The 72089-nt window shown below is 40.9% G+C and overlaps 1 pseudogene; it reads right to left on the bottom strand.

The window, feature by feature from the left end:
- Nucleotides 1-36188: 36188 nt before the first annotated feature.
- On the bottom strand, nt 36189-64472 carry LOC147724218 (insulin receptor substrate 1-A-like; annotated as a pseudogene).
- Nucleotides 64473-72089: the final 7617 nt, after the last annotated feature.

The following is a 72089-nucleotide window of genomic DNA, read 5'->3' as shown; positions in this document are numbered from 1 at the left end:
AACTCTTTACCTCCAGTTGCCTTAGAGGAGCAATTTCAACTAAAGTGTTAGTGGGAATCGAGTGAAAAGTCTCACATTATTCAGCATAGAAATGTGAATTAAAACAAAGGGAAGAAATAACAGAAGCTAAAGGAATGGGATACAAAGAAGCAAAAATGGACCGAGAACCGAGCTTTAAGGAACACCACAGGGAACAAGGCAGAAAGAAGATAAAACCCCTTATTAAAAAAAAAAGAATAGGCACAATCAGTAAGATAAGAACAGGACCATTTAAGAAAAATCACATTACCAGACATCCTATGTTTTGAAAGAGAATACAGTGATTCATTCTGTTGAAAGCAACAGAACGATGGAGGAGAATGAGAATAGAAAATTATTTATTGAGTTGAGCGTGAAGTAAAGAATTTGAGACGGAAAGAAGTGAAGGCTCAGTGGAGTAACCAGAAGGAAAACCAGACCGAACAGAACAGAGAATTTGATTAGCTTGGAAGAAGAAAAGAGTTTGAAATGTGACAATTAGTTTCAGGGTTTTAGAAAGGAAACAAAGCAGTGAAATAAGCGAGATGTTAAAGAGAGAGATTGAAATAGATGGATTGAACACACTTCTGGAAACTGGAACAGGTAAGTAACTAAATTTATTAGTGGAGCAGAGTAACGACGTGCACCTTGCCAGATGATCAGACTCTAACTGTCAAGTCTGGAATCTAGCTTGGCTGAGGTACGACACTGAAACATAGCTAACATTCTTACAATCTACTTAAAGGGGAAGAGAGAGAATATGTTCATAACCATTTCAATATTAATGAAGTAATACTTCACAACAGAGATCATTACGATCAACAGCAAACTTTTTAAGTAGTGATATAACAAGACAGATTTAAGAGATGAAGAATAGAGTTCAGACATAAAAGACACATGGAAAAGAGAAACCAGATTCTGGCATAAGCAGAGGATACCCACCTTTCGCCAAAATATGTTCTAATGGATCAATACTAATGTAGTACTTCCTGGATACATACGAGTAAACATCCACTTCCAAGATCACACAGAATTCTGACCAACTAGAGACGAGAGCAGAGAGAATTCAAGAAAATGTATCGGAGAAGGGATACAGAATCTCTGTAGGAGCAGAAAGGAAAGTAGAATGATGTTAGCAATTTCTGTTTTGATGTAAAAATACATTTGATAAGCAATGAGAATAGAGGGAGAATAAGAGAGCAAATGGTGACATCCGCCAAATAGAGAACAAGATAATGAGAATGCTCAACATTGACTGACGTTTTTATAACAGTTGTAAGTTATGAGGTATAGCTGTAATAGGCGGAGGAGGTTTAGCAGTAGGTTTAAAATATTTATGAGGACCTTGAGTAATGACACAGTTGTAAAACAGTGGAAAGCAAAGAAATAGCTTGATTCAGAGGATGAGATAAAGGATGGGTGAATGGATGAATGCATTGATGAGTAATTGAGGAGCAGTGACAGGAGTGGGGACAGTCCCCTATCACCAACATAAGTGTAGTCAACCATACACATGCTCATTGTCACACCCATTCAAGCATTAAATCACTGACTAAACCATTCATCCATCCATACACATCTATTCACACAGCTATTTGCTTGGGTTGGTGTTTGGACTCCCATCAATAGGGGGGGAGATCCTTGTGGTCAGCACTGCTGTTCTGGAGTGCAAGGGCAGTACCCTGTTTACTCCAGAGAGGATTCGGGATTCCCACTGAGTCAGGGGCCAGGATAGGCTTCGGGAGTTATCACGCCTGCGATTGATGGTGTACCTCTTTGATGGAAAAAGACGCCAGATGCAAGGAAGAGAATTTAGCAGAGCACAATTAGGATATCCACCTTCAGGCAAAATTCAGCAGCCATAGAGGTATGTAAACCTCACAAAAAAAATTACATTTAAAAAAAACCCTGGAAAAAATTATTTGTAGTGTCTCACAGCCTGGTTAATCCGCAAGACTATTTTTTACTGCCCCATGCTTGGGTGAGGCTAGGTCAAGCCCTTCCACTTTATTTCTTCCGCCCAAGGGCATTTAAGACATTTTATGTAGTCTTTCCATGGGCCATTATTCATATGGTGGGTCCATTTCACTTAGTCTTTCACAAGTTGCTATGCAAAGTAACTAGGCTGCATAACAAGTTTCTTGAAAGGTCACCAGGTTTCTCACTGGAGGGTTTTGGTGCAAAGCACTGCAGGTTCATCTTGTGTTCAATGCAGAGCAGGGAGTCAACACTCGGTTGAGGGTTCCTGGGGGGAGCTGAGACAGATTGAAAGATAAGGAAACACCTAAGTATCAGAAAATTGTCTTAAGCTTCAAAGGAGACGACTCCAGAAAATATGCAAAGACACTCTAAAGATCCAGGCACTACAGTCATTCAACGCAAAGGGTTAAAAAGCCTGTGAGACAGGCTTGGACATCCCTCCGTAAAGATCTGGTATTGACTCATAACCCAGAAAATCATAATCAGGAAGGGGAGGCAAACGCTGCAGAATATTCCCAGGATGAGGATATGGAGAAGTTACATATCAGTCACGCCGCCTCCTAATCAGCTGTCAAATGGAAAGTATTTGATCTCTGGGGGTATCTCTACGAAATCCATCCTGGGACCTGAGGCCTGTCTTCTAAAAACTAAAGAATACCCTCTGTTTGGTCAATCTACATCTGCCATAAGCTCGGAGGTAGAAGGGTTGGAGAACCTTCATTTTGTCGCCCCACTACCTTCGAACCCAACGCCGGCTGCTTCTTCTGGTAGCGCTCCTGATATATCAAAGTCATCAGTTCCTGTCCCACGGAAGTTGTCAACTTTGCCTTAATCTTATGAACAGACTGATTCTGGAGACAAAAAGGCTCACATTGTGTCACTTCCAGAACCCCCAAATGAAGGCACGCCACAAGGGGACACACCACTGACTATGCAATGGTATGCAAAAAGCATACTTAATCTTATTCTTGAAGATATAAGGGACGTTAAAACCTCCTAAACTCTAGAAACAGCTGCTTTACATGGCAGACTTTCCAAAATTGAGGACACCATGGGCCAGATCCCAGAGAGGCTGAGGGAAATGGAGACAAGGATCTGACCGCTTGAGGACCAGGTTACTCGGATGCAGCAAAAAGTGGACATGTTTCAAAAGCAAGAATCTATGGTAGGGAATAAACTCAAGGAGGGTGGGTAAACTCTGGGTTTAAGAAGGTAGGGGATTTGTTTATCTGAGGAGAGATGGCTAAATATTTCGGAAGTTGGCAAGTTAGTTTCGGGTAGTTTTCTCCTTCTTGGCTCCTATACAAAGCAGAGTAAACTATTCTGTAATTTGGATTCTAGCCAGATAAGTTATGATTAAACAGAGGTATCTGCGCTTCTTGAATCTTGTGAACTTAAAAGCCACAGGGAGTTGAAAGATCGCTAGCCTCTATGAAGGGTCCCAATCGGAACAAAAAAGCAATTAAAAAATGGGAAACATACTTAGGCTTGGAACTAACAACAAATATGTGGGATGAGATGAATGCCATAAATTTCAGTTTTGAGAGGAGCCAACTGGCATAGAATGTTGTCTTTTAGTAAATGGTTTTTATATAGAACCGCGCAGTTTCTTACACAAGTCAACCCCAATTCATCGGGTCACTGCTTTCGATGCTCCCCTGGATGTCTGCCAATTAGGTGCACATAATGGGCCTGTGTAATCTTATTCAACAATTTTGGACTGAAATATTTCAGTATTTAGAGACAGAATAATGGGTTAAATTGGTTCCGAGCACCTGGTGGAAAGTCTTGGGGTATGATTCTGTTCCTGGTCTACACTATAGAATATTAAAAGTATTATATGTTGCAACTGCAGTGGCCAGATCTCTTCTACTGCAAAAGTGGCGGACACAGTCGGTCACCACAATGTGGGACTGGCTGCAAAAAATAGGTCTGTTAGAAATAATGAATGGATATACGCAAGGCATAATGGGGGATTAAAAAGTTTGAGAAGCTGTGGGAGCAATTTCTGATCAAAAATGGGAGGTCAGTCTAGAAGTTGGGGTGATGTTGTAATGCTCTTTTGTACAGTAAGCTCTTTGCACTTTTGGCGTCTTATTCAGGAAGGAAGCTGTCTGAATTTAATATTTGTATCAATTCTACATGGAGTCTTTATGTATTGTCATTTTTTATTGATCCTGGATAGATTTTGCTCTGAAATATGTTTTATTGGGTTATTTCTTGTTGGTGTTTGATTGTATTGACATTTTTACATTGCATATGTGAGAACAAGGTAACCCCCAAAAAAGAAGAGCAAATATTTTTAGGTTAGGGAAAGGGGGAAAAAACAAAACCAATATTGAGAAAAAATACCCTCTAGACCTATATTTCTTTCCTTATAGTTAAATATTACCTCTGAAATTGGGGTAGACAAGAAAACAATGCATTACACATGGAACATTTTTTTTAAAAAAGATATCACATTTTATTTTTGTTGTTTTTTTATATATTCTTGTTGTACTATATATCATTATCTTTTTTTTTAAAAAATATAAATTATTTCTTTCATATTTTACATTAGTACCATCTTGGAAAATTTCCTCTGGGTACACAATCTTAGAAGAATCAATATGTACAAACAATTTTCATTATACAGACAGATTTCACCATATCAGCTGATTTGGAAAAATATATACAGTCCCCCAAAAAAACCTCACTCATATTCCTTCACACAGAACTATCACAACTCTTACATACCTCACTATCACTCTACATACCCCACCTCAAAACTACATACACAGATGGTAACCTAGGGGCGAGAAACTCAGCCCTCTACTGCTGTGTTGTGGGCTAGGGTTTCTCAGACAGGCTGGTCAACGCGTGTTTTGATGGACTATATTTCTTCTTATGCCATCTTCTTCAGGACCTATTGCTTTCTAACTGTATGATAGGTTTAGTACAGGGGGAACACACAGAAGCTTGAAATCAAAACCGATTTCTCTTTTTGTTAGCCAGCCAACAAAATTATGTAGGTCCAATTTTATCACTGATTATCTTGTATTAATCTGTCTTCATTTCACACTGTATGCACTTGTGGAATTTTGACTAGCAGTGATATCTTGGAGGTCGATAGGTCGCTAGGCTGTTCAGACATATCTTGCAAGTCCTATTCATATATGCACAACATATTCTATATTTGTTCACTCTCTTCTTTACTTCTTCTCCTTGCTCCAGGCCTATTAGTCCTTTTCCTTTTTTTCTTTACTGCACACAGCTTGACAAGCGCGTCCTTATTTCCCCTTTGGACGTGTCTCATGTACGTCTTTCTGACGACAAACGGAGAGTTCTTTCTGATTTTATCAGCTGGATCTCAATAAAAAAAAGAAAGTGTAATCTGGGCCAATGTTTTGACAGGATAGGTGAAGGTTCATTAGTCACCTGTAAAACAAGGAACATGGCCTGACGTTGCCAAGATGCAGATTAATCCTACTGCAGGATGTGCACTCTGATGTTTTCCAGCTAGAGGATATTCCACCCTTTGGCAATCCGAGGTATGGCAGTTGTCATTGCAGGCATAGGAACTATGTGATGTAGGGGGCTCTAGTGCTTAATTTGTTTAAAAAATGTGCCAGGGCCCTCGTCAGTAAGCCACTGCTGCTCGCACCAACCATTGGCGTGCCAGCACTGTTAATGACAATATCACCACAACTACTGACAATCACACTCAAACAAGTGTGATCAATCCTGACTATTCCAGGTGCACAACACTATAAGAATGGCTTGGGTGGCAGGTATTAGTCCCTTTTAATGTATATTGAATTAATATACTACTGTTGATGAGTGCATTTATCAATGAGAAAGACAAAGCCACTATTAAAGATCAAAAGATGCTTGTTGATGGACTAAAGATGTTTATTGGTAGTATACAACCCCTAGGCACAAGGGTCCTTCTTCCTTCAATAACTGATTATCTCTGTCTGTGTTCCCTGGATTCTACAATCTAGAATTAATTGAACATGTCATGTAACTACAGGGTTACTAAGTACTGTTGCTAAGATAAAACATATCTCCCTTACTATAACAGAGAAAATAAAAACAAAAAATGTTTTAACAATGAAAGAAAACTAACAATATATACTAACAGGTTAAACGTTAAGTTTGCTAGAATTAACATACGTCCAAGTACAAACATAGTCCTTCATCCAAATTGGTTTTGTCCTGTCACGTTTCAATACCATACCTTCATGTACTTTAGGTGACTTAATCTGTACATTTACCAAATCTTGGTTCCTTGAGTCACCACATTGCAATTCGTTACACTTAGTCACGCTCCTCACATTCCAACGATTTCCATCATTCAACCACACACTGTTACCTTCAACTTTAGTGATTTGTTTGGGTTTTGAGAAACTTGTTCTTTGGTTCCCACATAGGTGTGTTCGTACCCATTCTCCAACCATGAATTTCCTTGTATGTCTCTTAATTCTATTATTATGTTTGTGTACATACTTGCTTTGATAATGTTGTACTCTACACAACATTGTTTCGCTATTTGTTTCTTTTAAAACACTATGACACATCCGTGCAGGTTTCACCTTGGAACATGCAATGCGGCCTTTAAGAAGACTAAAAGGAGATTCACCAGGGGCTGTATGAGGGGTATTCCGATAACACCATAACATCTTCTTAACAGCATTTTTGCAATTATCACCATTGACCTTTGCTAACTGCACACATTCCTTTCATACTAGGTTAAACTTCTCCACTAAACAGTTCTCTCTTGGATTATAAACAGCTGTGGTACAATATTTAACAGATACATCATTTAAGTATATGTCAAATTCATCAGCTATAAATTGTGCTCCGTTGTCAGTTAAAATGGAGCTAGGATATCCTTCCCTACGAAATACTTCCTCACAAAACTCAATTACATTGGAAGCTTTGATACCCTTAACAAATGCAACCTCTGGCTATTTGGTATAATAATCCATTAAAACATTGTATTTATTGTCAATTCCCATAACACAAAAAGGACCGCATATATCGATAGCGACCTTTTCCCATGGTTGAGAGGGAAAAGTAGTGGGTGAAATAGCTGTTTCCTGAAATTTGTGTGACTTATCACTACACATGCATGCTACACAATTACGCACACATCTATCTATATCTTTGTCCAATGCAGGCCACCGAAAATCATACATAGCTCATCATGTCATGCTCGTCATTCCACTGTGGCCTTCATGCAATAATGTCAACAATCTGTTACGCAACTCAGAAGGTAACACCAATCTGTCACCTCTCATATGAACACCCTCAGAGAAGGATAACTCTGACCATATCATTTTGTAATCGGTGAGTTCTCCCTTTTCGAAGGATAATGAATTCATATTGGTGAATAGATTATTTATGATTTGTTGTATTTTGTCATCCTCAAGTACTGCTTGTTTCCACTCCTGTTCACTTATGGCACCTTTACAAGATTCCTCTACACTCGCTACTAGCTATTCTCCCTTGTCATCCTGAACATCGATATCATTATGGGGTAAGGTAAGTGAGACAAACAATCAGCATTAATATTTTTGGGACCGGGAACATATTTTAATTGAAAATTATATTCTTGTAAACTGTACAGCCATTTCGCAATCCTCTGTGTGGCTCTAGATGCACCTTTAGTAGTATAAGTATCAATAAGAGGTCTGTGGTCAGTCCTCAGTTCAAAGGCTGTTCCCCAAATAAATGTTTTAAAATCATTAACACCCCACCAACATGCTAACTCTTCTTTTTCGATTACAGAATAAGATGCTTCAGCACCTTTGAGAGTACATGAGGCAAAAGCTATTATGTGTTCAACTCATTCCTTTCTTTGCATAAGTACTGCACCCAACCCATACGCACTGGCATCTACCACAACAATGGATGTATCACATGGGTCATGTGGTATTAGAGCAACAGCTCTTACTATGTCCAATTTGATTTTTTCAAATGCTTGCTGACAGGTGTTTTACCATACAAAAGATGTTCCCTTTTTCATTAAAAGTCTTAAATCATGTACTTTTTTAGCAAAATGTTGGACACATTTTGAGTAGTATTCCGCGATTCCTAGAAAGGAGCGTAATTGTTCTTTGTTAGACAGTGATGGGGATTTTTCAATAGCCTCCAGCAGTTTCATTTTGGGTTTTACTCCTTCATTAGAAAATGTGTGACCAAGATAATCTATCTGTTTGACTCCAACTTTACATTTATATGTACGCGTTGGATAAATCAATTGAAGAAAAATACATGGCATTTTTAATGCTAGCTATCATCTTATTAATATGAGGTAATGGGTGACGGTCAATCCATATATTATGGTTTAAATCTCTTAGGTCCACACACATGCATAACTTTGTTCGTGCCAAAACTATGGGACTGAGCCATTCCAAAGCCTCTATAGGTTCTATGACTTTAGCTTCACACAATCTGTTCAATTCTTCTTTCAGTTGAATGCGTAATGCAAATGGAACATTCCTGACTGTATGGACAACTGGAACACTATCAGCTTTAAGTATGATCTTATGTTCAAATTTAGTTAAACATCCTAGTTCTTCGCTGAATAATTTTGGAAACGTTGTTTGTCATTTGGATTAAACACAATCATTAGTTAATAACACTTGATCAGGGTGATTGGGATCTAATATGATGCCTACGTTCTTTTGATCTCTCCACCCTAACAAAGCCCTTCCATGCTCTATAACATATACTTTATTTGAGTGGATCTGCCCTTGTAGGATAATTGACATGTAAAATATCCTAATAAAGGTAATTTTGTACCACAAAAACCTTAGGGTTCTACATCGGGTGGTAATAATACAGTTTTGTTTGTATTTTCCCACATGTGTTTGTTGATTGTAATGTATGGTGAGCATGAATCCGCCCATAATGACGTAACGTTTTAGTTGATCAACCCATTACATCTGGGAGGTTGATAACCTTCAGATATTTAACTTTCCTTTGTTGTCATAAATTACCATGACTTCTATATTGTCCTCATCTAAATCAACGTCATAACATTCCTCAATATCTTGAGATTGTACAACATTTATGGAATGTCTCCAGCTTTCATTATTGCCTGTTCTGCGCCATTTAGAAAAATTACCTAATTTTTTACATTTGGAACACATAACTTTAGAAGCAGGACATCTATCAAAATCAGCAGTCTGTTTAGGAATTCCGCACCTGTAACATATGCGTTTACTCATGTTTGGTTGACCTTTACCTGTAAATGGTTTAGAATAATTAACTTTCTTTTGTTCAGTTCTGTGTTCTACTTTCTTGTCCTTTTTTTTGCACCCACATTATGGGTATCATTTTTATCCTTATGTTGCTCAATATTTAGTTCTTTAACATAATGGGAAGTAGTCTCCAATCTTATAGCAGCATCAATGTTTTTTTGTCAAAAGGGATTTTAGAGTTCGAGTAGACGTTCTTGGATTTTCATAATATTAATGCGATTAATAAATTGGTCTGTAATTATTTCTTCATGTAAATCTTTAAATTTGCACGTGGCAGCTAATGTTCTTAAAATAGCGACATATTGTTGGACACTTTCACCAGTTAACTGTGCTCTTGAAAAAAATGTGTGCCTCTCTACGACAATACTGGTTTTCTTCCCATAATTTTCTTCTATCCAAAACAGTTGAAACTGCATGTAATGGTTTAGGTAGTGTTTTTAAAACTTTTCTACCCTCTACAACTAAATTATGTTTTAATAATGCCAGTTTTCTGGATGGTAAAAAGGTTTCACCCCCTATAGCTTCAATGTAGGTCTCAAAGGATTCACACCAATCCTCCTAAATCATAGAAGGAAGACCAGGATTTTGTAAAATTGTAGGTGGGGGTAATACAGACGATGTAGAATCCATACTTACTTTGCTTCAATACTTTACAGACTTATAATATGAATTATGTTTGTAAAATCAATGCTATACGTTGCAAGCGTTACTGTAATTTACTATACTTTAATGCCTTATCAATGCCTTAATGACTTATCATATAAATGATGTTCCAAAATCAATAATGTAAATTGCAAACCTTACTGTGAATATACGAAATGAAAAAAAATAAAATAGAACACAAATAATTAATATAACAAAAGTAGTCACTGTTGTCTGGTAAGAATACAATGAATTAATATAACAAAGGTAGTCACCATTGTCTGGTTGGTAGCACAGTAAATTTCCTGTTCCACATCGTTATCTGGCAAGAACACAATGAATTAAAATAACAAAGGTAGTCACCGTTGTCTGGCTGGTAGCACCATAAATTTCCTGTTCAAAAATACCCTAAGGCAAAGTTTTCCTCAATGTGCTGCTTTAAACTATTGAATTTGTGTCAAAACGCTGGTTTAATTGACACTAACACTTAAAAATAATGTAGAAAATTCACTTCACAATGTGGTTGTTATGGTGATTCTCTGAAGCTTCCTGCTGGCGCCGGTCACGTCATGCGTCATTCCCTTTGCGATGTGGTTGTTATGACGTTTCTCTGAAGCTTCCTGCTGGCGTCGGTCACGTCATGGGTCATAACACGATACACTTCCCATGGTGCATTGCGCGTTAGTGACGTGAATCAGTTCCAAGAATTGTGTCGTGAAGCTTATGGCGTGCACAGAACAATCAAATTAAAATAGGTTGAGCAGCTAACACACGCGCCATTCGGCGAGTCTGTTTAGAATATTAACAATATGACTGCTTATTCAAAGAACATCGTTAAGACTCTTGAATGCATCCCACGCTGCAAGGTCATGAAAAATGTTACACGAACATAGCAGACAGTCCTCTTGTTCTTTTAATGATTGCCACTACTTTTAAATTGTGAACTTCAGCAAGGGTATTTGTACAAAACCTCCGCACAAGACGTCCACGTCACTCAGTTACGCAGCACGTCTTCATAAAATCTTGACACGTAGCCTCAATCTTCGAATGGTTCATCGCAACTTGCACAGGCCCAATTTTGAGTATTTAAGGGTCGCTCAATTATCAGTCCAAATCAATATAGAAATGGTCTAACTTTACCTCTGCAGTTCATGTAGACGTGTTAATGGAAAAGAGGTAAAACTGCAACATGCCTCAGGGGTTGTCTTTCAAAAAGAAAAATTTCAAAAAGAAAAAAAAAGTCCTTCATGTCATCTTTATCCTGGATGAAAATCTTCAATAAAGGCATCCCATCCTCGTGGCCACTATTAAAGTTCACAAGATGCTTGCTGATGGATTAAAGATGCTTGTTTGATACCCAAATATTTATATGTGGTTGTCTCCTCAATTTGAATGTTCTTTGCATACCATCTAAAAGATCCTTTGCTCGGGCCCGCCAGTCTCACGACCTTTGTTTTTTTATTGTTGAGTTCCAAACCTACTAGGTCGAAGTACTCTGTTAGTTTGTTTAAGAACCTTTGTAGCCCTATCGGTGTGTGACTTAAAACCACAATATCATCTGCATATTGCAGAAACTGAATTGATTCATTTGCCAGTTTTGGAGAGTGACCATTTGCCTGTAGCAGGTAACTGTTTAGTTCTGCTAGATACACATTAAATAAACTTGGAGAGAGCACACAGCCCTGTTTTAGTCCGTTTCTTATATTTGTTTGTTGTGATATCCTTCACTCATCTCCAAGTTTTACTTTGGCCCATGTTTCGCTGTATAAGGCTTAGTTAGGGCCCATTACTTATTACAAACATCTATTAACATTGAACCTTACCTGTTAATTGTTAATAAGTTGTACCATTGATGGCTCCTAACTAGGCTCCGTTTTAATTTGATTCATTTAACATTGGGGGATTATCAAGGATGAATAATCCTGAAGATGCGGAACCTTGCCAATGTGATAATTTCTCGCCCCAAGACACACTACATTTTATGATGTTCCGTGACCTTTTTTCCCATATTCTCATGAGATTTTTGTCAGCTATCATAAGAGGAAGAGGTTTCACCCAGGTTAGACCAGCGCTAGTCTTTCTTCAATCTTTGTGTAACCCTGGTGATATTTTCAACATTGCATCCTTTTTGGTAGCAGCAGTGAGAAGTAGGAATAAGAGAAATCTGAGGATGATTCCATCTTAATTTACCGCTTGTGGTCTACTGCTATTTTCAGGTTAAGGGGTCTGAATCGGTGACAGAGTTTTATAATGAATTGAAATATTGTCAATGTATTTTAACTGTTATGTCTAAAGATTTGTAATATTGTCTATGTCTATGTCCTGTTTTTGTAACTTTATGATTTTATGAATAAATTGGATTGACTGACTGACTGACAAGATGTTTATTGGTTATATACAACCCCTAGGCACGAGGATCCTTCTACCTTCAATAACTGCTCATCCCTGTCCGTGTTCCCTACAATCCAGAATCAAGTGAACATGTCATGTAACAACAGCGTTACTAAGTACTGTTGCTCAGATACAACAGCCACCATGTGGCAGAATGTCATAAGTGCCTATGTTGACAATTAAGTGACGGTGCAGAGCACCAGAACCCACAGGTTCAAATTAAGTACTGTGGGGCTTTTAGGGGCGCTCAAACTCAACAAACAATTTCTGCAGGGGCTCAAACATAGAGACTATTTCCAATTAAAAGGGAGAAGACTCATGGAGCAGGAAATGGAACACAGGACTGTGTAGAAGGTGAGACCATGGTTGTGACTCAGGTTCTGATGAGGGATGTAATGGGGATATGGTTGCTGACAGGGAACAGTTGTCTAGCATCAGCAGTCCACCCACAAATCGTTTCATGCTGACTGCTGATGTTGTTAATGTGTTGTACTTAATTGCACTGCAGTCTACAAAGTTAAAACATGCAACAGTGTAAAAGTGTGAGTTTCCTGAATCTGCCAACTTACCCACCCTTAGTTAAAATGTAAAGGTAACTAAATAACACAGGTGGGCTGCATAATTACATTCTCAGATCCTGTAATTTAAGGAATAATTTGCCTATCCCTGCTGCACAATTTATCAAGGCACACAAGGCCACCTTTCTTGGCCCTGCGTGCTTGATAAATCAGAAGTAATGCAACACAGCGCAAATCACTGCATTGAACTAATCTACCTCAGGGAGGTGTTCCATGGGTAGAGCATGGGTGTTCTTGCGCATCCACCTATGGATTTTGGTGCTTTCCCATATTAATCTATACCAGTAGACCAGTAGACCGTCGCAGTCGGTAGTGGGAGTACCTGTCAGGCGGTGACGTGGGGAGGGGGAGGGGGAGGGTGATGGGGGTAGTATACTATGGATTACAGAGGTTTAAAGGTAAGTAAACATATAAATAAATAAAACAAATTTCGTTGCGCGCACTGCATCACATTTGGGGATGCAGTGCATGCAACAAAATTCGTATTATTTATTTATATGTTTACTTACCGGTAAGCCTCCGTAATCCATAGTTTACTACCCATCACCCTGCGCCTCCCACTCCCCACGTCACTGCCCCGCAGGTACTCCCACTACTGACCGCGGCTGCTGGTAGACCTGGGAATGCATCAAAATCCTACTCATCCCAAGGGAAGGAGTAACAAGGAGAAATACTTTATTTCTCCTTGTTTATTCCTCTTTCTATGTGTCCTGCATTCTGCACCACACATAGAAAGAGGAAAAGGACTCAAGATATTGTTTTTGACAAGGAAGGTGTTCTTTCCTGCACAAAACAATCCTGCTTACAACACATGGTGCACGGGTGCCTGCGTTGGCACTAGGCAGCACATTGTGCACCAGCGAGGGTAAAAGTCAGGAAAGGGCTGTATAATGCTCAATATGCTGCATGTTGCAAGGTGACCTGCTGTGTTGCACTGCAACATTTTTCATAAATACGCCCACAATGTTTTGAGCATTCAACACAGGAGCCTTCTTCATTAAATATTACAAATACAGCTATTTAAATAGTGAATACAAATATGAACCAGTGATGTATCTTGCTTGAAGTTTACTGTAACACATATGCTTTTTGTTTATTAAGAAAAGCTCTATTTTGCTGTATTTAAAAATAAATGTTAAATCCTTCAATATGTTTAACTTTTCTAACAAAAATGAAACCACAATGGTGGATATGCTCTTAAATCAACCAGCAAATCACCCTCAAATCATGAGGAGCAATTCCATCTCGTGAGGTTGTCAGATACTGATGGTCACTTATCCTCATATCATCAGGAATATGAAATTACAAGTACAAATTAAAATCCTAATTATAGCATTAAGAAAGCACCTTCAAATAAAAGCCTGTCTTTGCAGCTGAAAAGAGTTCGCAGCACAGCTCAGATGATAATGTTATCTGATCTATTTAAGGGCTGGTAGCAGGCATTACACAGAAGTATGGATGTGCTGCAAGTTCGGAAGGCAGTAAGAATAGTTAAAAAATGGTAGCCTACCACTCAAAATGGTAGGGAAGACAAGTTTGCAACTAATCTGTCAATTTGCTCCAGAAATAGTGTTGCTCGTGTTTGATTCACTGTGGACTATATAAATGAGGAATGCCCTAAACGTGATGTATGCCTTGGTACGTGTGGCTTGTGAGCCCTAGGAAGCCTTTTGCAATGTTTCAGAAAGTATTAGGTTTAATCTAGCCCAAACAGGAGTACGTCAAAAACCATTCGAGTCTTTAAATATTATTCCAAATACCCTAAACGCCATTTTCCTATGAGATATCTTGGCGTTATTGATACAAATGTGCCTGATGATATGGGAATGGCTTGAAAATTAGTATCTGATTTCTTCATGTGTTAGCCGGGTCTGGTGGCTCAATGGTCTAAAGCAGCCACTGCAGGGACTTGTCTTCGACCTCATAATCACACGTTCAAATCCCAGAGTCTCCACTCATCCATTTGAGGTCGATAAAATGAGTACCATTGGGTAACAATAAACATCTGTTATTCAGCGCCAGGACACCTTTGGGTAATTGTGCGCTTTATAAATACACCTGTTGTGAGATTGTTCCTGATGATTTGCAAATGCGTACATAATTTCTTCACAATATGTGATTATTGCTAGCATTTGTAAAAGTGAAGCAGAAAAAACAACCTTTTAAAGATGTTTCTGTTGGACACCTCAAGAATGCAAGGACAGATGTGACAGTGTTGCTGTAGCTGCTGGATTTAAGAAACAAAATATCAATAATCAGGAAGAATAAGTCTAGGCACTGTCTTGAGATTTATATTTAGTGATATCATCTGGGTCAGAAGCCACATGATCATTCTCTTATTTTGAGCCAATTTCATTTCATGTGATTGTCTGTGATATCCTTAATTGCCACAATGGTCTTCTGAGGTTAGTTCCAGTTATGTCATTAGTATGGTAGTTAGCTAGTTTGACACCTGAAGATCCTCACTCTTGTCCATAACAGAATGTTGGCAAATACGCAGTAAAAGCTCTCAGATAGTTACTAGCAAAGGCCTTGGAAACAGACAGAGTGGCAATTCTCTTAGCAGAGTTTCAAATGCCACTAAATGTAAGCAGGTTGCCCGGGTACACAGCACACACAAATTTCAAATTGTTTTATGTCAAAATATTTTACCTTTTACATTTCTGAAATGTATATGCACACACCATCATGTTCACATTTTAAAAGACCAAATGTAATAATTAGCCTTATCAGCGTTCCTTACTTGCCTCACTGTGTTTACCTGTAGCATCTTTCACAACTTTTTCTTGCTTTGTCCCTTCTCAATGCTGAGCAACTTGCATTTCAACATACTGTGGCTTACCAAGAAAATATATGGGGCTTTCAGCCTGCCATTGATTACAATTGGTTTCTTTTACTGTCATTCACGTTTGCCTGCTTCTTCTTCAATAGTTTCCCTTGTCCAAATTCTGTCTCGCTGGCGCAAGAGCAGTTTACTTGTGTCCTTCCACTGCTCACTTTTAGAGCACTCCTTTTTTCCTTTCGTCTTAGGCACTCCACAACAAAGCAGCTGGCTCACTTGTGTGCGTGTGCTCCTCTTTCCCTCCTGCGGTCCATGTTGCTCTCTCACCCGTGTGCTTCTACCTCACTACCTGCATGATGTGCTTGTCCTTGTGTGTTTTTCCCTCCCACGTTGCTTTCTTGTCCACGTGCATCTCTTCCAGCGCCAAATTGTTTTTTCTCTCGTCCATTTGCTTTTCGACCCCGTGCACCGCATTGCTCTCCCTCTCACCCTTCTACTTTTCTCTTTCCTGTGCCCATCATCTGGCTTCCCTCCACCTGCTCCCTCAGTTCCTTCCGCCTCCCGGTTCTCTGTGTTGCTTTCCCCCCATATTGCTTTCGCTCCGAAGCTGCTTTAAAACAAACAACTCATGCATTTCTTTTTTCATTTAATTTATTAATCGTTTTGTAAGCATGTGCACACACGGTGCGCCCAAACATGGGCTGCTTCTGAATCATAGGCTTTTAATATATTCTTATTTTGCCGTGCTGCACAGCATCAGGAATGCTGCTCACAATCACTAAAAACCATTGGCAAATTCAATAGGTTCCAAAGGAGGGATCGTATTCGTCGCCAATGCTTGTTCTTCATAGTTAGCTTCACATTGGCCCGGAACCGGAAAAGCATACAGTGACTTCCATAACCTTCTAGTTCCGATTTCCAGGAGCTCCTTTTTTCATTACAGGTTCTTACAGTAGTTGTGTTTTTTCTCTGTGCTGCTTTCTATTTTTGTAGTAACAGCTGTCAATGTTCCAACTTTCTTTCTAGAGAGCAGCTGCAGGATTTGTTTTCCTGCTTTCTATTTTTGGAGCAAGTGTGCTTATGTTAACTGTAATTGTCGTGGACAGCAAACTTTTTATGCAGTTCAATGAGTGTCAAACGTTCAAACTATTTTGAGATATCCGGTGTCCGACTTAAGCATTTGAGGTCTATTGTTTGTGAGAGAATGAAAACATTTACATGTTGTACCAAACTTCAGATATTTGCAAAATTAGCTGGAATTTCCCTCTCAAGTACTTCCAAACATGTAAATAAATGTAACTCTCTCTCCAGCCCATCAGCTCTTCTCCAAAGAGTTCCTCACTGCTCCATTCTTTCTCGGACACTTTTCACTTCATAATGGATTCCTTAATCTCTCTCTTGAGACAGTCGAACACCTATTTTTAACTTTACACTGATGACACTCAGCTAAATATGAAAGTTATATCACCGGAGGATGTATTTGATTTCGCAAAGACCCTAAAAGAGTCAATAGTCATGGATGTCACTCCATTATCTCAATCTGAAAACCCAGAAACATGCGGTAGTTGTACTCTTCTTACATCACTGTGCAATCCTAGTGCAAACCTTGCATGTTTCTGTAAATCTGTTTGCCTGTAACTAAATAATGGTGCTAAGGAATTTGGCACATTATGCTGTCTATTTCACATTTTCTTGCTGCACAATCTACTCAATCGGCCACTCAATTTGACCCTCCATTGGCAAAATATCCAGTGACTTTCATAATTAAATATGTAATATGTTGCCAATGGCAGTGTTATCCAAACGTGGGGATATTATCTTATTTGTTGTTAGAAGCTACTATGTGTACACCCTGTGGATATATGAGATGTTTTACCATTAACCATTCATTTGACTTTTTTCAGCCTCCATTGTTTTTTTGTCTGAATCCGAATGTAGCTCCTGTGAACTGCATTGTGTGGTATATAACTTACTTCAAGGATGGGTGGTGTGACATTGAGCCTGGTTGGAACTTCATGGGAAATGAAAGATTTCGAAAAACATCTTTTCACTCTCTAACCGTAGATGTCTACCATCACCATATATGCTTTATTTGTCTTTCTATGTATGTGGAGCTCATACATTTTGTGTACATATTATTGTTAAAAATCAAAATTTTATATGTCAAAATCTATCAATTTTTATATTTATCTATCTATCTATATTAATATAATAAAGAGAGAGCCCAAACCTTTGAGGCGGGTAATCTCAGGAATCACAGCACCAATCACAACACCCAATACAGTGTTGGAAAGGGCAGTTGCAGCAGAAGGACATAGGCTATGCAGACGCCCACCATATACATTTAAAAGGTAAAAGAACCGTGCCAGCAAGGTAGTCTAGTGGGCGTGTCTGCGTTGTGCTGTGGGCGTGTGCTGGGGGCGTGACAAACGCTGGGGGCATGTGGTACATTCCGCCCTTCATGCCATGTCTCATATCGTGTGCTGTGAGCGTGTGCTGGGGGCGTGGGCGTGTGCGGGCGCGGGATTACGGGAAAAAAAGCGAGCGTTGTGCCCAATATTTCATTGCTTTTTCTTCCCAGGTTCTGTACATTCCAGCTCCGGGTGTCCACCCTGCTCCCTTTAAATACCCCTGCACCCAATAACCATAATCTACCCTTAAAATACCCCAACACCCTTAAACACTAACCCATCTTAACCCTATAAATATACCCTGTACCCCATTACCCAATCCTATCCCTAAACCCTAAAAATACCCCTGTACCCCAAAACCCAAACCTAGCCCTGAACCCTATATATACCCCTGTACCTCAAAACCCAAACTTACCCCTGAACCCTAAAAATACCCCTCTACCCCAAAACCCAAATCTAGCCCTGAACCCTAAAACTACCCCTGTACCCCAAATCCCAAACCTACCCCTGAACCCTAAAATACCCCTGTACCCCAAAAACCAAACCTAGCCCTGAACCCTGAAAATACCCCTGTACCCCAAAACCCAAACCTACACCTGAACCCTAAAAATACTCCTGTACCCCAAAACCCAAACCTAGCCCTGAACCATAAAAATAACCCTGTACCCCAAAACCCAAACCTGCCCCTGAACCCTAATATACCCCTGTACCCCAAAACCCAAACCTAGACCTGAACCCTAAAAATACCCATGTAACCCAAAACCCAAACCTAGCCCTGAACCATTAAAATACCCCTATACCCCAAAACCCAAACCTAGCCCTGAACCCTAAAAATACCCCTGTACCCCAAAACCCATACCCATCCCTAAACCCTAAAACTACCCCTGTACCCCATAACCCAAAACTATATCTGAATCCTTAAAATACCCAAACACCCCAAAACATATACCTCAGTCCCCCAAAACATATGCCCCTATACCCATACTTACCTTATCCAAACATTAAAAAAAACATGCATTTACAACAAATTTTGTTGTAAATGTATGCGTGGTAAAAGCATATAAAATGTAATAGCATGCGTTATAATGGCATTGCGGAGTCATGGTACTTTAGTAATGAAAGTATGAGGAGTGATGGTATGCGGAAAGAAAGTTGCGGAATAATGGGTGTGTACCCTCCCCCGATATGTACATTGGTGGCACGCCGGCCCACATCTCCAGCAACATGCTCATATTTTTTCACCACCGATTTGAAAAATGCACAGGTCTCTCTCATTGATGGCCAGCACCGACATGCACTTTTAGACACACCTCCCGCCAGAAGTTCTAGAATTGCGAACTTTAGAGCTGGGGAGCTACGTTCGAATCTCGGCATCAGCTCAACATCCTGTGATTCCAGGCAAATCGCTTTGTCTCCCCGTGCCTACCACAAATGAATGTGTTCTTCTGTAATGTAAATTGTGCTCATGACATGTTGTCGAGTTTACGCTATATATTGCAAGGAAAATAAAAGTAGGGAAACTCGAGTTCACACACTACTGAACGCACACTCTTAAGTGCATCAGCAGTGCACTGTGAATTGGAGCGTTTCACAGGCCTGTCACAAATAAGAAATGCTATCAAAACGAAATCCTACAAAACAATATACTACTAGCCGGCAGCAATTCATACCCGGACAACGTCGGTTCGGGCTGCTAGTGATTAATAAATTACAAACTAAACTGGTCTGACGTATGGTACCTTCATATCATAAAGGTTATGTTTCTATTTTTAGATTTTGGGGACATATCCGTTACTAGTATCCATCCCTGGATTCTTCTCCAAACTTATTTAAATACTCAGGGACCCTCTTTATGTACTTGAATACCATGACAGTAGCACCTAGCTGGTTAGAAGCTGAATGCCTGCTATCACATTCACCTCTGCAAGATACCGTCCTTGAAGGCTTTCTTCATCAGTGTACAAGGTAATGCTTTTCAAAACCCCAAATGCAAAAAAAATATTTAAATATAATAAAATAAGATACTACAGTAGATGTCATGGTTGAGTGCTCATGATTTCTTTATTATCCCAGATTCTTAAACAGACAGCTGTTAGCACGGTTACCTCATTCTCCCATATACTGCAGAATGTAGCCAAGCAAACAGTTTCCCTTTCCACATTTCTCTTCATCACAATTGTTTGCTCGTTTTCAGGTTTGGTTTAATTGTACTTGCACTCTGTAAACCTTGTGCTATATCAGTCTAGTCATGGAATCTCCAAATTCCAGAAAGGAAGGGTACCAGCTTTTCCCTGGTAGCTGATTACCTTCGGGTTACCTTTTGGTGATCACTGCCTCAAATTAAAGGGAGAAGGCCGGTATTCCTCAAGTGTTTCCAGCGGTACCCGTGGTAGAGTTTTGGTTGCCCAAATAAGGGTGTGTAAGAAATGACACAGTGAAGGGGCTATAGAGGCTTTGCAGTCATGAGGGTACTATGGGAAAGACAAGAGATTAAGCTTTCTGAATGTTATCAGCAACAATAACATCTGCACCTTATTATAGAACACTGCAGACTCTCTCAACCTTCCAAACAGAACATTAAAAAAGTTTCTAGATAAATAAAACTAAAGGATAATAACAAAAGGACAGATTTAAAAGAACGTTCCTTGCAACGTTCACAAAAAAATGCTTTACTACGGTATATGATAATAGCGTTATGAAAAGTAATTATTAAACATTTCTTATTGAATTTGAACGAAACATTAAACCCATTTAGTATACACTTAAAGTGTAAACATTTTCCGCACAAATCTAGAGAGACAAAAACGTTTAAATCAAACAATGCTAACTCCAGTAACAAAAAAAGTAATGAGAGCGACTACAGCACGCAGATATGCAGAGGCTTTAAGAATCCTATGTACAGACTCTAGTCCCCCAATTGCTATTGCTTCGTCCACATTTTTTAAATGGGCATGGGTAATTCGTATGCGATTAATTGCGGCCGAGACCTGAATACTAAGTATCTATCACCTTTAATTAGTTGAAAATTATGGGGGATGCTTTATTTATATGAGTTACGTGCAATAATACCCTGGACTGTATGAAAAATGATGAGTTTTTTAGGATTTTATGAAATTGTGAAAAATTATATTCGGCAATAGTCTATAGTAGTTTAATCTTTTCTTAATATTTATTGTATTGTTTTTAATGGATTTTATATTGAAAAACTGTAGATTTTATGTATGCTTTTATGACTTAACTAGCAGCCCGCCCCAGCGTTGCCTGGGGCAGAAGGGGGCTGGGGACAGCATTTCCGGATTGCGGCAGCGTTGCCCGGGGCAGAAGGGGGCAGGGGGCAACATTTCAGGCTTGGGTGAACTCCCGCCCCGGCCCCCGCCCGCCCCAACATTGTCCAGACCGACTCCCGCCTCCCGCCCGCCTCCCGCCTCCCGCCTTTGCCATTGCCTTACCCCGCCCGCCCCGACATTGCCCAGACCACCTCCCGCCTCCCACCTCGCCTTTGCCTTATCTGAGCCGCCGCTCTTCCCCGCGCTGCGGACTTCACCGCCACTCTTCACTGCTCGTCACCGCTCCTCCCCGCCTGTCGTCATCACGCACGTTGCGGACATTGCTAGGTCGCGGCCAGCGCTACGTCGCGGCCGGCGCTACTTTTAGGGGACTACTTTGTTTTTAAAGTTAAATTTTTTAATTTACGTTTTATTTTTTATTTTATGCAGCCTATGTCCATCTACACACCCTGAGGATTACAACAATGTATCGGGTGTGTGGATTGGCGCTGTGGTTCCCGAGTTTACCTTGCCAAAAGGTTTCTGTTCTCTCTTTATAATAGTAGTATAGATTGTTGAATAAAGCTTTTGAATTTGACTACAGCACCAATATTCGATGAAGTCGTAATGTTGATTCTTTTTTTTCCCTAACAGTCCAAATGTCTACTATTGTAATATTTCCATATTCCAGTACATAGCCAGGGCCTTCTTGGCTTACTCTTGAAAGTTATGAGTAGGCCAGAAGCACAATAGGACTTACTCAGACACCAATCTTTGTGCATGTGGCAAGGTAACAGGTGTTTAGCATTGGCATGAAGATCCTTCTCATGTCGGCATTTGGGGACCGGGGCCCAGCCTGGTACAACCAGCTGCAAGCAAGGGGTGAGAGCAGAAAGCAAGACTTGGTTGTATCAGCGATCAAAAGTGCCACTTACATGCAACCATATGGTGGGGAGGGTGGGGGGAGGGCTCCAGGTGAGGTGGGGGTGGGTGGCACAAGGGTGGTGGTGGGGGTGTAAGGCAGAGGCAGGTGCTTGGGCATATACAGCACACGTAGTTTCTTTTATGATTTTTCTGCATGAATCTCGAGAAAAGAGTATAATTTTGTCAAATTTAGATCCGTATTTGGACTTGAGTTTATTTCAAAAGGGATAGGAAGATTAAAATATGTACAATGAATTTTAATGGCTTTAACGATGTTAAAAAAGTAGGGGTTTTGTCCAGAGTAATCCAGCTGCTTCGCCTCGACATCTTATGTATACAAGAAACCCATATTTCTTGGGATAAATAAAATATATTAAAAAATTTGGGTCTTGAACTTTTAGTGTGCTCGAAGCAAAAATATTTTTAAATGAAAAAATGAAAAAAACAAAACAATAAAAAAAAAATACATGCAACCATAGATGGAAGTACACATCAAGCAATCCACATATAAATCAGGGGACTTTCCATTAGAATGCAAATCCCGGCTGCACCCTATTTCTACATGTCTGTCATCTATCATTGGACTATCTTTAGAGAGCCATACATACAGATTGTCTGTGAAGCTATGTTGATCTCCAGCGCCTTCCCCTTTTGCCTACGTATAGGCCATGCACACTGATTAATCGCGGGTCTCCCTTCATTCCCTTTACATGGTTATGGTACAGACCTGGAGATAGATAAATATATATTGATGACAAATACTGACAATCAGGTTCATCAAATGTGCTCATTGTCGTACCCTCTGCAACACCAAGAGCCTGCTTCATTTCCAGGTCTCTCTTTTCTTTTACATCGTGCTACCATTTCATATCCAGAGGCACAGATATACTGTAATGTTGAATAATTATGACACTCGGAGCAAATGCATTCTCATCATGTCACAAACAAGAATTCATGAAACATACATCAGCCTTCAATTTCGTTCCTAGATATAAGCGTTCTTTCACTAAATCAGATTGCATGCAATTTCTCTGAATCAGGCGCTTGCAATTTGTTTGATTTTCTCACACTTATTATGCAGCATAATTCGTGTGTGAAAAACAATTTCTTCAGCAATTGCTAAAGCACAAACTATAGCCTAATTTATGCTTCAGCTTTTGCTGTAGCAAGTCTAGAATTGCTGCAGTAAAAATCTGAGGGAGCCAATTAATAAGAAAAATGTATCACAGTTTGCTAAATGCCAAGGGGGGAAATCAGGAGGTCCTCTGGGATGTAATAGTCTCTAAGATATTTAAAAAGATTCCTTTGGTGCAGAAGGCCCGAGCAGCATGTGCCAAGACTGCAAACAGCCTGGAACTAAGCAAGGGCAGAGGGGTTAGTTGTCCCTTTCACAAAAATAAAGCTGTTGAAAGGGAGATGTGCCCCTGAGTTTTTTTGATGAGTGGTCCAGCCCGGTAGATGACAAAGGCAGTAATTGACCAAGCACGGCTTTGGGGTGAGGTTTTTGGGGTTAAGTGGATAGTCCACCACTGTGCTGCCACCTTTATCAAGGACTGATTTGATGGCAGTGATTTTTTTCTAGCAATTGGGAGCCAGTTATTAGCCGTTTTGGTGAAGTAAGACCGTTTAGATGATATACTGCTGCGAGTCAACAGTTTAGAGAAAGCGTTGTGACTTATCAGGGAGGCTGGCAGAGAAGATTTATAGGTTCCTGGGATGTGGGAGGAGAAAAGACCAGGCCAGTGTGTCCTTTGTGCAGACTAGGTTTCGGGGTTGCGGTGGTGGCCCTGGAGTACTCGCTGCCATAAGAGAAAGTAAATAAAGTTAGGCATAGGTAAAAGGTACGGGAATGCACTCCTGTCTAAGGTCTTCATAGGACATTTGCTGGTAAAATCATCAGAGCATGCTGTCAAAACAAGGAACTCACTAGTCGTTTTGCAGGCAGCACTCGGCCTGCTGGAGCAGGACAGGATGCTTTGACCAAAATTGAAGAAGGAAATTGGGAAGGGCAGGCTGTCATGACAATTAAGACGGTCAGGGAGGCTAGGGCAGGAGCTTGTGGCGGAAAGAGTGACATTAAGGCTGATGCCCAATTGTTGCAAGTGCGCCTCGACGATTTTGAGTTCCTGCAAATGCAACGAAAAGGCCAGTAGTTTGTAGATAAAGCACTGCCAATGGGATGTTCGGTATACTGCACCATGTTTGAAAAATTCAGCTGTTTTTTTTAAATGGTTATTTACGTTTACAAAATGGATTAAGGCAGTTACCTACTATTTGAACAATGTTTTCTTTGTTGGTGCTGCCAGTTCAATTGACTGTCAATGGATACAGGTAAGTTTTTAAGGTGCTTATGGCAGACCCTAGGAGCTCAAGTGCGAACCTAACATGGTGTTTTCGTTTATGGGTATTGACATTGATGTCAACACTCTAATATATCCTGAGCTAAATTCCACAACAATCAATGTTCAGGCTAGGCTCGAGTTTGAAGATCATCATTGAAAAATAAAAATAAATGAAGGATACAAGAAGGATGCGTCGACTTTGATTTACTATGAACATTGATTGTTGTGAAATTTAGCTCAGGATATATTAGAGTGTTGTTGTTTATAGTAGTGGATTTTTCCACACTATTTGGTTGATGGTAGATGGCCATCACTTTATCCTTTGAGCTTGGAGATTGTGACTTACCCTACTAATTACTACCCTGCGCAACTATTACCCAGCCATCTGTTCGTGGGTTCTGTATTAACATTGATGTGTTTAGTGATTTGCAGGTTCTGTAAGGCTACTGATGTATCACTTCTGCATCATAGTGGGGGGTTATCAGCTGGGGTATGGGTAGGCTCGAAGATGTGGAGAACATTTTTGCAGCAATTTGATGGACTTGATCTGTGGGGATTCAGTGAAGAAACAGTGTTTAACATTCTCGTTTATTATGATGAGGCAGGGGGAGCATCTTTTGCGCTTTTTAGACAAGGCAAGTGCTGCATTGTAAAATGGTGAGAAGCTTGGAAGATAGGTCACAGAATTATGATATTCCTGGAGTTGTTTCAGTTAGTGGTAACATTGGTACTGTTCCAAACAAGAAGGTGTTATTCAATGTAAACAATAGGCCAGTAGTCAATGTGGTTAATGGACATTCTGCAAAAGATCTTAAGGTGGTCAAGTTTTTGAAGGTGCTTAATTTGGGTTGCTTGAAAACATAATGTCATTTTTAAAGCCAGACATGTCCAAGGAATTAACAATGAAATTGCAGTTACATTACCTTATCCGCAGTGGAGGAAGCTCCGTAGGCTGGCATTGGGAGCAGATGAATAGAAAACGCAGATGCTGCAGAGTATTTGGCAACTAAGCAAATGAGGATATAGTGGAGTTGGTGCTACACTCATTGGTGATGTCAATGGGAAAGCGCACAGACAGGCGTGGAAGGAGTTCATGGGCACAGAGGAGGAATTATAAAGATGAAGACAAATGAAGGAAGATGGAGGATGTGGTACATTTCAATATGTCCATGATTGAAAAAGATTGGGCCGTGATTAACAAAGGCAGATAAGTTAGCTGACATTGCATTCTATGGTAGGTTTCTGTGGTATTACACACCATCAGTAAGGCAGGTGGAGGCCGGAATTTTGGAGGGTTGAAGCAGGCAGAACGGAAATGGTGGAGTAGTTCAGCGTCTGTTGGAAGGTGATGGCTGTGTAACCCAAAGATTGTTTGGATGAGGGCGCCATTTCACTACAAAAGGATGCAGATGATATTTAGGGTCTTTTGAGTGTCAGAGCTGTTGGGAGTTAAAGATCAGGTAGAGGTGAGTAGGGAAGAGGTAGAGTGAACGGGGAAAAAGCTCATGATAACTTTGCAAAAATCAGATAGTGAAGAGGAAATAGTATTGCTGATAGCCTTCTAGTACATTGGTGAAAGTGTTTCATAGAGGTGGGTATACCACAGTGAAGACACGTCTTTAGACATAAGGATGGATCCAGAGGAACAGCATTCCAGCTCCTTGGGATGTTTAGTAAAGCATTGCAGAAATTGGGTTTAACAGGTGAGAAATATTGTGCAGGAATGAGGCAGCAATGGAGGCAGGTAGAAGAGGTTGATCAGGTGACTACATTTAGAAGTTGGGTTGGTGGTCTTCAGACTGGTATAGGCAATGAGATTGCAAGGTACAGAACATTTTTGGCTGGTGGCATGAAGTTGTTCTGTTTGCGTTCCAGGTTCTGTGTCCAGCCCCTCTATGGGACTTATACCATGTGAATAAGCGAACATTCCTTTGTGAAGACACAGGCAGCACTTGAAAGTCACGGAGGCAACTAGATTTCAATGAAACAAGGATACAAGTGAAAGGGAGGAAGCAGGAAAGGGGGGCCGTACTGGCACATGTTATTACGCACTTGAACAACATGTTGGGCAGGGATGACTGTTCAGATGTTTTCAGAGACTTACCTTATGGGTTTGTTGAAGGGCAGTTTATATTCTGAATAATTAACTTTGGGCAAGAATTTAAACATGGAGTTTCATCCTGTAATGGAACAAGCAAAATGTTTGTGTCACAAAGAGTTAATCGACTGATCCCTTCTGTCAAATGCAGTGGGCTCATTCAAGAAGCAAGACATGTAAGGAAATGTGAGCCTTTCAAGAATATATTGGGCCCAGGAATCCTGGCTGCAAGTAATTATTTCTGAAAGATATCCCACTCATGAATCCCTGCACAGAACTCTTTAAACCCTTGACTTGTCTTATCTTTCCATTTGTGGTGTTCGCCAACCTGACTGTTGATTCTTCACAATTGAGAATCTTAATATTAACTCATAGTTTGTGAATACCAACATTTTTTTAGATTGCACAAGAGTGTAATGCAATATGTATTTATCAGTTAATAAAAAAACTTACAAGCTGTCACGTTTGCAGTATTCTTATGTGAAATATCTCTAATAAACAACGTATTAAAACACCAATAATATGCAAAAACGTTACATAATAAAACCACAATTCATCAAATAAAAAGAAGATAAAGAAGCCCACTAGGAGTCACCCAATAAAATTGCTCCATCTCCTGTTTCCACTTTGTCCCAAGTGCCTTAATTAATTCACAATATTCCTGGTGATATTACCCCCTAGTTTAAAGTAAGACGAGCTTCACGCCATATTTCTGTTAGGAACACATTTCGGGGCTTGACCTTGTCTCAAGTTCCTTAATTGTTTCACTCTCTTCCTAGAGGTATTTGCACTGTCGAGCTTCCCACTATAAGGTTTGAGGTGCCATGTTTCTGTTAAAACAGATTTCAAGGATTGACATTGCTGTACCTTAAGTATATCATGACCATCCCACTGTTACCAGGCCTTCTTATTTGATACAATTTCTATTCCTAAAGTAACAATGGTTAATGTTTTCCAGACTTGTGATCAACATAATTTATGTGTTGGGGATTGATATATCCAAAGCCTACATCGCAGTTATATATAATATGACTCCATATGATTTCAATTTCCATGTTTGTCTTGTTTTAGGGAACCAGAGACGGTTCAGCATATTTAAGAAGCATATAATTTAGCTTTAACTTGGTTAGAGTATTTTACCAAGATTCTTATGTGTTTCAGTGTCAAAATATTGTCTTTAATAATTCTTAATAACTATTTCTAAATCCACTTGATTTAATGATGTTTTGATCTTCCCTTTTCTTTTGCTGACTACAGCAATGTATCTCTAATAAATGAGTTTCCTCCAACCATCGTATCCTATCTGTAAAACAAAGCTATTAACTGGTCGTCATTTTTGGTAAATGCTCCATGCACACACAATGACTGTCTATTATTTATATGTAAGAGGGAAATATGGAAAGTTCTCCATGGATAGATGAACTGTGCTTTGGAACATACTTCATTATTTCTCAATCACTGCAATTAGTTTACACAAGGCAAATCAAGTAAAGGGTCAATAGTTGATATCCAATCACACCCAATAGTCTTAGGAATTCATGAAAGTCCTGGTAGCAGTCTATTAAAAATGTAATACAAGCAGAAATAATATAATTGGAGCTTAACTAAAAGTAAGCATTAAGTTCCTATCACCAATATGTAAAAGTATGATATTAGCTCTTCCTTAAACATCCTAAATTTTCTGTTTGAATATGGCTACCATACACATTTTTCATTTTCTCCTGCAGCCATGAAATATTTTACCTACCCAAATTCTTTTTAAGATAACTTTGTCTGCTAATGAATAGGTTTCTTTCTACCCCAGAAAACAATGATTATGTTCATATACTTAAAACAATTAAAGGGATATATCTTACTATTTAATTACTCACAAAGTTCAGAACCGCAGTCCAGCAGGCCCTGCTGTAAGCCTGCCTGTCATGCACTTAAAACTATTTGGTATAAAATAGCCACACTGGAGGAGTGTGGCTCACTGCTTAGAGCGGCAGTCCCTGGTACAGAGGTCTGATCGGGACCAGGATTCAAATCCCGCCTCGGCTGATCTCTGCTGATCTTGGCGGTTCTCGGGCTCATAATTCCTCGGACCTGATTTCTCGCCTCAGTGCCTACTCTGAGCATGAGTCCTACGCTGCAACTCTGGGCAATAGCTTGCTTAGCCTCCACAACGGCCCCCTACAGCGCTGGGGATGCCTGGTTGCACCCCGGGGATGCCCAGGAGTGGACATTTCACGGGGAAGAGCCAGGACGGGTTCCCTAGCGGTATGAGTACAGCGCCAGGACACACTGCTTGCCGGGGTATCAGTGCGCTTTACAAATACGTCTACATTTACATTTACATTTACATCTACATTTTCCTTTTCCACTTTTCTTCCTTTCTTTTTTCTTATCGTCTGATTTATATAAAAACATTTTATAGTCAAATAAATAAATAAAAATCTTTTTATAGAATGAATGTTCTCTTTATTTTCCATTCCTTTTTTACTTCTCTCTTTTCTTTGTTAATCTTATATCAGAATTGTTATCTTTTAGGATTAATAATCAAAACTATCAGAACAACTAATGGAATATGGAGAAATGATAATAAATGGACAAAAGCCAAGACTTACTCTATCTCCAATTTCTCATTATTTCATTATATTGGAAATGATGGCTTTGGCTCGTATCTATCCTACAATAATTATCATCTCACCTTCACTTCTCACTTTACAAGCATAAACAACTATTGACTTGTTGACAGTGGACAGTGGATCTTAACTAGGAATCCTTGACATGAGTCTTTTGCCTCATAGGTTAGAGTCTACTGTTTTCTGAAGTTCGAAGGTTCATCCCCAAAATCTAGTTTCTGCAGCATAATCTAGCTTGACAATCTTGGTAGTGACAAATATTTTACAAATATTAAGCAAAAAACTAATTAGCACCTTTTTGCAAATCTATGATCATCACACTCAAAACTACATCGTTTCACTCATCATTGCTGTGGGAAAATCTGTAAAACTACACACTATATTATCTGTTTGTGTCAGGCCAGTTTTTTTTATGGTTGGGCATGTTTATGGCAAAAACAAAAAAATGTAATGTAAAGTAAATTTCTATAGCGCACTATCACCTCACGGGTATCTTGGTGCTGAGGGAATACCTTGTTGTTATAAGCGTGCTTGATCAGTCACCCTAAAAAAAAATATAGGAACTTGGTTAAGGAGAGTGGAAAAACCAGAAGAAATCAGAGGAAGGATCAGTAACATTGCGTCTGGGTATTATTTCTCCCTCTGGAATAACCACGTCTTCAGTTTCTTCCTAAATTGCATTACATTCTCAGTCTGTTTCATGTTGGATGGGAGCTCATTCCACAGTCGCTAGGCCACTGAGCTAAAATCTCTCCCTCCTGTCCTAGCTCTTATAAATTTTGGGATGTTGATCAGATTTGTTGTTGACAAGCAAAGGATTCTTATAAAAGTACACCATATACATTTTCTCTGAAGTGGTCTAGGGCCCAGACCATGTGCTGCCATAAAGACAGAGATATTTAAAGTATATCCTCTCCTGAATTGGCAGCCAATGAAGATCTCTTAGGGCTAGGGATGCAGAAGATCTGCACTGCCAATTTAAGGCCAGCTTTGCTGCTAATATTTGGGTTCTTTGCAACTTCAGTATCATTGAGTTCGGGGCTCTAAGACACAGGGAGTTGCAATAGACCAACCTGCTCAAAATAACACTCCTCATCACTTGTGTTCTGGTAGAGACTGGTAATAGCAAGAGAATCTTTCGTAGAGCTCTAATCAAGAAAAAACAGGCTGTTTTGTTAACTTGTCAGACCCATTGGAGATTATTATCCATCAGAACCCCCAAATCGCGTACTGTTTTAGTTGGAGTTAATACACTATCTGTAGTGGTAAGCCGGAAATCAGCAGGAGGAGGACAGGCTATTTTGTTTGTAGTGCAAAAAACAACTTCTTTTTTTGTCTCCGTTAAGTTGGAGAAAGTTGTTTCTAAGCCAGTTTGTAGTGCTTTCCATGCACTGGTGAAATGTATCCATGGAAATCGTTTTATATCCTTCCAGCAAGACCATAAGCTGTATATCATCAGCATAGTTGACCAATTCGACTCCAAAGGATTTAATAATGTGGATAAGTGGGCACAGGTAGATGTTGAATAAGATCGGATTAATAGCGGAGCCCTGAAGGACCCCATGAAGGACAGCTGTCTTTGATGATGTAAAAGGATGAATGCTCACTGCCTGTGTACTGTCCAATAGATATCGGACTGATGCCATTTTAATACTTGGCCTTTAACTCCAATATTTCCGAGTCAAGATGCAATGGTTCAATGTATCAAATGCTGCTGACATGTCTAGCAGCACCAATACGACCAATTGTCCGTTGTCAGCTTACATTCTCATGTCATCGAACATGGTCACTAGGGCTACTTCTGTTCTGAGCTCAGGACGGAACTAGAATTGCAGTTCTTCCAGTAAATGATCAGCCTCTAAGTAGTGTGACAGACTTACTCACTACTCGCTCAAGACTTTTTACCGGGTAGGATATTAAGGAGATAGGTCTATAGCTAAACAGACCAGAAGGATCAAATGTTGGTTTCTTGAGTAGCAGGGTCACTATTGCCTGTTTCCAGTATTCTGGGACCTCTACATCCTTTAGTGATTGGCAGCATATCTGACGCAACTGGGGAAAAAGTTCCACCTTAAATTCTTTCCACACCCTCTAAGGGAGGGGATTCAGTGGTGACCCTGAGGAGACGGTCAACGCTGTATTAAATGTTTCCTCCAAAGGCAATTGGAAACACTCCATAGTAGGCCGATGGTTACTATCTAGATCTTGTTCTGTATCTCCAACAGTTGGCCCCAGTAAATCATTCTCCACCTTCATAGGTGCATTATTATCACTGTCCACTCCACTCTGATTCTTTGAATTAAGGCAGTCGATAATTTTATCAATCTTTTCATTATAATAAGTTGACAAATCATCACATAGCGTTTGTGTGGCTGCAATCTTATTACTTACACAGGCTGGCTTAGAGAAGGTCCTTTACTATATTAAAAATAGTTCTAGCCTTATTCGATGCTTGCAAGTTAGTCTTTGCAAAGTATTCAACTTTTGATCTGCCAATTGCCGCCTTGTACTTATGCAATTGAGTTTTATATGCTTTTTTGTCTATTTCAGTATATATCCGCCTCAATTTTCTTTCAGCCAATTTGCATTCCTTCTGCTGTAGCCTCAAGTCCTCGCTGTACCAAGGGGCAGAAGGTTTATCTCTGTTTTTTAGCCACTTTACTGGGATTCTTGATCTAGGATTTCATTTATTTGAGCGCAGAACGTTAAATAATTTTCTACCACTGAATGTTTTTGTGTCAAATAATTTTTACCCTGTAAATAGTTTGTTTTTTTAATAATTTTGGCCATTCCCTACCCTGCCGAAAATTCCCGGGGCAAGTCCCTTTCTTATTCGCTCTAGGTAGCACCAGCAGAAAACGGACTAAAAAATGATTAGTCGAAAATAAAGGTAGTACTTCTACCACTCTGGCTTCCATAGGTTGGCAAATTATAAATCCAGGATGTGGCCTCTTTGGTAGGTGGATTCTAGCACTAATTGTTGCATATTGATACTCTGACATGTTTGTGCTAGATCTCTCTGAGCTGAATTCAAGTCCCCCTCATCCCAGAGGTTAAAATCACCTAATAGAATCAGCCTAGAATGAGTAAGTGACATATTGTACACCAAGTTATTCAGTCCTGTGGGTGGTCTTTAGCACACAATGCCTGTGAATACTTGTCTCTTATCCTCCTTGAGGGAGAATCCCAAAAGTTCTGCACCCTCAACCACGTCCATTTGAAGTGGAGTAAAATTAAATTTCTCTTTAAAAATTACTCCAACCCCCCTCCTCTCCCATGCGTTTGGGGTTTATGGAAGGCTTTATATCCTGAGGGACAGGCTAGCCCTAGTTCCACTGTAGAATCAGTCTGAGTCCATGTTTCCATAATAAACAAAGCGTCAAAATCGTGGCTTTCCAAAATAATAAAAATCTCTTGATGAGTCTTAACTAGGGATCCAGCATTGACTAGCCCACATTTTGGGTTGTCTGAGTGTAGACCTTTCAGAGGGTAGTTTCATTCCCCCATTTATTTACCACAGAACCCTTAACATCTCGCTTACCTATATGAATAAGTTATACATACAAATCTTGAATGGGCAAGAGTCAAGTGCTCATTGATTTTCTACTGAAGGTTGGAAAGGAGCTTTTAAGTCTTCTGTTTTTTAACCCCTTCGATGCTCATGACGAGCTCAGCTCGTCATGAGGCACAGTGGAGCTGTGCTGATGACGAGCTGAGCTCGTCATGAACAATGGGAGTCATGAAATATCAACACAGGAGGAAAATATCAATAGCAGCGAAGGTGTTAAACATTAACGGGTCATCTCCTTCCATTGTGCCTAGGATATCAACAAAAAACAAATTTCTCTTTTATTTCTATCTTCTAAATATACATACCATTGGCCTCATTTACAAGAAAGGGACGCATCTGCATCAATTTCCTTGTGTCACCATGAAATGCACTTGCAACACCATGGATGCACTCTATTTATATTCAGAGCTCCATGGCACAAGGATTAACAGATGTGTCAGAAATGTTGATGCATCTGTTGGCACACAAGTGACACATTGCTGGAGTTCGTAAAACAGACGAAACTCCAGCAATGCATAAAAAAATAGGTGAGTCCCATTGTTAAAACCCTGCAACAATCCTTATGCCTGGTCTGGGCAGACATAGGGATTTTGATGCAGTTAAGTCATAGAGCGATGCAGTAACAAGTCAATCTTGCTGCGCCACTTTTACGTGGCATTTTGCGTGGGAATGCCTATCCTGCATACATTATACCTGGCACTACAAACTGACGCAATAGATACAGTTTGTAGATAGGGAGGAGTGTGAAGCACGGATTGAGCGCCACTGCATCAAAAAAGTGATGCAGTGGCAGTTTAAGGGGCTTGTAAATGGGGCCCCATGTTTTCAAATCTTCCACTCTTCATTTTATATATGTTATCTTGCCTGTCTGGTCTTCCAAGCATTAGATACCTAGTTCTATTTCTGTAATCCTCACATGAAATTACTTAATCTCATCTCTCAGTTCTTGAAAAAACTCATCCAGATAAAAAATCTGGAATCCACTTGTGAGAAGGCATGATCATTAGCTGCTATTTGCAATAAATGAGTGCCTGTTTGCTAGTTTTTATTGTGCTTAAAAGCATCAGCTTCTGCTTTCCTGGCCTTCAGCAATTTTCAGGCAACGATTAATATGTCAAGAAATCCTCAGTGATTAATGTTCTTCCAGGCGAGATCGGAGTTTAGTCTAGTAGACGCTTTGACTCCTGGAAGTTTTGATGAATGGTAAGGTAGCACAGAGGGTTAATATGCCTACTGCAAAGAAGATGTACCATGCAGATCACAAAGGGAATGTAATGTAAATAGGTCAGTGGGTTACCGCTTTGTCAAAGGCTTCCTTTTGTTAGTTGCTGTTTACAGTGAGCTATTAGCTGTCAAAGAACTATGTACAGACTTCAAGGTATAGATTAGAGGGTATGGATTTTTTCCCCAGACTTTCAATATTCTAATACTGCAAAAAGGGTTCATTTGGGTACAAATCAAATCTTGTTATTAAAGAGAGACACAATCCATTGTGTTACATTTTAAATTCAGAGTTTGTGCTTTTCCACACCAAGTACTCTCAATTATACTGCCTACCTGTATGGATAATATGTGAATACACCTCTTTTTATTCTCTGACTTATGTAACATTTCCTATACACTGATTTACACACCTATGATTGATAATCTCTGTGTAATATGTGTGTTATGTAAATGCTCTGACACCCTTCACTTTTATGAGTGACGCCATAAAATTCTTTAAATGCATCTGAGAGAGAGTGGTTATGGATACTGTTAAAGGGTGGTGGAGAGGCAATCCGTGGTGGAGGTGGTCATTGGGGGGCGCTAAAAAACATTGTTGCACTGGGGGCCACCAGTGCTAAAGCCGGCCCTGCCTGTGAATTCCATTTACATTCATGCAAAGGCATTTCTGCATACCTACTTGTGAGAGAGTGCCTCTTTTTGCATGGTCGCCAACATATTTCGTAGGCTGATGCTGCTGGTTTTTTACCTAAGAGCAATGGGGTGCTACTGTTTAGTATATAAGGTTTTGTGCTCTAATGAGTAAAACATGTCAAAATTGGCTAATCCCCAATTGCCAAATTTAACTTTTCATTAAGGCAATAGCTCATGTTTCAGGAAAGTACGCCAATGTTAAAGAAAGTTAAATATCTCCTATGGACTGTAACACCCATTGTGCCATTTCGTAGACCGACTAGGAAATCATGGCATAAGGCTTACATGTAGGGCCTGGCTGCTGTAGCGTTTTACCTTTTCATCCAAACCTGTTAAAATAACTGTTTCTGACATGAAGAAACCCTACTTTTAAATATTAAGTAAGTCTCACTAAATTGGTCATGTAGCCTACAAGATTATTATGAAAATGGCAAAATGTAGTTTATGTGCTAATTCTGTATCTTTGGTTTGGAATAGGCTACAGAGAGTGTTCCATCACTGTTTTTAATGTTTACTAAAAATCTAGTTCAAAGTTGAAGTTGTATTTTTGATAAACATTCAAGAAAACTAACTTTTAAAATGTTGTACTTTCCCTGCCTGAAGCCCCTTTAGACTAATTAGCATTAGCCTGCCTTCAGCTGGCCCTGTCATTGCTGCATTGATAAGGCGTATGTGATCCCCTGCTCAATCTAAGTGGGAATTCCAAGATATCTATCAAAGGCTACCTGCAGAATGTTATGGGTAGCGGACCAGCACGCCTATCACACGTGACGGGAACATCGCCAGATTTGCCTATGAAGGCAGAAGGGGAAGACATAGAAGAAAACACGGAGGATAAGAATAAAGAAGAGAGCACCACAAAAGGGAAACATCCAGACCAAGGAGAGGAGACGGCAACACAACTCATGACGGTAACGTCAAGACAGAAAAAGGAGACCGGTAAGTGGAGGACGGGAGTAGAGGACCTTACAGTGAATAGGCTGCCTGAGATCGGCCCGGAAATGCAAGTAGCCAACCAGGATGCCCCAGAGGAGGAGAGAATGCCAACATACCCCCTGCCATGACCCAGATGGGCTGAGGCCAAAGGCAAGTGCCTATTTCTTTTTGTGGTCATTCAGTAGGTGGTGGATAGGAAAGGGAGCGTCTACACCTAACCAATGAGCACCTATGCAAAGACAAGTGTGATCGCTAAACACAGGTGTGGTGGTGGTAGACTTCAAGACTAAAAATTGAGAAAACCAAACCAAGGTTCCTGAACTGATATATTTTTTTTTAGGGACAAACCTGTGCTTTTTAATTCCCCAAGAAGGAGAACCTATAAAGGAAGGAACACAGCAGCTATTAATATGCCTATAAAAAGACAAGAAGCTAAGGTTAGACATTATCAGTATATGTTACTTTTGCCCTGATTCTAAAAAGGACATAGAAAAGTCTGGAATATAAATAAAAGGCTTTCTGACACCATATTATTCGTTTGGGCATTGCCTTTGTCCCAATCATTGCGCTCTTTTTGGATTACAGTGTGAAATACTCTTTTTAGTGCAGACACAATGGCTTGGACCTGGTAGGATGTTTCAAGTGGAATGTGACAAAGCAACACAAGAGCACCAGTTAAGGATCATCTAGGAGCTTCACTATTTGGAAATGGACCAGTGGAAGAACTGTGCTGCTATAGTTTAGTCATAGGGTAGCCTGGAGAAGAGGGCTATGCGATCTCAAAATACACTTTAGCTTCCTGGCTTTAGTCTCAGAGGAAGAGCTGGCCCTAGAACCAGTTTGGAGTGGTTGAGTCTTAGAGAACTCCTACTTATCTCAGGCACAGACCTAGGAGTACCACCTGCTACTCCAGGGTCAGAGATTTACTGCCATGATTGATTTTACTGAGAATGGTACACTGTGGGATAATTAGCAGTGAGGCAAACAGGAGGTGCTGCAAAAAGGGAAAGGTCTATTCCTGGGAATTGTTTTCCCATTTGTGAGGAAATGTTTAAGAGTCAGCCTTACCCACTCGCTAGTGAATTTAACAAATGTGGCATGTCACCCGTAGCTCCCCAGAATACTGGACCTGTGGCAGAACAGAAGAAGACTTGACCTGTGGTGTGTGACCTCTGTAGAGACATGAAACACTGGACTTGCTTACACTTGTACCTAGGATTAAAAAGCTGCAAAAGGCCTTTTTCTGGAGACCCAGTGGACCAGTTACCACTTGACCCCTTGCTGGTGGCCTCTGCTGGTGTACGTCTATGTCCTTAAGAGCTGTCCTTCAACTTTACAAGTGACTTAGGTGATCTCCAGGAAATCTAAAATTTAGGGCTTCCAAGTCTCTGAAGTGTCAGGAAGACATTGTGGCAAAGATGTCTAATTTTAGGAGTACTTCGTCAGATACAACTTCGGCTTTGCCCCACTGCGTAATTTTGAAATTCAAAAAAGAGACCATGGGCCCGATTCACAGAATTAATCTGAGACGAAAGTCTAACTTTACAACTTTCAGTATTCACAAAGGGCATTTACTAATAGTAAAGTTAGACTTTTGGTCTAAGTTTAGATTAAAAATCTAACTTAGTCCAAAAGTCTAACTTTAGAAGTAGTAAAGTTAGACTTTTAGTCTACGTTAGACTTTACTACTCGTAAATGCCCTTTGTGAATACCAAAAGTCATAAAATTAGATTTTCACCTCAGATTACTTCTGTGAATGGGACCTAAGTCTGTGGTTAGAGACCTTGATGGGACTCAGGCTCAGAAAGTATTCACCTGACAAGAAGACTTATGTGGCTGCAAAATATAAATTGTTCCACTTTTAGCTTTTCCCACCAAAACAATTGGCTACTTTAGGATCTCGTTTAGTGGCTATTTCACTCTGACAGACTTTCGTTGGACACAGCCTTTAACCTTTTCCTCTGGACGATTTTGACTTCCATAAAAAAAAAAATAGTAAGTCGGTAAGTAAAAACTTTGACCTGGATGACCAACTTGGTGTATCTGCTTCTGCTTTATCATGGTGAGCCACAAAGTATGCTTCTAAGGTCAACCGTTAACAATGGGCTTAACTTTTTTCGAAAAATCACATTTTCGGGTCTCCTTATTTCATTTAGTCATTTGATGTCTTTATTCTTATGTCATTTTCTTGATATTTAGAAATTGCTTGTCGGAGTACCCTTTTGACTTTTTAGTCAGTTTTAGTATTGCTAAATAATTTTCATATTTTTCTAGGTAAAGCCTGTCTACTGTGTGCCATAGCTACCAGTGGTTGAGCCCAGATTTAAATTACTGAAACTGTGTGTTGAACCTGACCGGATATTGGGGCTTAGTACTTGGGTAAGACTCCTGTCCTTCCCAACTAATAACCCATTTTCATACCCTAAATGAGAAAATGCTTAGTGTAAATTCAATTACCCCAGGTACCATATTTTTTGTCCAAGGAGAGCTGATTTTTCATCATACAAAAACACTTCCTCATACAACCTCACCAACTGTGGAGGTTTTTCTTACCGTTCCCACCCTATAAAGAGATCTATTTACACCTTTTTGCAAGAGTAAATCACCAGAGTTTTAGAAAGAAATGGCTGAGAAAGAACTTGTCAAAGCAAACAAACAAGGATGCTTTAAAACTTTGTCAGCATTCACGCTCTTAAGTACCTACTCCCATCTTTGGCTGAGTAAATGTTTAGTGAAAAAACATATCTTCTGAATGGCAAACACAACTTTAGATTAAGGAAAAAAATCTATTTGAATAAGTAGTTGAACTAGAATTAGCAAATTAGTGACCTATTAAATGCCAGTCAATGGACTTTCAGAATGTTAGTTACATGATTAACTGAAATCCAGCCTAAACATATTAATAGAAATTCACCTTCAAACATCAACGTGCAACTTGAGAAATTGTTTTATTCATGAAATGTGTTTTTTTAAAGAAAATGTATTTTCTTCAAAATTGAGCTACACACAACACCCAATACAACATGGCTACCATGCAAACGTTAAATCATGTGAGATCCTCTTTAACCAGGGAAAGACTTCGCTTCCATATGGAGTCAGTATTTTTTTAGTTTTCATTTTTCTTTAATTTAGGCATAAGCTCCTCCCTTCTCACCTTTATGTCATTTATGATCCTCCTAGAGATGGTGATCTAGGCATACAGGATAAATCAACAGTACCAAGTCCCCAGTATCTTTGTGTATTCAGAACTCGGTTGTTGCCAGGGTGAAGCTGCCATCCCAATGGTCCCCTGGCTGTTACTTCTTTACAGCATATCTCCTGAGTCATACCTAATGTGTCCTACTATGGTTTGAAACTCATCGGTCTGTAACAACAGCTCTTCTCTGCTCTCTCCCCTCTACATCTATTGTGGACTGCTCCCAAACCAAATCTTCTCACCCCATGATAGAATGCCTTCTCCATATTCCTCATGCTTCGCACCAAAGACGAACACGTGATTGCTACTGTACCTCCCTAATGCCTTCAGGTAATTTCTGTCTGTGATAAATGTTCATTTTAAAAGAAGAACGCTTGCCATCCACTGCTAGCAACTGTCTCACTAGTATTGTAAATGCTCTCCTTTATTTGCTTCACATCATGCTTTACTGAGCTCATGTTCGAGGGCAAGCAGAGGAGCCATTGAGCAATCAGCCATCTTGTTGGGTACTAATCACAATACCCTAAATCGTGTGATATACATTTCCTTAAAATTGAAATCACAAGATCTGTTTTTGTCAACACTTAATGAATGCAATGTTGATTTATAAAAAACGTCTCAATAAGGCGAGTAACCTTTTTGTGTTTTAATCCAGGTACTAATTTTGGGTTACCTCACTAACCCTTACTACACTTAGAAAAAAGCACATTAAAGACTGACTTCCTATCAGTGTAACCAATGGCGCCTCAGCTTTATGCGAATTTCGCTGAGACACCTGCTAAGCAATTGAAATGAAACATTTTGTCTGACTCGAGCGAACATTTGGTGTCATATTACCGAAAATTATTTGCAGGAAGACCCCCTGGGTGAAAGGAAAACCGGTTTTTGCATGAGGTAAAAAATGCATTCTATTTGTCTCACGGCCATTCCTAAACACTATATTGAGCTGTACACACAAAAATGTGTTTTTAAAAAGGTCTTCGGATTCTTTAATGAAAGCCTGCTACAATTAAACTATGGTATTAAATGGGCTTTCAGCGTTTATATGGTTCTGTTTGCACGTTTAAACTCCTCTTGTGTTTGTTGTGCCCTTCAGAAGTATGCTGTGGCAGTATTACAAGTATGTGATATTACATTGCACCATATCCCAAACCTGTATTTCACGGTTCATTAATTGTATAGATTGTTCAAACCCCAGTTGATGATAGCATTTCAGAGATGCCATTAGCTGGTTCTTTTTGAATGACAATCTTTTAAAACAGGTTGTATATTTTAAATAGCATTTCGTTCAAAACTCCTTTTATTTGTGTGAAATACAATTCAAAACATACTAAAATAAAACGGAATGCTAATCTGAAGAGGCAAAAGACATTCATTTTCCCCGGGATTCGTTCTTCAGTCAAGTGTTACTGTAGCTATTATTGCCTGCTAGATTCATTTCAGACCTGGATGGATGTTTTTCCTGTAAGAACAATTTCGGAATGCCTTCCTCTTCACTAAATATTGAAAGACAAATCTGGAGGGACTTGAAAGCTGGTAGTATGGGCACACAGCTGTGAAATCAGGTTTCCAGCTCCGCAATACACTCACAAGGCACTTAACTTCCCAGTTTTTTGTTCTTGCATCTCTTGTCATTGGTGTTTCTTTTGCGCTGATTATGTTTTCATCAACGTTTTGTCATGCTTTGTGGCATAATCTTTGAGTGAAAACTAACTAATAATACAGCTTGACTAATCTTTGAGTTTAAAGTTAATTGTAAATACTTTTTCAAACACTTAACAGCAAATAGAACAGTGGTCAGTCATGCTTAAACATAAATATTTAATGGCATCAGGAAAAGTACACTATTTAAAGGTGTGCATTATTACATTTCTGGAAGTTTTCAATTTTTACAAAGAATGTATTCTTCTTGACACTGCACCTCAAGTTGGTGTGTTGTGGAGTGGTCTGGGTTTAAATACCACTGCTAGTTTTTTATTGCTCAGGAATAAGACCAATAAAACTCCACATCATGTATTACATGACATATATTTTATGTCCTCAACTTGTCCAAGACTCTGTCCCAGTGATAAAGAGGACTTGTTTTTTTCGCGTTCTCCATCTGTGATGCCTATAGGCAGTGATCGTCCATGCAACAAGGAAGGATGTATAAAAAGGCTGGAAGATTGGTGTTTCTAACCTCCAAAACTTGCCTTTTCAACAGGAAATAATTAGATACACAAAGGTGACACGTTTTTTTTAACCTTCTGGCTGCTAGTACTACGTCTTTGATTGTCCTATTTACATTTTTGACAATTGGAAGTGATAGTTCCGCCTGTGCTGGCACACTGATTGCATGCTTATCTCAGAACTAGGTCAAAATGTTCATGTCTCTTGGAACTCACCATCGTTTCTTCTCCCAGATTTCCTTTGCTGCTTAGACAGTGATTTCCTACTCTTGTCCTTCTTGCTAGACATCCAGCTTGGTCTCCTTTCACAACACAAAGATTTAGTTTATCCTATGTAAGACCTTGCTATCAAAACTAGACATACATCAGCTGGTTTCCACCTCGGTGTGCCTGCAGGTCAAACCCCCCTCCCACATCTTCCTGGATTACATTCCCTGTCATACTCACTCTTTCATGCATACAAAATATCTCAGCACACATCTCCCAAGCTCCTCTTTTAGAGATAAAGGTCTATGTTGCCACAACTCATTCCTAAGTTTCAGCAATCTTAGGTCATCCAATTTTCAATTGGTCAAGAACAGCTAGATTTGTAGGTAGAGCAAATTATATGGAATTCAGTCTATTACACCCTGAAATCATAACACAGCTACAACATTGTCAACATCAGACCTAACTTCAACACTCTCTGCCACATCCTAAAATTCACCAATGGAGAGGGCCTTAAAAACCTGAACAACAAAAACATATGCTGTAAATGATGGGCATGCTTTTCTGCCCTAGGCCCTTCACTGATGTGAGTCAAGATTGCAGTAATCCATTTAGGTCTCTTCTGTTCCCGAGAATTTTAGAATATCCTGTGAGCCTCATAGCAGTAAAAACAGAGGCTTTACTGAGCCACACATACTACTTGATTGGACAGGTTTTTGTGGAGATTGCAAATTCCTGCCAGACCCTAGCAGGATTATTTTAGGTGAGGTCCAAATTTGTTTCTGAGAAATCAAGAAACACAAACATATCGTGTCTACACATCATTTGTATTCAATACTGTGGAGTAGCGAAAATGGCAAGCAAGCAACTGGAAAAAAATCAAATGTAAATATAATGCCTAACTGTTAAAATCAATTCAAAAAGAGTAACATCCAGGAGGTATCATTATTTCCAGCAGCACAGTACTAGTCCAAATGAATAATGCCATAGTTTAGGCTTCCTCTTCCAGATTCTACATTCCACTCTAGAATATCAACAGCCAACTATTCATGACATTAAATAATACCATGCACGGCCCTATACCTCATAATGTAATTTAAGCAATGATAGGATATAACACATCCTTCCCCTGTAAAATACAGCAAAAGATAAAACACAAAACCACAAACTATATATAAAACATATACAGCAAGTAAGCTGATGAACATCTTATGCACACACAAGAACTAGGTTCAGAACATTGCACAAACCTTTCCAGCTTACTTGATAAGTGTCTTACTTGAGCACCCAATTTCACATGTGAAACTTTGGACTTATAACTTCCTGTCAACTTGCAGTTATTGACATTGACATCAACTCTGGTCAACATATTTTATTAAAGCAAACACAAGGAGATAATGGACAGAGTGCTGAAACTTCTCAAACACTCACCCCTAGTCACAGATTTGGGTTGAATCCATCATCTTTCTTTAGCTTACTTCGCCACCCCAGTTCAGACACAGCTATATACAAATCAGTCTTGACCCTGTGCCTCATGGGAACAGTCCAGCACGAACTGCTAAGTCATGTCTTCCCTGAACAGGAAACAAGCATTCTGGGACCGGTTTCGGGGTAACACCCCTCATCAGCTAGGCTACATTGAATCTAGTGGCAAAGTGAGCAAGGGACCGACGTCTAGGCATACCCTGCCAACTTAGGGTGAACAAAGAAAACACAAGGCGGTAATGAACAGAGCGATTAAAGTTTTTAGACACTCAACTCGAGTCACAGATCTTGGTTGAATCCATCATCGTTCTTTAGCTCACTTCACCACCTCATTTCAGACCCAGCTATATACAAATCATGCTTTGGGATTTTCTTTTTGAATAATAAACAAAAAATATTGTAAGGTTGACATATGGTTCTGTCATGTTGATGGAGCTGTATGTGAAACATATGATGCATTGACAGGAACCAATGTGACTGCCATTCCTGTCAATGCTTAAAAAGGCCAATGGGCTTGTAGACATTTTACAATTTGGTGGGCAGTACCTCTGTCAGGACGACAGGGCAATTTACTACATTGCCCTGGTGGAGGGCAAGATGTACATCAAAAAATTAATTAGGTCCTATATGCCTAACATTTATGAAGAAGTAACAGGACAGATATCCTCAATGCCAAATTTAAAAATAATTATTACTAGAACCAGAAGAATTGTAACAGAAACTCAGTCTCCAGGAAGATTTGAGGAAATAGCTATTCCTGTCCACCTAAAATGATTTTCACAATCATTCGATAAAAAGAACAATGAATAAGTATTATTGTTTAATTTGCAGCAAATACCATGCTAAACCCTGAGACAATGTACTACCTGGTTAATGGCCAGCACTTTCATCCATCACCATAACTGTCTTTAGAGTATTATGAGTAGCATCAAAACACTAATATACCACCCATTCGTGCATCAAATAACCAAAGCACCACATATCAGGAAGTCCTAGCTGTAAAAGAGAAAAATAATAACTACTACCTCCCAAAAATTGTTATGGAGCTTTTGAATAGGCGATTATTTAAACAATCTTTAAGATGTATACTCAGACAGCAGTAGGACTCTAGTTTTGTCATTTCAATCAATTCTTATGGAGAAATATTACAAAATGAACATTCAGGGGCCTATTCACAAAGGTAAATATACACAAGTATATTTACCCATGTATATTTACTAGTAAACTAGGTTACTAACTTTATTTCTATTCACCATTTCACAGTGTAGATTTTCATTTAGGTGCAGACTTATATGTAATCACCCCTCCTCCACCTACTATGGTATTTTTGGCTAACTTTATGATCATATTTTACATTCTGCCTTGACTGAGGATATTAGACATTGTATAAAAGTATTGATTAGTAAGCACAATAATTTTGGATAAGCTGAAATAAATGTTCAGAATCCTTCAATGGAGCATTTGTAATGCGAACAAGTTTAATTTGTAGTCATGTTTTGATTTAATTTCTTTATTGTTGTAATTTTTACTATGATCAATTCTGTAAAGCCCTTGTATAGAAAAAGGAAAAACAAAGAAAAGGTCAGCCAAAGTGTTTCACCCTTTGTGGAGCACAGACCTGGGGATTCTTTTAAGGCAGTATACAGGTCATACAGGAAAGGTGAAACCACACAATTATTAAAAACATTAGATAAAAGAAAAACACAAATTTGTCAATGTTGTACAGGTGCTGCAAACTTGTGCCAAACTATGAAAAGCACCACACTGTGTGCTTTACTGGTTATTGTTTATACTATACTTTTATAGTATTATGCTGGTGTGTGGTGAAAGTGAAGAAAGGTGTTAAGCCAATATCATTCATTCATTGCTTTATTTTCGATCACAAAGGATCCTTAAAAGAACACAGCACAGTATACAATAAGAAAGAGACAATTGAATATAAATAAGTATTAACATATAAAAAAGTTAAGATAGAGTCACAGAGATTTAAGAAAGTGCAGTGTGTCATAAGGTGCATTTCAAACGCTTTATCCATAGTGCCTGTCAAGATCTAGATAGACCAAAAACCACAACTCTACGAGTATCAGTACACAGAATTTTTAGGACTTCTAGATAGTGGCCCCTGCCAACTACTTTACAAAGTGGTATTATCCATTTTTTCCTTAGAAATTTATAGTTAGGACAGAAAAATAAAAGGTGAACAATAGAATCAGGGGTAGCATTACATGCCGGAGAGAGGTCATCCATAGGGATATCATTTCCCAACTTTTTGCTAAAAAATTTCATAGGTATAGTCTTATATCGAAACTGAAAGAATAATTTATGAGCCAAAGGGGAGAAAAATTCACCTAGTGTTTCCTCAAAACAGGGAACCGGTTTAAAATTTTAAAATTCAGTAGTCAATGGACCCTCTGCTTTAGCCAAGATTTGCAATGATGTTGCTTCCCAGAACTTTTCTTTCAGGCTCTTTCGAGATATATCTATCAAACTGTCTGGGACAATCTAAAAGTTCTCCATACTAAGTCTCACCAGTAACTCTCTTAGTGTTCTAAACCAGGGGATTGAGGTTACTGATGGTGACTTCAATAGCTCAAGAAGTAGCTCCCTATATGGAAAGAGTTTGCCCACAGTCCACAGCCTTTATAGCTGGCGTATGTGCCAGCTGCCTTTGTGCCAGATCGGTATAGTGGCAGCTGCAGGGTGCTTGCAGGTAAATCTACCAAAGATCTAATGAAACGGTGCTCAATTGTGGACAAACAATTCGTCATCCCAATGCCTCACAATTCGGCTCCATAAAGTGCCCCACCTAAATATTTTGTGTTATAGATTTTCAGAGCCGGTGCAAGTTGTTTTGACAACTTTTTCCTTTCTATTTTAGTAGTGTTGGAGTCTGGTGTATAAGTTGCATTTTAACTTTCTTGATATGTGTTGCTCAAATAATTGTTGGTGATAATAAAGGTAATAAAAGCCATCAACTCGCTCCAGATTAGTACTGCCAGCTAGCACAGGCATTTAAGTGGCATTTGCCGCTCCTCTTCTAAAAATAATATATTTAGTTTTAGATTTATTTAGCACTAGCCTTGCCCATTGCAGAATTTAATAAAATAATGTAAAAGCTGCTGCACTCCCTGCAGCGATTTTGAGATTAAAAGTGTGTCAGTGGGCACTCTCTTATTGCCAATTTTTGGGGCATCACACCCATCTCTGTCCAAAAAATTAACAAGATCATCAATAAAAAAGAATAAAAAGTGTGGGGGCAAGAACACAGCCCTATCTTACTCCACACTAAACTGGAGACGGATCTGTAACTTGGTTATTCAGGCCCCATCTCACCTGTGCTGTGTTCGATGAATGTAATCTAATTAAAATGTTTACAAGATTTCTTAGAATGCCTGCTCCTTTAAAACCCTCCAAAGACTTGCCCGCGGGACAAGGTCGAAGGCAGAATGCAAATCCACGAAGGCCACATAGAGCTTTCCTCCCTTCACGTGCACTTCTTTCCAGTAGATACACAATAGGGGAAAAGTTTGATCCAGGGTACTTGTTTTTGCTTGAAAACCTACTTGAAGGTCACTCAGGGTTCTAGATTCAAGAATCCAGTCCGGTATACAACCCAATATTTGCTTACAAAAGATTTTCTGCAGGGAGTCTATTAAACTAATTGGCATATAGCTGGATGGCCTTGTTCTGTCCCCCGTTTTATAAATAGGAACACACTCTGCATTCTTCCATGATGAAGGAATAGGAGTACCATTGAGAATTGAGTTGGTCAGGAGATTTATATAAGGACCCCAGAATGTTGTATTCTCCTAATAAAGATCATTTAGGATCCTGTCTGGTCCAGGGGCATGGTACGAGATACAGGAGAGAATTGCAGCTTGCGTTTATTCAATGGAGAAAGAAAGACCTCCACTCTCATTTACAGACCCCAGGCCTAGACCATAAGATGTCTCGTCAACAATAGCAGCCCTTGATTTATTTATTTTATTTTTATTTATTTAAATTTGTAAGGCGCACAGCTACCCGCAGTGGGTTTCCCGGCACCAAGGGACAGACTCAAGAGGAAAAGGACTAGCAGGCTGGACTTCTTGGACAAAAATCTTCTACTCACTGCTAAAAGAGCCAAGTTTTGAGTCCCTTACGTAAATGAGGAAGAGAGGTCTCCGTCTTTAGGGACACGGGAAGGGAGTTCCAAATTTTTGGGCCCAAATGAGAAAAGGAACGACCACCCATTTTCACTAGCCTGAACCTGGGGACCACAAAGTCACCACTTCCGGAGGATCTCAAATTGCGGGTTGGCTTATATGACTGTATTAAGCCCTGAAGGTATTTCGGAGCTGAGCCTAGTTTAATCCTGAAAACATGGCAAAGGGCTTTAAATTTAATTCGATTCGAGATCCTGAGCCAATGAAGGTCTCGAAGAGCATGGGAGACAGATGTTCTTCGCGGAACATTTCAAAGGAACCAAGCAGCCGCGTTCTGGACCACTTGGAGCCTATTTATCATTGCAGAGTCTGCTCCAAGATAGAGAACGTTGCCGTAGTCCAGGCGGGAAACAACCAATGCCTGCACTACGGTTCTCTGTGTGGAAAGAGGCAGCATCCACAAAATTTTCTGAAGCCATCTCAGGGTGGCAAAACAGATGGACGCTACCTTGGCCACCTGTTGCCTCATAGTAAGATTTTCGTCTATGAGGAATCCGAGGTTCCGAACTTGGGTGACGGGATGAGGGGTGGGTCCCATGTCCATAGGCCAATGGTGGGGGCCCCACAGATTTTTGTCATTGCCCAGTATCACCACCTTGGTTTTGTCCCCGTTCAATTTAAGAAAATTACTTTTCATCCATTGGGACACACGGATCAGACCTGATTTCAGCGTTGAGATTTTATTGCACTCTTTGTTGGAAAGAGAAAAAATTAACTGAGTGTCATCAGCATAAGAGTATAACGTAAGACCGGCTTCCTCCACAATAGTGGCCAGGGGTCTAACATAGTTGTTAAATAGCAATGGGCTAAGTATAGACCCCTGGGGAACGCCGTACGTTGATGGACAAACTGTAGAGGAGGCTTTGGCCGAAAAGACCTGAAAGGTGCGGTCACTTAAGAAGGAAGCTATCCAAGTCAGAGCAGGGCCCTCCACTCCCAGGGACCGAAGAGTCTCAAGAAGGATGGAATGAGACACCGTATCGAACGCCACACTCAAATCGAGTAAGATGAGTGCCGATGTTTCTCCGTGGTCGATACCTTGTCGCAATCTCTCGGTGACTCCTAGGAGAGTGGTTTCGGTCGAATGATGCGCCCTGAAACCTGACTGGGATGGATGTAAAAACCCAAGACTCTCAACAAGGTGAGTTAGTTGAGTATTATTATGCCTTTCCAGGATCTCAGAAAGGACGGGGAGCAACGAAATAGGTCTAAAATTAGATAAATTTGTCACATCAGCTCCGACCTTTCTCAATAAGGGAATGGCCATCGCGTGTTTCCAATCCTGTGGGACGTGGGACTCAGACAGAGAAGAGTTGAGAAGCTTCATTAGGACACGGCGAGAGCTCAGGTCCAATTGTTTTAAGATTTTGGCCGGTACCGGATCACGTGGAGAGCCAGATTTGATGCTGTTCAAACAGGAAGCAAAAGAGGCATCATCAAATGGTGTCCAGTTAGTGAATTTGGTTGTCAAGGAGGGCAGATTGACTAGAACTAAAGTTGGCCCCAGCGAAGGCTCAATATTAAGAGTGGAAGGACTCAGTGAGTCGTAAATACGTTCCACCTTCGCTATAAAAAATGTATGTAGAATTGCATTGAGCCTCGTCCAGGGTAGGGGGGCCGGAATTGAATCTGCTCCCTTAGTTTTCTCACTACTGAAAAAAGAATACAAGGGCAATTCTGAGCTTTCATAACAGTGTTAGCTACATAAGTCGATCTTGCCATTTTGCGTTGTTTGTGATAGTCTCTTAAAGCTTTCTTATAGGCTGTTTTTCGAGAGACGGAGTACGAACGTCTCCACTTTCTCTCAAGAGCTTTGCAGTTGGATCTAATATGCTTTAAGTTGTCCGAAAACCAGGGCGCAGGTGGACGATGGAACAAAGAATCCTTAGGTGTTAGGGGGAGAAGTTCCTCAACAGTGATACTCGGCCATTTAAAAACTGCAGTATTCAGGACAGACACCAGTACATTGGGATCCGGTTGAGTGTCCAACAAATGCGAATTGAAATTGGTAATATCAAGTTTGCTCCACCTGTGTATATATTCCACCTTTCCCCCACTACTACTAGCCATAATGTTAGTATGGCACATAGAGAAAGATACAGCATAATGGTCAGACCAATCCAAGGGACGAGCACTCAATAAACACTCATAAGGAAGATTGGAAAGAACAGGGTCCAATTAGTGCCCTGCAGAGTGAGTTGGCCCTGAGTTACATAATGAGATATTCAGAGCTTCTAAATCAGATAAAAAAAGTTTACTGGCAGAGCATTGCAAGTCCTCAAGATGGAGATTTAAGTCGCCAAGGATGGTAAAATTGGCAGCCCTCAAGAGAAGAGGGGCAATAGTTTCTGAGAAGGACGACATCCATGCATTAGGATTCCCAGAAGGGCGATAAATCAGGAGTCGCGATAGAGTGAACTGAGGGCTAATTGCCAGTTTAAAATGTGCAGCTTCACAGCCTGGCAGAGAAGAGGCTTCAAACTTACAACTGTACTTAGATTTAAAAACAATTGTGATGCCACCTCCTTTACCGGTATCTCTATCCTTTCTGACCATGACATAGTCACTAGGAATAGCCATGGCAATGTCAGGGCCTGAGCTCTCATGGAGCCAGGTTTCAGTTAGAAACATTGCGTCAGGTTTTTCGTCCATTAGAAAGTCATAAATGTTGTTTTTATGCTTTGGGAAAGATCTGCAGTTTATGCTCCAAAACTGGAGTTTAGCACAAGTATGGGGCAATTTAATGATCCTAGATTTCCCGTAATTCCTTCTTTGCAGATTCAATTGCTCGCTTATATTTAGCTCTGAAGGCCACTATCTCAGTGTGTACCTTTTGCTTAACTGCCTTTAAGAGCACGTTCTTAGGGAGCCCACAATCCTTATTATACCAGACACACTGCTGGGCTGACCTCCTGTGAGTATTAATGTTTGCCTTCTTTTGAGGATTTGGTAATTTTCCAAGTAGTTCCCTTAGTTCATTATATAGGGATTCATGTCTACGGCCCATTAACTACACAGCATTGTCAAAAGTAAAGCTGGCTATTTCTTCCAATGGCAAACAAACCTTGCTCTTGGCCATATCTAAGACCCCTGGATGGACCTCCACCCATTCTCATTTACTTGTCTTCTGATTATTGGAGATTGTCAGGGTACCTAGGTCTGGGCAGCCCATTTTAGCCATATTAGGGTGTCAGTGGTGTCTGCCTTTGGGGGCCTGTTGCAGGCCCCCATGGTGTTGGGGGATAGGGGTGCACTTGAGGTATCCCCCCACATTGGCATGCACAAGGTGACAGGCAACAGACATATTTGGCATTGTGGCGGGTGCTGCACAGAACACCACCTGCCACAATGTTATATATGCGGGATTTGACTGCCAGGGTGGCGGTCACATCCTAATGGATATAAGGGGACCGCTGCACCTCTGGCGGTCGGTCCCGTTCACTGTTACGGTGGCAGGCGCACTTTGTCCGCCCGCCATCGTAATAGCTCCCTAAATGTGCCGAAAATGTTTATTTCTTGACCTTTCTGTGAGTACATTTCTCATGATAAATAATTGTTGCATAATGTTTTCATACATTTTCGTAAAATGTTTCTAATCACAAAGATCACTCAAAAAATATTAAAAAATTAGTCTTTTACTAGGGTAACGAAGAGTTCAAATATGAAGAGGCAACATTCTTAAGAGAATAAATGGTTGCTGTAATTAATATTTTTCTTAAAAACATAACTAAATCTGATATATGTATCTCGTTTATATGTGGGAAAGTAGACCTGAAAGAGTAAATGACTTACTATGAATCCTAGAATTGATACAACCTTATTAAAAATGTAACATTGCTGTCTGTGGACCATTGCATTTCTGTGAGAAGAAGAGGAGTGATCTTGTTCCGAGGAGAGGATCAAAAGCTGATTGGCTGAATGGCTGAAGGAAGGAGCAACATCTTGCAAAGCTTCATGAAATGTGTAGTCTATAATAGTGTGTGTTCCTAGAGTAGGTTCCTACATTTTCAGACCATTCTTTCATGTCATTGACATTGTCCAATGCTCATTTTGCTTTGATACTCTTTTGAGATTCTTGAACCTCGCTTTTCTGCTTAAATAATTTTTAGCTGACGTTAATGCCAAAGCTTTATGCTTTTTCTCTAACGCTCTCGAACTAGAACTCTTCATGAGTTCTGACTGACACCATTTTTCCCCATTCCTAGAATAGGGATTATTTCCTTTATAGAACAATATTAGAGTGTGTAATATGATTATTATTGACTAATATTGATTATTGATTTCTATTCATATTTGAAGAAATTGAAATTAATCGAAATGTATTTGTGACCTTAATAAAGATGAATTACCAAAAAGATCAGAATAATGAAACCCTATAACTCATACCAAACTCTCATTATTTACTGAATATCGACTGAATTATTGACTGAAAATAGATTAGTGAGCATAATCCTTATTTATGTGATGTGCAACTCTTGATCTTCTCTAAAACAATGACAAAGATCCATCTCAAATTCAGTGAGTGGTGGGGGTTAGCCCTGATGCTGGTGAAGAAAGACTTTTTAAATTGAAAACAATTCCCAACACTCCAGCAAAATTTGGTACCAGGAGGAATGTTTATGTTATGAGAAGAAGAGCTATAAATAAATAGTTACCGCAGTTAGAGTAATGTCCAAGTCCCATAGCCCAAAGCCCTGAATTTGAAGACTGGCAAGGTGTGGTTTCAAAGGTATTTGCTTTATTGGAGGTGTTAGTATTAAAAGGGTTTTGCGTTGTAGTTGTAGTTCTTCTTTGTACTGTTGAATGAATTGGCGATGTTCATATGCTTATTGTGTAGAAGCTGAAGAAGTTAAAGAGGTTAGGAGATGACTCAACAGAGCCTAAAATCCCAGGATATTGATATAAGTGTAGAATGCCCTGCATGGTTTTCTTGTCCGCTAAAGATTTGTGGTGTAGGTCGTAAGGTACTGTTGACTACAGAAATTGAGATAGGGACTACAACAATTTGCTGTGATTGAGCTAATATTGACTCATGTTGGCAGAAGTAATTGTGCAAAGGTTATGCTACATTGATTAGGGTGATTTCCCATTGGATTAGATTTCATTTGTGTGTGTGAATGATCTTTCTGTATGAAAAAGTCCAAGGACATTACAACCTTAATATTCTGATTGTTGAATTGTCTTTGGTTTCCTTCAGCAGGAGCATACAAAGATTGAATATTTATGTTCACCTAAAGTTGTAGAATTGTGTGTATGAGAGAAAATGGTAAAGGAGGGTGAACTGCTGAATCCGTGCTAAGATTGGTGTCTTGTCACACAGCTGATTATGACAGTGACGTGCTGCTATAGGTCAATTGTTGAATACGTGCCACATTGAGATTGGTTAATGAGTCTTCAAGAATTAAAAGAACAGAATTGAAGTAAAGACAAGGTTTTGTGAGAGATGATGTAACAATCCTATTATGGGAAGTTGAAGTGGAGTCTCCTGAGCGTACACCAGCACATTATATGGCAACTAATATGAGATTACATAAATATTTGTGGCTTCAGCAATGGTGCAAGATTACTGAAAACAAAGATCTTTTGAGTTTTCCAAGATATGGTACATTTGAACTGAGAAAAACTGAAAGATTGAGAGGAAAATTAAATGAGAAGAAGCCACCACCTCGACCCATACATTACATAGCATTAAATATTTGGGAGAAAATAGCAGATGCTAAAGGGAAGAAGAAAAATACCTGAATGAAACTAAAAAAGCAGAGCGTAATCATGCAGATGCTCGACGGCATGAGTAATTACAGCAATATCAAATGAGTTGCGAGCATGTAAAGGCAGGTCTATATCAGACAAACAGGGTGAACCCACTGTCACAATTTTGATTATATCCTGATCACGGATTGTATGTGGGATAGATTAAAATAGATGAAAGAGAAGAGAGTGACCACTATCCCCACCATCTCAAGCTATCAAAATGCCTGGGCAATAACTCTTATGCTCCTGTAACAGCAACCCTAAGGCTGTAAAGACCATGGCAGTGATTTTTAACTTATTTGTAATGTTTTTTTCCAAACCTAGCCCTCCTATGCCCTCCAAGTTCCCAATGATCGATATCCATGCTAACTTGGTAGGTTCCTTGAAATTGGTTTTTTCCCAAGCCCCTCATAAGGAAACACTCTACCTCTAGGTCCCACAGCAATGACAGCAATCTGTGCTACATAAAGGGCTGTAGTTTAGCCAAAAAAGCTCAGATGATTGCATTGAAATCTATAACCCCACTTGAGGTCCGCGTAGCGAGGGAAAGGTATAAGATGACAGTAAGGTGCAAGTGGGATGATGCTAGTTGGAGTGATATAGTGGTGGTTGCAAGGTCTGGTGTTCTGTAAAAGTGTTGCCCATGGGAGCGTGCACTCTGCAGCACAGATCAATTGCTAATTGAACCTGGGAGCCCTGGTGGATAATTTCACCAAATGTTATGACCATGCTCCCCGTGAGCACTAAGCATTCACTGACCTCACAGCAGACACCTCCACCCCACCCTTAGACATACGCTTCACATTTGAGGAGCCAAAGCAGCTATTGCTGTCATCAACTTGGGCAAGGCCCCGGGTCCAGACAAACCTCATGGTAAACTATTACAACATGACTTTTCAGTTTCGATTCCATATGTTAACACCTTCAGCCATAGCCTTAGGAGGTCCAATCCCCAATACCTGGAAAGGAGCACAGATAATCTCTATTTATAAAAAGGGGTATCTGAAGAATACTGCTAATTATAGGCCTCTAAGCCTCTGAACATCTTGCAGAAAGTGTTATGTGAGACAGCTATTAGGAAAATATAATTATTGGATTTATGACGCAGAAATTCTGTCCCCTAGCAGGCTGGGTTTAGACCCCAAGTTAGTACCATAGATCAAGTCCTGAGGTTGCGTCTCATTGTCCGGAAGTATGCAAAAGCTGAAAGAAGGTCATCTTTATATAGCATTTGTTGACCTTTAAGCAGCCTTTGACCTAGTCCCCAGGGGATTGCTAATGGACATTCTTAAAGAGCCTAGGGGTTCCTGAAGTCCTACTTGGCCAAATAACAAGGTTACACCATAATATTTATGTCCACATGCGATGGGGTCCCCAGGGACAACTGACCGATTAAATTCCAGGATGCAGAAGGGTGAGACAGGGGTATGTGCTGGCCCCTATTCTATTTCCCCTTTTTGTCAACAATGCATAGCGACATTTCATCTAGGCAATATTGACTCTCCCAAACTGGAAGGGGTTCGTTTAAATGCTCTTTTATTCACAGACAACACTCTCTAATTCTCCCAGGCTACTATGGGACTGTAGCAATTTCTGTATAACTTAAAATGCCTTTTGTGCTGCTAGGGATCGGGAAATTAATGTAACAAAAGCAGAATTCATGGTAGTTAGTCCCCACAAATCATTTGGAAATGACCTGACGTTGGATAATGGGACACTAGAGCGAGTTTACATATTTGAATACCTGAGTACTATGCTGGATAGTAGGGTTTTGTGGTCCCCTCACATTCAGAAGTGAAGGGCAGTGCTCCAGCACCAAGCCTCGAATATCAATAAATAATACCAGGGAACAACATCAAGAGCCCTATTCCCCACTATAGAGATATACAAACTAAAGGCTTAATCAGGAATCCTATATGTAGTGCCGAAACCAAGGGTCACGTGAACGTTAATTCACTTACCTTAAGCAATAACAAGTTTATCCGTTCACTTCTTCACCTCCCCAAGAGCACTCCCCTAGGACCCATGTTTTTCGATGTGACGTTTAAAAGGGTGGGACATATTGCCCGGCTGAGGCCTCTTTTATATTGGGTGAGAATATGGACCACGGAGGAGTTCAAACTGTACCGAAATGCAGTAGAGGACCTGCTGGCATTTGACAAAGACCTCACCTTTCTCTGGGTCAGACACGTCCATTCCTGGATTTTAAGGCTAAGCCTCTGAAACTTCTGGTCTGACTCAAGTTCCCTAAACACAGCTTCAAAGATCCTAGCTAGCCGCCATCAAACTCCCACCCTAGGGAGACTGACAGACCAGTTTCTGCTTACCAAAAACAACCCCAAGTATGAAGCCTTCCTAGACACCCCACAACTGCAACTGGTGAAATCCCTGTACTTAACATTTCGATTTGGCACCCTCAAGATAGTGTAATTCACGTTCTCATGAAACGAAGGCTGGAGTCCCAACGCTAGCAAGAACAACTCAATGTGTAGCCTGTCTCCAAAGAAAAGGTAGGTCATGTTTTGCTCTTCTGTCCTGCTTACATTAAGCCCAGAATTGAATGGATTCACCCACTCTATAAACAGTTAGGCACCATGAAGCTTTTAAGGGTGCTGAAGGGAGACATATCTACTTACACTGAGGCTATCTTAGGCAAATATTTATTTGCATAAGGGTTGTTGAGGAAAGAAAAAGACCAAAAATGCTATGTTGTGATGAGCAGATTGGCCTGTTTTATGCTGGATTATATTATGCATAGCAACTCCCTCTCTCCCCGCCAATCCAGCGGAAAGAACTGCTTATCTTTGTACTCTAAGGCAGCTAACAGCACTAGGTGTGCTCTTATTTTCCCAACGTTTAAGAAATGTAATTACATTGTATATAATGTATGAACCATATTACTTGCACTAGTAGTTTAGAGTGCACAGATTAGCCGGGTCGCAGTTATTTCTTATCTCTGAATTTCCTCTTATTTTTAATCTGCATACAGACATTGTAGCTTGACATTTGATGGGCTGTTTGACTGGTTATTATCCCAGTCTGCTTAAAATACAAAAGCTACTTTACTTCGGCCAGTCCAGAGACAGAACAGCTCAACTTTACACAATTTACTTGTTAGCACTTAGTGTGTACTATTTTAATCTCCCTACTCGTTTTTCAAGAAGAATACACAACCCTTTAGCACGTAGAAAATACAGCAATTGTGCTAGCACCTTACTTAGCATACTGTTCTCTGAAAGGTTGTCATAGCTTACTTATGATATTTTATTTATTTCTGTTTAGTACACTATGACTGTTTAGTTTGCTGTTAGACTGTAAACAATACTGCTTGATCATTTATTTTTAATAGAAATGTTTAATGAATGTTCGTACATTTTATGGAATGTCATTTTCGAAATAAACATTATTACTACCACTAAAAGGACATGTTCAACTCAAAAGTGCATGTTAAACTTTTGTAATGTATTGTACCCTGCCCTCAGGGCTTTCTAGGGCTACCGTAGGAATTACTTGTATGTAATAAAAAAAGTTTGAAATCTGGCAAATGCTTTCTTATGCCAGGTCGACATGGTAGTTTAAATCTCTGCAATGACAAGCCTGACACATGTTTAAAGGACTACTGAAATGGGTGGCACAATTAGTGCTGCAGACCCACTAGTAGAATTCAATTTGCAGGCCCTGGGCACATGTAGTACCACTTTACTAGGGACTTGTAAGTAAATTAAAAATGCCAATTGGGTATAAGCAGTAGTTAGTAGTGGCAAAGTGTAGAGTCCTTAGGCCAACTAAAATGAATTCAACAAAAAGAGGAGGGTTAAAGGCAAGATGTAAGGGTGTGACCCTGCAGAGAGTGCCAGGTCCAACAGAACCCCTTTCCAGCCTAAGGCTAGGTGAGACTAACCAATACCTTTGTGGACTTCCCTTTTTCGGAGGTAGAATATGGACACTGGCCATCTACTTCATAGGCATGTGCCAGCTCTATTCTCCTCTAAATTAATTTGTATCCCTCTGTCACCAATTTCTTGAGCCAATGAATTGGCACCAGGGGAACCCTTCTCCTCTCCTGTGGACCCCATCTGTTCAGCACCTAACCTTATTTTGCTCACGGATGTATCCCAGTAAGCAGACAGTGCCACCATGACCAACAAAGTGATGTGGCACTTTCCACCCCTTGGATCAGACTTCTGTCCCCAACCCAAGGAACATTTTGCCCGTAAGGACAGCAACCAACAGAGGCAATTGACAGTTGTCAGTGTCAACATCCAAGCCCCAGGCCATCTAAGGGCCACTGCCCTCTGTGGTTTCACAGATTGGGGGGCAACTGCCCCAGGTTTTAGGTACCCTTTTTCCACTCTCATTCAAACCAGTTCAGGTGTGGTATCCTTAGACTGGTCATCCAGCCCAGGATCGATACCCTAAAGCTGAACTTGAGTCAGGGGTGATTCTTCCTCCACCCGCCCCTACATCTGCCCCCCCCCCCCCTTGAGAGTGGTATTCCCAAATGTCTGAACATTTAGGGAGCCCTGGGTTGCAGTTTCTCCTAGATTTTATATCACTGGTGGCAACTCATTTTACAGAATAAAGTCAATGTGCATCTGGGGATAAATATGCCCTTCTCTGGGTTACACCCCCACCCCACTCCAGGGATAGCTGAGTGAATGGGCGGACAAATACCTGCCCCTGGACCTGAGTTACCCTACACACCTGACTGGTGCATTGCTCTAGAAAAACCATCCTTTCCACTAACATGGTCTGGCTGGTTCTGGTGTCCCTCAGAACAGTGACAGGGACTCCATCCTCCTTGGCCTGGTGGAAGGGACAACTCCCCTCCCCCCCCCTCATGGCTTACCAGTCTACCCTCCTAGTTCACCCCTAACTAAGAGAGATGAGGGCATGTTCTTCTCCCTGTCCCTTGGGACTACCTCACCCTAAGGCCACCTGAGCCAACTCTGTAGTTGTCCTACCAGTGGGTGGTTTCTCTGAATAGACAGAGTCCCGCTGCTTGTGTCCTACCTTTGAACAATCAAAGCAGAGGGGCTGGAAATGGGGCGCTCTGAGCCACCACCCATCAGAACCTCCCTCCTGGCTGGAAGGAAAATTAAAACCCTTTCCTTCCCCATTAACCAGGGACGTTTGTGTCTCCCTTGATCTTCCCCTCATTCTGCTAGGGGGTCCTGAACCACCCTTCTTGGGTGACTAGCAGGTACTTTTTTGGACACTCCGGTGCTGACACAGAGATAGTGGTGGGTGGAACTCCCAGAGTTTATTGCTCATCCCTACCCAGAGGCCCATCTCCTAAGCAAGTTTACTGGGCTCAGCAAGCTGCTATTCACTAGGGGTGGGCGGAACTCTAGAAGTTTCACTCTACAGAATACATAAAAAGGCTGTGAGATTCTGTGAAGACCTGGCTTGACAGTTCGTGCTGGACTATTCCCATGAGGCACAGGGTCAAGACTGATTTGTATATAGCTGGGTTTGAAATGAGGTGGCGAAGTGAGATAAAGAACGATGATGGATTCAAACCAGATCTGTGACTGGGGTTGAGTGTCTGAAAAGTTTCAGTGCTCTGTTCATCATCTCCTTGTGTTTGCTTTGTTCACCCTAAGTTGGCAGGGTATGCACAGACGTGGGTCCCTTGCTCACTTTGCTACTGGATTTAATATAGCCTGGCTGATGAGGGGTGTTATTCCGAAACCAGTCCGTGGATGCTCGTTTATAGTTTAGGGAAGACCTGGCTTGGCTGTTAGGGCTGAACTGTTCTCATGAGTCACACAGTCAATACTGATTTGTAAATGGCTGGGTCTGAACTGGGGGGGCAAAGTGAGCTAAAGAACGATGATGGATTCAACCTAGATCTGTGACTGGGGCTGAGTGTCTGAAAAGTTTCAGCGCTCCGTCCATCATCACCTTTGGTTTGCCAAGTACATAAAGACTCATTAGGAAATGATTTATTTAAAAACAATATTATAGGATATGGGCAAATATTATAACATAAAGACAAAATACATTTTGTGAGTGCTCTAGAATTTGACACCATACAAATGTAGGGGTAGGGTGTCAAAATGAGAAAACGGGACTGTCTAACTTTTCATCCCAGCTCTTAGATACATAGCACAACAACGCAATTGAGACACACTAAGGTCATGGTGGGGATCATTTCTAAAGTTTAGAAGACCCTTATTCCTTGGTAGTTTCTGTTCGTCAGTGAAGGGCTCTAATGTTTCAATACTCATGCTATACTTTAGAAGTCAATTAAACAAGCATTTGCAATGCAATCGGTCTCTCTTTTGGGACCTTATATGTATTGTGTTATACAGCACATAACCAGGGTTCTGAAACATTTACTGTTCTTTAACATGGAGGGAATTAGAAAAGGCAAACATTTGTGGTAGCTTCTCTGGTTCTGGGATTTACAACATAGATCCATGTGGGATCGATTACTCTAGCGCACGATGGCCACATGACTCTACGTCTGTTTAACCCCTTCGATGCTGGTGACGGAACCATTCCGTCATCAGACACGGTTGAGCTGTGCTGATGACAGAATGGTTCAGTCACGACCACACCCATTATTATTAGGGCCCAGCACAGGGGGGAAATATCAGCAGCAGCGATGAGGTTAAACAACACGCTTGTAGAGCACCAGTGATCACTGACATGGTAAACATAATCTCTCCTCCTTACATTGCTGGGTCAGGTGGCTCAGTGGACTAATGCGTCTACTGCAGGGGCCTGTGTTTGACCTCATGGTCACAGTTTCAAATCCCGGCGGGTTCACTGACCCTTTCATCCATCTGAGGTCGATAAAATGAGTACCATTGAGTTGGGTAACAACAAAAATCCGTTTTTCAACGCCAAGATACCTTAAGTGGTGAGTGTGTGCTTTACAAATACACAATTTATGTTATGTTATGTTACAACAGTCAGATAGTTCTTACAAACTGAATGTTTGTTCTGCTACCCGATCAATGAAAAAAAATTATACCAGATGTTTAAAAGATCGCCAGCTCATGGGCCGTCTACTAAACAAAACAACTCTACAGATCAACGTGATTTTTTAACTTTGTTAATTAACCTCTCTGATCAATTATACACGTGTGTTTTTTCAGGCAGAGCCAAATGACAACAAATATTCGCTTTGCAAAAGTCTGTAGATGCTAACACTATTTAAAAGCATTAGCCAAACGACCAATACTATTTCAGAAAATGCTTCGTGCATAAGAGAAATTACCCCTTTTCGTCCTATATAAACGTTTGCTTTGTCTGCTACTCAATGACATGCTCTTCACCTTTGGGTTCAGGTTTTTTTGGTAAATCTCTCTGGTTTTCATTAATGTGAAATCAGAGGAAGAGCACCAATCCAAAAAAGCCTTTAATTTTCTTAAGGTACAACAGCAGTGTTGACACTGAGGCCCAAACAGGGAGATGAAGAGGGGCGCACTCCGTGACTCACCTTCTTTCGCTGAAGGGCTTCGGAAGTCCCCAGGTTTATGGAAAGTGATCCTAGCATACGGACTTAGGTCCTCGGTGGAGCTGGCCGTCCAGGGCATTCCAGAGGACTTGTGGTGCAGATGTTACTGCTCCCTGCCCACGGGCAAGTGTATATATTTCAGAAACGTGTCACCAGTAGGATCCTTTGGTGGGCTCATGTTCTCGAAGGAGGCTGGGCTGTGGCATTTGCCATCCTCGGCTCAGGGTGGTGTGGCTGGTGCGTGGGCGGTACTGGCGGTGCTGGAGAAAGTTTCAGAGCAGTGCCGCCGCCGACCCTGCGGGTCCACCCGTACTATCCTGGCGTTGCAGGGCTAAGGTTGTCCCTGGTGAAAGCGCTGAGACCAGAGCCATGGCCTGGCAGCGGGGCAGAAGCGGCGACACCTGGATGGTCCTGGAGGGCTGCAGGCTTGGGAAAGAGCAGCTTCTCTGAACATCTTCCGAAAGCCATATTGACATAAATACTGTGCACCCAGCCTCAGGATAGCTCATCATTGTAACACGGTACTCTGGCTTTGTCCAAGAGAGTTTGGTAGGCCTGGGCAGGTGGTGGCTGTCTGCACTCAAGGGTCCAACTAGCTTGTTTGGTCCTGGCCACCCAGGATGTTGCTGCTGGTGGAGGATGACAAGTCTTCGCCACCAGGCCGTGCAGATCCTTGAAGGAGTGCGGCAGGGAGTAGTAGGCGCAGGTGGCCTAAGTGGCCACCTCTGCTGGCAAGTAGCTGTCTGACAGCATGCCGGTGCTAGAGCAGCTGGCCGAACTCATGTTTATATAGTCTCTGCAGGGCAGCTTGCCATTGCCGCTTTCCAATGACAGTCGGGTTCAGCAACCATTGGGGGAGCAACTGTCACTAGGAAACAACATCATGTAGCCGCTGGGGTCGGTGTGAGGCCGCAGGATCTGTTGTGGGCCAGACATGCTGGTGGGGCTCATGGGCATATATGCTCCGTGCATAGGCGGGCGCCACCTCGGACTCATGGGCATGTATTGGTCGTCCTGTGGCTGTTCTGTGGGTTAACAGGAAAGGGCAGGAAGACAGGAGGCCGGCAGGGTTTGGCCATAACATTGTAGTACTCAGGGGCAGCTGTTGGGCAACAAGAGGCAGTGGGGAGGTGCCGGTCAAGTGTGTCCAATTCCTGTAACGTGGATCCTGTGCTGGCGGGGTTCGGCGAAGTGGTTGGGCCCCGTGGCCCATGCGAATGTAGGCCAGCCCGTTGGCAGATGGAGTGTGGCAGGGGGGAGTCCGGCGTCACTCTGCGAAAAGAACCCCTGAAGTCGCTAGGGCTGGATCTGTATATGAAGTCGCAGTCACTGGGGGAGCTGAACACTGGGCACTGGAGCGCTGGTGGCAGAGCTCCTCCGATGTGGAGTCATGGCCGCTGGTGCTGCAGGTTGGCAGGGCTGGCTGCAGTCGAGGGAGAGCTGCTGCAGGCTGACGCTGGAATGGATTGGCTGAGGCTGAGGGGCGGGTGCAGTTGCTGCTGGGAATGCCACTGTTTTGTCCCACATGCATACGATGTAAGGCATTGCGGGCATGCGAGACAAAGAGTGCAAATCCATCCACCAATCACACAACAAACAAGCCTTGAAAATGCAATAGGACTCGTATTAACGCAAGACCTATCGTATTTTTAACAGAAGTGCAGGCGTGAAAGAAGCCACAGACGGGAGGGTTTGGTGTGGGTAGTGATGGTCCAAGAAGTTACGGACTACGGGAGGAATGGGGAGAGGCTGAGGAACAAAACTGTTGTAGAAGTAAAGGGGCCGATAGTCTCGGAAGGAAGAAAATTATGACATCGCCGTCAGGAGGCGGGATTAAGTTCCCGAAAACCAATGAAAATGCAGCATTTAGAATTGCGGCCAATCAAAATGATAGGTGGAAAGTGGGCGGAGCTTCCGAAGCAGTACTGTATACAGCATCTCTCGATGAGACAGCGCATGCCCTGCCTAGCCGAGACCTAAAAAATTGAAAGGTATGGCCTCACACCCCCATGGTTTCATGCATCATCATTGGACATCCATGCTTGCCAGAGAATACTCTGGATGTGGGCTGGCTCACCTGTGAGATTACAGGGAGCACATATTGATGAGAGGTTTGGATCCAGAAACATAGAAACTAAAAATCTTGGTGACCTCCAATAAGGAACTTCCTTTATTTGATTTGGGAGAATGCAAGATGATTAAAATAAAAGGCGAAGTTTAGAAGTTTTAAATACTCCTTCATCTATGGATTGACATAATTCAGGTTGTGGCCTCATCCAGGCCTGTGGCCTTCTTCAGGAAAAGGATCCCTAATCTCTAGCTAGTTATTATTCATAAATTTTACACACAGCAGGCTCAAACACAAAGTACCAAATGATTTAAAAAAATCTGTTTTGTTAGATGTGGGAGTTCTTCATTAGCATGTCTTTTGGAGGTTCTGCAGTGACATTTTTACTATCGAGCATTAAATATTGTTAAACAAAATACACAAAATATAAAAATAAATAATAAAAAAAGCTATTTTTGATTGCCAAGACATTGAAAGCAGTGTACAGTAGATAACAAAACAATAATAAATAGTTTCACAAAAAATTATACTTGGCTGCATGGTTAAACCTTTTGTATGAAATTCTAATTACTAGTCGCACTAGCCGTAATAAAGACATCCTATTAAGTATGCAGTTGCGATTCAGAAGACGATCAGAGAAAGGCTACAAAGGATAACCTGTTGTTTGATAAGTAAAGACATTGCAATAGTGATAAAAACAGCAATTGCGTTTTTTACAGCGCACTGCTCCCATCACAGGCAAAAAGTATAACATTTATATATTAATATATACACTGGGGGAAAAATCCTTTCTAAAAACAAGTCATCTTATCAGAGCAAAAGCAGTTTTTATTCACAGTCCAGCAAGAACAGAGAGTTGAATTGCTGCGCTTCTCAGAACCAACTGGCCAGTCTGTTTGTTAGGCCAGCGGAAAATGGTAAAGAAGTGCTCTAAGGAAATCAAAGATGTTCTGCATTTTGCCACCGCAGGGGTATCCAGATGGCAATCTACAGAACAGGTCATTGGTTCACTTAGAACGGTGCTTATCGGCTAGCAGAGATCGTTCCGAGGCACACTGCTTGCTTTTTTAGCCTGGTTCCCTGTAGTAAACTGAGATAGAGATTGCCAAGCTTACCGGTCGGGACAGCAGCTACTTCTTTTGTGATCCAATTGTTGTGACCACCTGTGGGGATTACCTCATTTTGCAATGGTTTTATTAATACTAGTGGGTTGCTTGAACTTACGATATGCCAGATAGATAAAAAAGCATAAAGTTAATGTTTAGAGCCGTATTCTCTGGGTTCAATGCAGCGATGATGCCCTGTCTACAGGTCCGGACTCCCAATTTATTCCACTCAGGCCTCATCTTTGATTCAACATGCACCCAGTCTGATTTTCCACAGCCCCCGCAAACAACCTCACCTGAAGAATGCCGCCTGGGTGGTTTGTGTTTCAAAAAAATGCCACTCACACAGCCTAAGCACCAAAATCTCTGTTTTAGGTATAGGGAGAATATGCAAGCAAGATGAGGCAAAGGAGGGGCCAACTGATAAGATTTAGATTCGCTAAATTCTCTCTGTCAGACAAAACGGAGCACAGTTGGATTCACTTCTTAGTGCTTGATTTAAAAGCAGTTTTACTTGGGTTGAGAGACCACAGTTCACTTGCTGATAACTGTGGCAAGCCTTCATTAAAAGATCGTTGTGTGACCCACTGGGGTTGTTGGAGCTGATAACAGTCCCTCTCTAGCCTGCCTCAACTTGTGGCACTGGTTAAGAAAGGCCACCACACTTTGCAGAGAGTAATTTATGGGACCAAGCTCAGGACGAATCTGGGCGGGGTCGAGGTTTTTAGTAGCGGCAGCACCTTTTTGTAGATTTTAGTCACATGTTGATTAAGTGCAATGCGGAGCTTACCCAAAAAGATCTCATAACCTTACAAGGTGGGACATATCTTGGCCAGCATTACCTCCAACATTGACGCTAAGAAGGGACCTGTCAGTTTTTTAAAGAGTTTGGAAAGACTGACTTCAAGAGCCTGGGCTTTCATGGCAATTTGACTACAATGTGTTATTAAAGTGCTCGATGATTCAATGAAAATACACAGGTATGAAATTTGAAGGTTGTTGTACGACTAGTCGCCACCTCTGTAACACTTCCTGTCAAATATGACTACTTGAGTTTTCTTTAGGTTTACCTCCAAGCTGTTCATGGTGGTGTAGCTATATAATGTATTCAGCAGGCGTTGCAGTCCAACTCTCGTGAGGCAGAATAGAGCTAGGTCATCTGCATATATGAGGTTGATCTGCGCACTACTGATCCACGGACCATGGCTATTTATTATATCCAACTCTGCTGAGAGGTCAGATAGAAACAGGTTAAAAAGCAGGGGAGCTAACACACATCCCTGTTTTACTTCCCTTGACATCGGTATTTTTCTGGATAGGTGTGAACCAGAGCTTATCTTGCCTTAAATCCAGGTGTTGGTATGGAGCTGGACGATTGACTCCAGTAATTTGATGTCCACAAAGCAGCAAAAGAGTGCCGTAGAATAAGTGTTTGCTTTATCAATGTGAATGGAGAAGGCAGGGAGATTTGTCAGTGTGCCGGAGTTAGTCACAAAACCCATTTTCGGGGGGAGGGGGATCAGGCCCTTTGAGTCGACCCAGCTTTTCAGATCTTCCAGCAATAAACTGGTGAAGAACTTTGTCTCAGTATCCATTAGGGCTATCAGCCAATAGTTACTGGGGCTGATCAAGAGCCAGTCTTATGAATTGACTGGATAATCACACAGCGCCAGGAGTCGGGTATGGTTGAACTTCGTATGGTGTAATCAAACAGGTTAGCTAACTACTTAGCCCCGAAGGGAATGTTTTTTTTAAACAAAGCGTGTGGTAGGCAATTTGGGACTGGCACTCCTTGAGATGTAGCTTTAGTTAATATTTTGCCCAGCTTTGTAGGTGAGAAGGAGAGTTCTTCACTTGGATGTTTCTGTGTTCTTTGCGGGCCAACAGAACGCTCCCTATAGGTATTAGTCGTTCTGCGTGGCTTTATCTCATCTGCCTGAAAGTGACCTTCCATAAATGTTACCCATTCCTGCTCTGAAATGTTTGTGGAACCTAGGCAGAGATTTTTGTTGGTTTGCCTATTTACTATTTTCTGGGGTTCCGGCTCTTACTTGCATAGTGGAGAGAGCACTAGAGGTGTTGGAGATGCTGTTTGTTTGTCAATACAACATGCACATCTATAACTAGTTTGTGTGATTTTGAACCATCAACAACAACAACAATTAGGACCTAACTTCAACCAGCGTCCTTTTTTAGGAGGAGGCCGTGCCCCACAGAGACAAAGGGGCAGAGGCGTGACCTGGTCCGATCAACCACGCCAAGTACAGACCAGGAGTGTCACCAAAGCCAAAGCAGGGCCGAGCACAGCGACCTGATTGTAAATCTTACAGGAAAGATACTCACTCAAGATCAAGTGAAGGTACTTAACAAAGGCCTAGGGTTCGTACCCACACCGAACCTAGATATCTTCAAAACTAAATGTGAAGTATCTGAATTCTGTCGGAAGTTGAAACTGAAAGCCTTCTTTGGAGGAGAAGGAGCAGCTACTAATGATGGAGACACTACGCTCAGAAAAAAGTCAAGATACTGTCCTACGAATTCACAGATACCGATAGAAATACAGACCTTCGAACAAGCAGTAATGCATGATCTTGATGATCTTACAACTCTGACAAAGAAACCATTCCATAACATCACGAAGAGAGAACAACTTGCTCTTCAAGAACTAAAAAATGATAATGACCTGGTAATTAAACCGGCGGACAAGGGTGGAGGGATTGTCCTACTCACAAAAAAGAGATACCAAGAACAATGTCTGGAACTGCTATCTGATAACACCTTCTATGAAATAGTAACTGAGGATCCCACACCCAGACTACAACAAACCATAACTCTGATGATTGAGGAAGCTGAGGCACATAACTGGCTCTCCAGAAAAGAAGCTGAGTTTTTACATACTGATACCCCGAGAATACCATATTTTTATTCTCTACCGAAGACACACAAAGCAAGGAGCCCTCCTCCGGGACGCCCCATAGTGTCCGGTATTGGTTCAGTACTGGAACCTTTACCCCAGTTTGTGGATGAATATTTAAAACCTCTAACTCAGAAGACTCCGACGTATCTTAAGGACACGAGAGACCTGCTGAACCATCTTACCTCTGTAACTTTTTGTGAGACTTCCATGATCCTTGTAGGATTGGACGTGGAAAGTCTATACACAAGTCTCCCACAAGGAAAAACTCTGGATACCTTGGAGAATATCCTATTCAATATGGATTGGAATTACAAGACACCCAGGCATTTTATTTTGGAGTGTTGTAGACTGGCGTTAACAGAAAACTACTTTCTTTTTGATACAACCATGTATAAACAGCGACACGGCACCTCGATGGGAAGTACCTTCGCCCCGAGTGTGGCCGGATTGTACGTCAGTGATTTCGAAAGGACATTTGTCCACAATGTATGTAACCCCTTCCAGAGACAGATCCGTTTCTGGAAGCGTTACATAGATGACGTTCTTCTTATCTGGGAAGGCAGCACTGAAAGCCTGGCACAGTTTCACAAATGGCTGAATGAACAAGACCAATGGCTGAAGTTTACATACACCTCAAGTAAAGAGAGTCTAGACTTCCTGGACATCACCATCTACGTGGATAATGGCAGGTTACAAACAAAAACCTTTTTTTAAACCAACGGCTAAGAACAGCTTGCTGTCATTTAATAGCCATCACCCACGACCTCTGAGGGAGAATCTCCCATTCAGCCAGTTCTTACGTTTACGGAGGAACTGCAGCAAGACTGAAGAATACCAACTCCAAGCCAACGATCTATGCAAAAAATTATCAGCAAGAGATTACCCACAAAGAGTGATTAAGAAGTGCAAAAAAAGAGCACGGAACCAGAACCGTGAAAGCCTCCTAGAGACCAACCCAAGAAACCAAGAAGAAGATCTCATGACTTGTGTTACAACGTACAGTCCGGCTTCTAATCAGGTCAAGAAAATTATCAATAAGCACTGGCGAATCCTCACCTCAGCAGATCTTTCATGGCCAAAACCAAGATTCTCTAATAAACGAACACAGAACTTAAAGGACATCCTAGTGCATACTAGACCGCGTTTGGAACAGGGAACTAAACAAACACGTCTCTGGGACTTACCACCTGTCCAAGGACACTTTCCATGTGGGAATTGTTCAGTATGTCCACTAACAATGCCCACTAAAACAATTCAACTATTACCAGATCTGAAATGGTATTTGAAATCCCATACAAATTGCAATTCCAGTCACGTGATCTATATGATCACGTGCCCCTGCAACATGCAATATATCGGAATGACATGCAGGAAAATACGGCAAAGAATCTGTGAACACAGAAGCAAAGTCAAATGCAAGAAGGCAACAACCAAGATGGCCAACCATTATTTGGAGAAAGGACACACTGTGGAAGACCTAAAATGGGTCATCTTGGAAACACTGACCATCAAAGACCATAACGCTGAACGCATCCTGTTCGAAAAAGAACAGAGGTGGGTTCACCGTTTGAGGACAGATCAACGGGGACTGAATGATGGTGTCCCATGGCTAAGCCTCTGCAAATGACTCATGCTTCCATGATTTTTAAGAAAAGATCAAGAATCACATCTAATGAATAGTTAATTCCAATGTTCAGTGTATGAACCTAGAACACTTCCCCTTCTTTCCTACCATACCTCTAATCTCAATGATAGTGCCCCAAATTAATCAGAGTACCTGAACTAATTGGCTAGCTGCAACATATACAAGATAGACCCCAATACGGAAGTCTGTTTTCTGTCAGCATGATTCTCCTGCTTGAAATTACCACCTATTTCTATATGTAAATTATAAACTTAATTCATAATCCCAGAAACTATCACACTCTTGTGATATAACTTCGTATTAATGTTTAAACCCATTTCGCTTTATCAAAGACTGACTAAATGACTTTCGTTAGTCTTTTTTCCACCTCTACGCGGAACTTGGTCATTTAAACCGGTACTGCAGGCTACAGCAGTATCCGGGACCGCGAGAGGCAGAGACAGCACAAGCTGCCGGTTTTTCGAGTGGAGCTACAAAGGTATGGCGCGTCCCAGGACGGAGGCTCGAACCACCTGATAGAGTTAAGTACTCGCTAGGCACCATAACTGTAACCTTGTTATCCTTGTAGGAGCCCCTCTTCCAAGCCTCTGGGTACCCGAGGAAGGTTACAAAAAGCCAATGGAAGGTATGTGTTTTAAGGGGAGTGTTCTGGTTTTTGGAGACAGTATAAAGTAGCGTTCTTTTAACACAAGCGTTTTTTAACATTATTTCGCATGCCTGGAACCTATACAGGGAATTCCTAGTAGCTGCCTTCAACAGAAATCTTTGCATTTTTCACCAATTTACTCATGATCAAATGTACCGAAGGGTAGGAGCATCTAAAAACCGGCACCTACCTCTCAATGAAATACCATTTAAAAATTCCCATTCTTACCTAGTTTTTCCAGTACTGAGTAGGTGGTTTTCGTCCCCTACAGTCAGGGAGTCTGACAACGTAGTTTTAATCTGATAAAAATTACACTACATTATCTTTTCTTTTATTCACTAATTGTTATGACCCACACCCTAGCAACACTACTTCTTTTTTACTTATAGGTCCATTTTCGACCGACAAGAGAGAGTAGGCCTTAGCCACCTCCTTCACCAAAATCACCTGGTCCTGAAGAAAGCCGTACCGACCCCCAGGGCGATAAAGGCTGAAACATGTCGACCATCTTTGTACACAGGAGGATTGAATATGTATGAATCCTAATAATTCTTCTTACACGTATTCAATTGTATCCTCCACTGCCAATTCAATCCCGACTAATAAAATTATCTCTTTCTCGGCAAGATTGGATTGCTTTTAAGTAGAGCACTGTCACCTCACCAAAATCACTGATCACTACTGTTCTAACCTAGGGTGTTCTCCTCCGGGTGGAGGGTGCATACCAACTGACCACGTGATTCTGCACAGACGTGTGAACGAAGGCGGAGAATCAAGATACACCGCCCTTACCACCATGATTGCACGTGTATGAGGGTCTTTTAAACAAGGGTCATTCTAGTTAGAACTGTGCCCAGGTTACACAGGACAAGTGATCTCCCCTCCCCCCCTTTTGATTAACGGTGATTTTGAAGTTAGTCAAGAAGTCTTCAGATTCAGGGTGTCTCCTTACTGCCCTAAGAGCAGTGTTTCTGGTTTTCCTTAGCGCCATTGTTTCATTTGAATGTGAGGTCTGCTTGTTACTAGGCCCCAAACAATGCATTGGTCATTGGAATTGGCTTAAAATATGAGTGCAGAAATTTGACCAATCTTCTATTGGAGAAGTGGAGCACAGTTTATGACGTATGGTAAGTTGTTCGCACTCTTCCCTGATCATTATTCAAATTCTTTGTTCCATCTTAAACGTTTTAGGTTCTCAGAATAAACTCCTGTTTGTGTAGTGGAAGGTAGGTCAAGATACGCTAAGATCAGAGTTATAGTAGTGACTCGTGGGCAGTGATTGCTTTCAGAGCGTTCTATAACGCTATAGTTTTCTATATATGGAATCAGTTCTGAGTTGAAAATAGTAGAATCAATGTATTAGCACTTTCTGCCATTTGTCCACAATCAGTTTGTGGGGATATCTTGAGGGAATTTCCCATTCAGTACAGTAAAACCAGCGGTGTAAATTTGTAAAACCCAGTGTTCCCAAGGCTACAGCATTTTTGAGATATGGGTTTTTACCGTGCATTCAATTCAGGTATGGAGAATGGAAGCAGGCTTTCTGAATCCTCTGTAGACCCTTGGAAGAGGTTTGTGTTGAAATCCACTGTAAGCAGGCAATCTGCAAGCGGAAAATCCCCTAACGGGTCACACAGGACAGTGGATAGACGATTCAAATGACACCTTTTTGTACAGGCATTCGGATTCATGTAGGTATTAATAAGTAGCATAGGCCCCGGCTGTCTCCAACGGTTAATTTTAATTCCAAGGAGCCAGTTCTCCTAAAAGTGTATTGGTTCTATAGGGCCTTTTAAGCTACATGAAGTATAAATGGACAATCCCCCCTTAGGCTGGCCAAATTTCTGATCTCTTACAGCATGCATCCAGTGTTCAAGTATCCCTTCAAGGGGTAGTTATGGGTGGCCCTTGTTTCCTGAAAGGTGAGAAAGTCATGTCCGGAAACAAAGTTACATATCCCTGGTATGATTATTTTGTATTGGAGACCACTGATGTTCCGGGAACACAAGGCTGATGGGAACCACAACAGTAAGTTATGTGAATTTACAGAATTTGAGTGACGCTCTTTTGTTTTTGGCAACTTTGTTTTCGGTTTGTAGGCATTCTAACTGATCTTCAAGGCATGCTAAGGTTTTGTTAGACATGGCTGCTCGGAGCCAATCACAATCATGCTCTGAAATTGCACTGAGGGTCTTGGACTGAGAGATAACTTTAGTGTTGTTCTGGCCTAGTGCGTTTTTTAAGATTGAGTACTGCCTGTTTCTATCTCTGACCAGAGTCCGGCTGGCACTTGGTAGTGAGAGAGCGCAAAACCGAGTTAGAAATTGTAGGGGTGCATCATATTCACGAGTAGTCAGCACCCACATATATAGAGGACTTACTAATTGTGTTCAAATATAATGTAGGGTTGAGAACTAATGTAGTTGGTATTAGAATTACACTAAGAGCTAATGTAATGTGCTTTTTAAAATCAATAATGCTGTTTTAACATAGGGATACCGTTTGCTGTGGAGTATTTTACTAATAAGAGATGTGTTTAATAAACCACTGTTGTGCCTTTGGTTTCGCTTTATTAAACTCACAATTGTAACCTTTAAATGCGATTGAATGGCTTAGGTAGAGAATTGTATTTTGCAATAAAGATTGATGTTAAAGAACGTAAATGTATTGCTTATGTTAGAATGTTGGTGCACATAAACGTGCAGAGGCCCATTTCATGGAAATCGTGTAGGCCTGATTTGAAATACCTTGCTTAGCATTAAATCGTAGAATTGTTTTTGGAGAAAGCTGCTTCAGCTAAAGTCAATTGCAACATTTAGAATTTGTGAGCCGATTCACATGCGTTCCTTTGCAGGTGCAGAACCAAGTAGATAGTGGAGTAGAAGGGCCCATTGTGTATGAGAGTTAGGATGCTAGGCTCAGATGTGGAGGAGTAGCCGAGGAATTCAAGGAAGCAACTTGAAGCGAAGAAGAGCCTGGGACCCAAGGACGTTTTAACGGACAAGGATGGAGAGGTGCCATAATGGAAAAATCTGAAAACCAACACCTTCTAGAGGGGCGTACCTGAAGGCGTGTTGTTCGCATTGTGGGGTTTTGTATTAGGGACAGCACCCCGAGGGTGGAGGTAGAACAGATGGGCTGAGCAGTCAGAGAGAGCGGTTGGTTAGGCAGAGAGCTTAGCTAGGACTGAGTAGCCTGAAGATTGAGATTGAAGGAAAGTGAGTGAACTCTTTTGAGAGTCACCACTGCTGACACCTTTTTATGAATGGGATATTGTTAAGTAGGGATGTCATCTAGAGTAGTGTAGGGACAGACTAACCTGGATTTTATTCCTTTTATGAATGCTTACTAAAACTCAGGTTATAGCAATCCTTGTTAGCCTGATGATTCTTGAATTGGTTCTTGTATTATTTCTGAGTCGTCTGAGATTCTTCCGTAGGATTATGTTTGTACTATGCCTGTTTATCTTTTGAACCTTTTGCTGAGATGTTTAT

The sequence above is a fragment of the Lissotriton vulgaris genome, chromosome 4_1 (genome assembly GCF_964263255.1).
Source record: "Lissotriton vulgaris chromosome 4_1, aLisVul1.2, whole genome shotgun sequence".
Taxonomy (NCBI): domain Eukaryota; kingdom Metazoa; phylum Chordata; class Amphibia; order Caudata; family Salamandridae; genus Lissotriton; species Lissotriton vulgaris.
Note: the sequence above shows the minus strand (reverse complement) of the source record. Positions and strands in the feature narration are given on the sequence as shown.